The sequence below is a fragment of the Triticum aestivum genome, chromosome 6A, assembly GCF_018294505.1.
Source record: "Triticum aestivum cultivar Chinese Spring chromosome 6A, IWGSC CS RefSeq v2.1, whole genome shotgun sequence".
NCBI classification, from domain to species: domain Eukaryota; kingdom Viridiplantae; phylum Streptophyta; class Magnoliopsida; order Poales; family Poaceae; genus Triticum; species Triticum aestivum.
The window spans coordinates 392,007,240-392,079,328 of NC_057809.1; positions in this window are offsets into that span (position 1 = coordinate 392,007,240).

The following is a 72,089-nucleotide window of genomic DNA, read 5'->3' on the forward strand; positions in this document are numbered from 1 at the left end:
GTGGCAAGGGCTGGCACGACGAGCTCCAGTCCGTGACGCACCACCGCCACCAGGCCCAGAGGCGAGACCCCGTTCTTCCTCGTCTACGGGGCAGAAGCGGTTCTCCCACACAAGGTCAGGCGTCGCTCCGCGTGGGTCCTGGCGTTTGATGAAACGTGGCAGGACACCATGCGGGGGATGGACCTCGTGATGGGGGAGGAACACCGCCGTGAAGCCTCGCTCCGAGCTGCGAGGTACCAGCAGGCGCTGCGACGGTACCACTGCCGCAGCGTCCGCTCTAGGACACTCGAGGTGGGTGATCTTGTCCTAAGGCGGGTGCTCTCCAGGGAAGGGATGCACAAGCTCTCACCCATGTGGGAGGGCCCGTTTCGGGTCGCCCACGTCTCCAGGCCTGGTGCCCCGCGCCTGGAGACGCAGGACGGGATCCCCATCAAGAACGCCAGGAACATCCAGCACCTCCGGAAGTTCTATCCATGAAGCAAGGCCCGGTGCCTGCGAAGCAAGGCCCAATTCCTGTGAAGATCTCCGCTCGTGACACTCTCACGTAATAATGAGTGGGGTTGTTCACGCCCCGGAGTCTCAGGAGTGCTGCCCTCGGGCCTCGGGGGCTCCCTCCCACATCTTAGTGGCAGCACTTAGCTCCGCGCTGGTGAGAAGACAAGAAGATGACTAGGTGCCGGACGCGACTTTTCATTTCCTTTCCGTGGTTGGTTCGCCCCTCTTTAGTAAGAATTTGCTTTCTGGTGTTCCTTGCTGGCTTGGTTCCATTGCTGTAGCGATCCGACCTCAAACGGTTGAATCTCTGTGCTTTAGTGTCATCCCTAGATCGGTAATGCTGACACACATAATACTTGAAGGATTTATAACAGAGTGGCAATCACACACTTATTACATCGAATGTCTCAAAAGAGAACTTATCACAATAAATAAGGCTTAAGGCCATCTAAAAGATAATAGCGGAAGGCTTGGAAGGTAAAGTGAGTCCATCAACTCCAATGGCATAGCTGAGTGCACGACAACGACCTAGTGCACCTTACTCTTCGTCTGAAAAGTTTGCAACATGATATGTTGCTGCCCAAATGGGTCAGCACATGGAATATGCTGGCAAGATAACACAATAGAGCAATGAAACGAGTAAAAGCTATCACTACATGCATATATGGCTGGTGGAGGCTCTATGGTTATAATGTTTTTGTGAAAAGCCAATTTTTCCCTACAATAATGGAATATATTTTATTTAACTATCATGGTAGTTGAAAAACATTGAGAATGGTAAAACCCCATCTCAATCCCAATTAAAAGTAATTAACATCCCAACAAATTAATTTAGGGTGATGAGATCCACATGATAATCCAAGAACCAGATACTCAAGATGTCCATAACCGGGGACACAGCTAACCATGATTAGTTTGTACACTCTGCAGAGGTTTGCGCACTTTTCCCCACAAGACTTGATCTCCTCCGTTGTAATTCTTGCACTACATGGTGTTTGAGAAACGGATGACTGAGACATAGTCTTTCAGAAGCATTAACTCTAACCCTGGGTAGACAGTACCAATCTACATCCCCCACATCTGCTAGCCTACCACTGGAAGAGGTCATGCAACTTACTCCACTATGCTAGAGCTCATAATAGCTTGTGGCCGCACACGGAAGTTTCTAGCATGAATAATCTTATGATCCCTCCGAGCCTGGGTGGTGAACCAAAAAGGACAGCACTGGTATATCCCCAGGTGCCTGCAACCAATCCACCCAGATGTGTGTTTAAGTAGCCACCTTAAGTAAACCATTAATTAATAATCTCACATCTATCATGGATACACTCAAACCCAATCGACGTCTATGAGCATAGCATGGCAATAAATAGCATAACGTAGAAGTAACTCCCAGGGGTTTGATAATAAAATGGCAATAGGTTCTACATCATCAACGACTTCCCAAAACCCACATGTTAAGAGATCCTACTCATGCAATGTTTGAGGGTTGTATCTAATGCATAAAAACTAGGTAATAAAGGGGTATGATCAATGTGTTACTTGCCTTGAAGATGATTCGCAAAACCTAGTGACTCATAGTAGCACGCTGCGCACTCCGGAAATTCTATCGCAAACAAACAATAGCATACATAAGCACTCAGGCAAAGATGCAAGGGTAAAACTTCAGATAAGAAGATCCAAACTGAAAGTTCAACTGAAGAGGTTCGATTTGCAAAAAGAATCGATCAAATCGGAGCTACGGAACTGAAACTACGGTCAAAAGAATTTCGATTGCAAATCTGCTTGCAACCAAATTTTAATTTGTCTAAAACCCTGTTCAAGTTGATTAAATAGAAAAAGGGGTTCGAGACTAACATTTTGGCGTTGGTTTCACTAGATTTGGACAAACGGTTAAGAAATGGTGAGGGTTTGCAGATCAGGGGCTAATCTGCGATAAAAATAATCGTGGATAGGTCCCTGGCTAAAAATAAAATAAAAAGAAAAGACTAACGAATGAACATTCGCTGTTTGAACCTAGTCGGCAAAAAACTTTCATTAAAACAAACGAACGGACGAACGTCCGCTAAATAAATAAACCGACGAAAAACCGAACCGATCTATAAAAAACAGATCTAGGGTTTTCTGGAAAAAAACGAGACGGTTTTTACCTAACCGAGTGAAAAGACCGGTTTCGGCGGCGGCTAACTCCGGCGGGGCTCCGGCGGTGGGTCGGCGGTGGCGGCAGCGCACGAACGGCGGCGCGGGGCGGGGCGGCGTGAAAATGAGGCACGACGACGGCTAGGGTTTCGGGGCGGGGCTGGGGCTTGGGCTGCGGGCGGTCGGGCCTCGCCTTTTAAAGGGGCCGGCCAGGGAAAGTCCGGCTCGGGCACGGCCCATAGGTCGGTTTGTTTTTTTAACAGACGGGAGTAAAATAAATAAATAAATACCAAACGAAGTCCAAAAATCCTGAAATAAATTTTCACGGTCCTCTAATTATATTTTCGGACAAAGTGAACATTTATTTGGGCTAAGAATGCAATTTTGAAAAATGCATATTTTTCCTAATTTCAAATAAAATACAATAAAATCTAATAAAATATTTATTTGATTTTAACATTTTCCCCCAATCTTTCATTTATTTTGGAGAAGTCATATTATCTCCTCTCATATATTTTAATATTGAAATATTTTTTGGAGAGAAAAATAATTAAAACCAAAGTGATCCACTTTTCAATATTTGAGAAAATTCAAATATGAAAATAATAAAATCCCCAACTCTCTCCGTGGGTCCTTGAGTTGCTTAGGATTTTAGGATCAAAACCAAAATGCAAATAAAATATGATATGCATATGATGACCTATGTATAACATTCCAAATTGGAAATTTGGGATGTTACAAACCTACCCCCCTTAAGGTGAATCTCGCCCTCGAGATTCGGGTTAGCTAGAAAATAGGTGTGGGTGGTCTTTCCGTAGATCATCCTCTCGTTTCCAGGTGGCTTCATCCTCGGTATGGTGGCTCCACTAAACGTTGCAAAACTTGATAACCTTGTTGCGTGTGACTCGGCTGGCAAACTTGAGAAGGTTGACTGGTTTCTCCTCATAGGTCAGATCACTATCCAACTGAATTGCTTCCAGGGGCACCGTATCTCTCAGAGGAATATCGGCCATCTCAGCATTACACTTCTTCAACTGGGAAATGTGAAACACATCATGAACTCCTGATAGTCCTTCGAGTAACTCCAACTTGTAGGCTACTTCTCCCATACGCTCCAAAAGTTGGTATGGTCCTACAAATCTGGGGGCTAACTTTACCTTAACTCCAAAACGTTTAACTCCTCGCAGTGGTGACACACGAAGATATGCTCTTTCTCCGATTTCATAGACTACCTCCTTGCGTTTTGAGTCTGCATAGCTCTTCTGCCTGGACTGAGCTACCTTCAGTCTGTCTCGAATCAACTTAACCTTGTCTTCTGACTCTTTGATCAAATCTGGTCCAAACAACTGGCGGTCTCCAACTTCATCCCACATCAAGGGCGTTCTGCATCTTCTTCCATACAAAGCTTCGAAAGGTGCCATCTTCAGACTAGCTTGGTAGACTGTTGTTGTATGAGAACTCTGCGTAAGGCAAATTATCATCCCAACTAGATCCATAATCGAGTGCACAAGCTCTCAACATGTCCTCCAAAATCTGATTGACTCTCTCGGTCTAGCCATCTGTCTGCGGATGAAAAGATGTACTGAACTCTAGCCTGGTACCCAAAGTTTGGTGTAACTGGTGCCAAAACTTTGAAGTAAACTGTGTTCCTCTATCTGATATGATGTCCTTAGAACTCCATGCAGACATACGATCCTGGTCATATATATCTTGGCCAACTTCACACTCGAATAGGTGGTTTTCACTGGGATAAAGTGAGCCACTTTGGTCAAACGATCCACTACTACCCAAATAGAATCATATCCCGATCGGGTCATGGGTAATCCGGTGATGAAATCCATGCCAAGCTTGTCCCATTTCCATTCGGGTATCGGCATAGGCTGCAGTAATCCTGCTGGCTTTTGATGTTTTGCCTTCACTCTCTGACATACATCACATACGGCTACATACTCGACAATATCCTTCTTCATACCAGTCCACCAGAAACGCTCCTTCAAATCCAAATACATCTTGCTGTTTCCGGGGTGTATCGAGTATGGAGAGTCATGAGCCTCCTGAAGTATCAACTTCCTGATCTCTGCATTATTGGGTACATAAACACGGTCCTCAAACCACAAGGTGTCGTGCTCATCCTCACAAAAACCCTTGGCCTTTCCTTTGCTCATATTCTCCTTTATCTCAGCAATTTCCTTATCATCCTTCTGAGCTTCTCAAAGTTTTCCCAATAATGTCGACTGAATTTCTAATGCGGCACAAAAACCTCTAGGGACTATCTCCAAGCATAGCTCCCTAAGATCTTCAGCTAACTCCTTTGGCAATCCTCCTCTTACAAGGGTATTGGCGTAACACTTCCGGCTCAAAGCGTCTGCTACGACATTGGCCTTGCCTGGATGATAGTGCAACTTCATATCATAATCCTTTATAAGCTCCAACCATCTCCTTTGCCTGAGATTCAACTCCTTCTGTTTAAAAATGTACTTCAAACTCTTATGATCTATGTACACATCACAATGATTTCCAATAAGAAAATGTGTCCAGGTCTTGAGTGCATGCACTACAACTTCTAACTCCAAATCATGCGTGGCATAATTTAACTCATGCGGTCGAAGCTGACGTGAGGCATATGAAACAACTCTTCTGTCTTGCATAAGTACACCTCCAAGTCCTAAGCGAGATGCGTCGCAATACACTTGGAAATCCTTGTGTATATCCTGCAGAATCAGCACTGGGGCTGTAACCAAACGTTTCTTCAACTCTTGGAAACTTGCCTCACATTCATCTGTCCACTTGAACTTGGTGTCTTTCTTCAACAACTCCATCATGGGCTTCCCTATATTAGAGAAATTCTCAATGAGTCTTCGATAATATCCCGCGAGTCCAAGAAAACTGCGGATCTCTCCAACTGAGGTGGGTGCCAACCACTCAATGACTGACCGAACCTTTGTAGGTTCTACTGCTATACCTTCTCTTGATATAACATGTCTAAGGAATCCAACTTCCTTTAACCAAAACTCCCATTTGCTAAATTTGGCGTATAACTGATGTTCCCTGAGCTTCTCGAGAACTAAACATAAATTCTCCTTGTGTTCCTCTTCATTCTTCGAGTACACCAAAATTTCATCAATAAACACCATGACAAATTTATCCAAGAACTCCATGAACACCTTATTCATCATACTCATGAAGTAGGCAGGGGTGTTTGTCAGTCCAAATGACATAACCGTGTACTCATATAGCCCGTACCTTGTGGTGAAGGCTGTCCTGGGTATATCCTATTCTCGGATCTTCAGTTGGTGGTATCTTGATCGAAGATCGATCTTGGAAAATACTTTAGCTCCTTCTAGCTGGTCAAAGAAATCATTGATCATCGGCAGTGGGTACTTGTTCTTGATCGTCACTTCATTCAATGCATGATAATCAACCACCATTCTCAGAGATTTATCCGTCTTCTCAACCAAGAGCACTGGGGCTCCCCATGGTGACGAGCTTCGTCAAATGTAACCTTTCTCCAATAACTCCTTAATATGTTTCTTAATCTCCTCCAGATCATTCACGGGCATCCGGTATGGTCTCTTCGATATTGGTCCGGTGCCTGGCAACAACTCTATCAAAAACTCAATGTCTCGATCCGGTGGCATGCCTGGTAGTTCCTTTGGAAATACATCCGGGCAATCCTTCACTACAGGCACTTCCTCCTGAGTCCTCTTTGGGGTATGCCTGGATACATACTTAATTCTTTTTCCCTCCGGGGTGGTGAGTAGAATTGACCTACTAGCACAATCGATGTTTCCTCCATACTTCGATAGCCAATCCATACCCAGTATCACATCCAATCCTTGTGACTCCAGAATTATTAGGTTTGAGGGGAAAATATGGCTGCCAATGTTTAAGGATATCCGGTCGCACCATCGGCTAGCCATATACTCTGCTCCTAGTGAGCTTACTAACAAGGGGGTCCTAAGGGTTAAGGTGGGTAACTTAAACTTGTCCACAAATCCCCTTGAAATGTATGAATGCGATGCACTAGTACTGAAAAGAACGAGAGCAGTAAATGACTTAACCAAAAACTTACCGATAACTGCGTCTGGCTGCTCTTCAACCTCCTCCACGTTCACGTGGTTCACTTTTCCCTTGTTGAAAGGGTTGGGCTTCTTCCCAGAGCTTCCATTGCCATTTTCATTCTTGAGTTCAGGACACTCATTGGCATAGTGTCCAGTCTTCCCGCACTTGAAACACGTAACTTGACTTTGGTCCTTCTTGGCGGGCGTGCTTGGGTTAGAGCAGTTATGACTACTTGCTCCACTCCCATTTCCATTCCTAGAGCCATTGTGGTCATGCAAACTTCCTCCTTTGTGGTTATGCCCTCCATGGTTATGGGTATATCCTCCCGAGTTCGGGGTGAATCGAGGTTTCTGCTGAGCTCCTGAATTGTACGTCCCTTGTCCATTCTTTCTTTTGCGGCTCTCAATCTGCTACTCCTTCCCTTCAATCATAAGAGCCTTATCTACCAACTCCTGGTACTTGTTAAATGTCGCCACCATTAACTGCATACTCATCTCATCATTCAGCCCTTCCATAAACATCTCTTGCTTCACGGCATCTGTGGCCATATCATCTGGGGCATAGCGGGCTAACTTACTAAACCCATCCACGTACTGCCCCACAGTATGGTTGCCCTGGCGTAAGTTGCGAAACTCACGCTTCTTCATGCTCATAGCTCCATTTGAGACATGAGCAGTGCGGAACGCTTGCTGAAACTGCTCCCAAGTAACATTGGTTATAGGGAAGGTGGCTGTGTAATTCTCCCACATGAGGCTGCAGGTCCATCCAATTGGTGTGTGGCAAAACGCACCTTCTCAGCATCTGTGCAACCTACAATGGTTAACTCCCTTCCAATCCTGCGTAGCCAGTCATTAGCAACTATGGGCTCGATTCTACTAGAAAACACCAGCGGTTGTAACCTCAGAAAACGGGCTAAGTTTTCAACTAGAGGGGGTGGCGGTGGGTTGTTGTTATTATTGTTGTTGTTGCCTTGGTTATGGACTAGCAATTGCATCAGCATATTCTGCTATTGAATCAACTGAGTGAGCTCCGGTAGGAAAGCAAATCCAGGGTCACGTCTCAGAGGCATCTGATGGGTTTAGAGAGGAGAGATTAGAATAGAATGAGGTCTAGTGAGAAGACACTACCCATATGCACATGAGACAAACACAAACATATCACTCCAAAACAATTTCAAGAAAGGGTATACAATTGATCTAACTATCGTTACAGTGCTCAGACTACTAATATATACATGGGCTTATACTAATAATAGTATGGTGGTCTACTAGAAATTTTGATCGGTAGAAGACTCCATGATATCTGCTCCAGCTTCGTCTTCATAATCATCATCACTGGGGTCAAAGTCGGTGTCGTCGATGATGATGTAATCCTTGGGATGGTCGTCATCTCCTCCTGGTGTAGGGTCTCCCATGAATACTCATAGCTTCCTTGTCAGGTCATCATTCTTCTCCACTAGTATTGTGATTTCCTCCTCATATTCGTCGCGTGTAGACTTGAGTTCCTCTTCCAGCTCCATGTTCCTAGTCATCAACTTCTTCAAATCTATCATGCTTGCGCACATTTGGTTCTCCTGATGTCGGATGTGCTGGTTTAACTCCTGGATGAAGGCTGCAATGGACCTGTCCCTCCTAGTGCTGATCATCTCCCATTTCTCATCTCGGCACCCACATATCTGGTAGATAGTGTCCTTAAGATCCTTGTGATAAACTTCGCCGACGCGTCCTATGGCGATGGGGGCTGCCATGCTCTTTCCTAGACTCCAGGTTGGTCCATCGAAGGAAAATTCTATGGGTTCAGTTGTTGGCGTGAAAGTCCTTCCTGGAACTTGAACTCGAATCATCCAACGCTCTTCTTCTGGTAAAGTGGCAGTGTAGGTCCCGGTGAAGCTTGGTATTCCAATGCTCAGGTACCTAGTGACTTCCTTCAAGTGTCGTCGAAAAGGTGTGTCTTCATCCGGCTATATAAACTTGTTCCTTGTGTCCACCATCCTATAGAGTAGGAGACAGAGAGAAGTCAGAAATGGGTAGAGAAGAGTGACATATGGCTCATCTTAGTGGTCGTGTCCTACATTCAGCGTGTGCTCTGATACCATCTTGTAGCGATTCGGCCTCAAACGGTCGAATCTCTGTGCTTTAGTGTCATCCCTGGATCGGTAATGCTGACACACATAGTACTTGAAGGATTTATAATAGAGTGGAAATCACACACTTATTACATTGAATGTCTCAAAAGAGAACTTATTATAATAAATAAGGCTTAAGGCCATCTAAAAGATAACATCGGAAGGCTTGGAAGGTAAAGTGCGTCCATCAACTCCAACGGCATAGCTGAGTGCACGACAACGACCTAGCGCACCTTACTCTTCGTCTGAAAAGTCTGCAACATGATATGTTGCAGCCCGAAACGGGTCAACACATGGAATATGCTGGCAAGATAACACAGTAGAGCAATGAAACAAGTAAAAGCTATCACTACATGCATATATGGCTGGTGGAGGCTCTATGGTTATAATGTTTTTGCGAAAAGCCAATTTTTTTGCTACAACAAAGGAATATATTTTATTTAACTATCATGGTAGTTGAAAACCATTGAGAATGGTAAAACCCCATCTCAATCCCAATTAAAAGTAATTAACATCCCAACAAATTAATTTAGGGTGATGAGATCCACATGATAATCCAAGAACCAGATACTCAAGATGTCCATAACCGGGGACACGGCTAACCATGATTAGTTTGTAAACTCTGCAGAGGTTTGTGCACTTTTCCCCACAAGACTCGATCTCCTCCGTTGGAATTCTCGCACTACATGGTGTTTGAGAAACGGATGACTGAGACATAGTCTTTCAGAAGCATTAACTCTAACCCCGGGTAGACAGTACCAACCTACATACCCTACATTTGCTAGCCTACCACTTGAAGATGTCATGCAACTTACTCCACTATACTAGAGCCCATAATAGCTTGTGACTGCACATGGAAGTTTCTAGCATGAATAATCTTATGATCCCTTTGAGCCTGGGTGGCGAACCAAAAACGGCATCACTAGTATATCCCCAGGTGCCCGCAACCAATCCACCCAGATGTGTATTTAAGTAGCCACCTTAAGTTAATAGATCCTACACATACAATGTTTGAGGGTTGTAACTAATGCATAAAAACTGGGTAATAAAGGGGTATGATCAATGCGTTACTTGCCTTGCTGATGATCCGCAAAACCTAGTGACTCGTAGTAGCACGTTGCGCACTCCGGAAATTCTATCACAAACAAACAATAGCATACATAAGCACTCAGGCAAAGATGCAAGGGTAAAACTTCATATAAGAAGATCCAAACTGAAATTTCAACTGAAGAGGTTCGATTTGCAAAAAGAATCGATCAAATCGGAGCTACGGAACTGAATTTACAGTCAAAAGAACTTCGAATGCAAATCTGCTTGCAACCAAATTTTGATTTGTCTAAAACCTTGTTCAAGTTGATTAAACAAAAAGAAGGGTTCGAGACTAAGATTTTGGCGTTGGTTTCACTGGATTTGGACAAACGGTTAAGAAGCGGTGAGGGTTTGAAGATCAGGGGCTAATCTGCAATAAAAATAATCATGGATAGGTCCCTGGCCGAAAATAAAATAACAAGAAAAGACTAACGAACGAACGTTCACTGTCTGAACCTAACCGGCGAACAACGTTTGTTAAAAGAATGAACGGACGAACGTCCGCTAAATAAATAAACCGACGAAAAACCGAATCGATCTATAGAAAACAGATCTAGGGTTTTCTGGAAAACAAAACAAGGCGGTTTTTACCTAACCGAGCGAAAAGACCGGCGGCGGCGGCTAACTCCGGAGGGGCTCCGGCGGCGGTGTCCGCGGGCAGCGGCGGCGTGGCGGCGTGGAAACCAAGTTGGCGGTGGCATAGAAAACGAGGCGCGACGGCGGCTAGGGTTTCGGTCGGCGGGGCTGGCTGGGCGACCGGGCCTCGCCTTTTAAAGGGGCCGGCCGGGGAAGTCTAGCTCGGGCACGGCCCGTAGGTCGGTTTTTTTAAACGGACGGAGTAAAATAAATAAAATAAATACCAAACGAAGTCCAAATATCCTGAAATAAATTTTCACGGTCCTCTAATAATATTTTGGACAAAGTGAACATTTATTTGGGCTAAGAATGCAATTTTGAAAAATGCATATTTTTCTAATTCAAATAAAATAGCAATAAAATCGAGATAAAATACTTTATTTGATTTTAACATTTTTCCTCCAATATTTCTTTATTTTGGAGAAGTCATATTATCTCCTCTCATATATTTTTAATATTGGAAATATTATTTGGAGAGAAAAAATTAAAACCAAAATGATCCCCTTTTCAATATTTGAGAAAATTCAAATATGAAAATAATAAAATCCCCAACTCTCTCCGTGGGTCCTTGAGTTGCTTAGGATTTTAGGATCAAAAACCAAAATGCAAATAAAATATGATATGCATATGATGACCTATATATAACATTCCAAATTGGAAATTTGGGATGTTACAATTGCCTTTTTGCCTCCTTTCTGCTCTCGGTTCCTCGTTTTTGACCCGTACTCTCCCTCGCGTGCCTCGCGAAGGGGCTGGACAGTGCCCTCGTGAGCATTTTCGTTTTCCTGTCTTTTGGAAGGCACCCTCGCTCGAGCTCGCAAGCTGGCGCACCCCTCTCAATCCGTGCCCCCTGGGTACCGTGATGCGAAGCACTGGGTCATGGCCGGCATCGCCTGCGACCAAGATTCGGAAGAATAAGAATTTCCTAACGATTTTTTTTGGTTCCCAGACGCCTTTCGAGCACAGGAGGCCTCGCCAGGTACTGGGGAACGCGCATGTCGCGAGGCGGAAACTACTTCAGGCGCATCAAGCTAAGTTATTCCTATGCGCATACATAAAACATTGACACCGCAACACGACACAAGAGCGATAAACATAGCACAACCACTTGGAAATCATAGTTCTTGCACGCCCCTGCGGGGCCCCATACTTGTCTCTCTCTTAATGCAGGAAGGAAAAGAAGAACGAAACAAAAGCGGTAGTTCGTGAGGATGGGCCCATGACGCTCTCCCGAGCTCAACCTGACCCCTCCTCGCGCTTCACTGGGGCGGGGCGACGAGACGACCTGTTGCCACCTTCGAAGCGGGCGCGGCGGCGTGGTGGCTGCTCGTAGCCGCTGTTGCTCGAGCTGTCGCCGGAAGAAGAGTCGCCATAGCTGGACGAGCCATGGCCAACGCCGAAGGCGAGCCCGCCCCCGCTCTCGTCATGGCCATCACCGAGGTCGAGCACCTCACCGCCGTCGTTGTCCTCAGGGCAACACCCGACGCGGCGGCCATCTTCCCCGAACACCCTCACATAGAGGGTCGTGTTGCCTTCGTACTTGAAGTGGAGGTAGCACCGCCGGCCCAGGCCTCGCGCGGGGGCAGACGTCTGCCAACTGCGGGCCAGGGCTATGTTGCCCACGGCGGAGACCTCAACCGCGACACACGAAGCCTTGCTGCATCAGTCGTCCGCCTGCAGCCAGAGACCGCCTGGACCAGTGGCTGGCAGCTCACCGGTAAAGAAGCGCGGGAGCTGGAGCCAAGTGCCGGCCGGGTTCTCTAACCACACAACAAACTCCGGCAGCACTTCCGCCGAGTGGAAGCGCGGCCTGGGCGGCCGCGTGACCATGGCGCGCCTCCCTTCATCGACAGGGCTCCCACGACTCAGGCGACCACCACCACACGAAGAGGCACCACCGTGACCAAGAGGGGCCGCGGCGGGGGTCATGGTGTGCTTGCGGGGACGGCCGCGCCCCCTCTTGGGCGGCGGTGAGCCGGGCCCCTCCTGACGAGCCTTCCCCTTCTCTGCAGCCGAGAGCCTCTTCGCAGGCGCCATGGGTGTCGCTGCCCGCAGTGAAGCGAGGAAGAAGAAGGAGCGGGAGAAGCAAAGGAAGAGATGGATGAGAGGGGCTCCGCTCCCCGCTTCCCATTTATAGCCAAGGGGAGGCCAACCGCCAGCCTCCATGATCTAAGGTAATAATGATCTTTTTCTGCATGCAGCAAGGACTCGTCAAGTCGGGCAGTTGCCGAGGCAGTGTGGGGAAGCGGAGACGCCCATGTCCAATCAGTCGCCACGCGTCAAGCGGGGCCGCAGGCTGTTGGGGCCCGCGACGCTCCGCATTGCCCTTTGGCTTCGCCTCGAAGCCAAGTCCGAGCGCGCCTTGGGCCCGAGGGCTACTTGCTACCTCTTGAGCACTGCGTTGGTTTTCCCTTGAAGAGGAAAGTGTGATGCAGTAAAGTAGCGTAAGTATTTCCCTCAGTTTTTGAGAACCAAGGTATCAATCCAGTAGGAGATCACGCTTGAGTCCCACGCACCTACACAAACAAATAAGAACCTCGCAACCAACGCGATAAAGGGGTTGTCAATCCCTTCACGTTCACTTACGAGAGTGAGATCTGATATATATGACAAGATAATATTTTTGGTACTTTTATGATAAAGAGATATAAAGATGTAAAGTAAAATAAATGGCAATAGAAATAGCTAAGTGTTGGAAGATTAATATGATGCAAGATAGACCCGGGGGCCATAGGTTTCACTAGTGGCTTCTCTCAAGAGCATAAGTATTACGGTGGGTAAACGAATTACTGTCGAGCAATTGATAGAATTGAGCATAGTTATGAGAATATCTACGTATGATCATGTATATAGGCATCACGTCTGCGACAAGTAGACCAAAACGATTCTGCATCTACTACTGTTACTCCACACATCGACCGCTATCCAGCATGCATCTAGAGTATTAAGTTCATAAGAACAGAGTAATGCTTTAAGTAAGATGACATGATGTAGAGGGATAAACTCATGCAATATGATATAAACCCCATATTTTTATCCTCGATGGCAACAATACAATACATGCGTTGCTGCCCCTGCTATCACTGGGAAAGGACACCGCAAGATTGAACCCAAAGCTAAGCACTTCTCCCATTGCAAGAAAGATCAATCTAGTAGGCCAAAACAAGCTGATAATTTGAAGAGACTTGCAAAGATAAACCAATCATACATAAAAGAATTCGGAGGAGATTCAAATATTGTTCATAGATAATCTGGATCATAAACCCAGAATTCATCGGATCTCGACAAACACACCGCAAAAGAAGATTACATCGAATAGATCTCCAAGAAGATCGAGGAGAACTTTGTATTGAGATCCAAAGAGAGAGAAGAAGCCATCTAGCTAATAACTATGGACCCGCAGGTCTGAAGTAAACTACTCACACATCACCGGAGAGGCCATGGAGTTGATGTAGAGGCCCTCCGTTATCAATGCCCCCTCCGGCGGAGCTCCGGAAAAAGGCCCAAGATGGGATCTCTTGGGTACAGAAGGTTGCGGCGGTGGAATTAGGTTTTCATGGTGCTCCTGGATGTTTGGGGGTACGTGGATATATATATATATATATATATATATATATATATATATATATATATAGGAGGAAGAAGTAGGTCGGTGGAGCAACGAGGGGCCCACAAGGGTGGAGGGCGCGCCCAGGGGGTAGGCACACCCCCCCTGCCTCGTGGCCTCCTCGATTGTTTCTTGACGCCCACTCCAAGTCTCCTAGATCACATTTGTTGAGAAAATCACGGTCCCGAAGGTTTCATTCCGTTTGGACTCCGTTTGATATTCCTTTTCTACGAAACACTGAAATAGGCAAAAAACAGCAATTTGGGCTGGGCCTCCGATTAATAGGTTAGTCCCAAAAATGATATAAAAGTGTAAAATAAAGCCCATTAACATCCAAAATAGATAATATAATAGCATTGAGTATTCAAAAATTATAGATACATTGGAGATGTATCAAGCATCCCAAGGCTTAATTCCTGCTCGTCCTCGAGTAGGTAAATGATAAAAGAAGAATTTTTGATGTGGAATGCTTTCTAACATATTTCTCAATGTAATTTTTCTTTATTGTGTTATGAATGTTCTGATCCGAAAGATTCAAGATAAAAGTTTAATATTGACATAAAAATAATAATACTTCAAGTATACTAACTAAGCAATCATGTCTTCTCAAAATAACATGGCCAAAGAAAGTTATCCCTACAAAATCATATAGTCTGGCTATGCTCTATCTTCACCACATAAAATATTTAAATCATGCACAACCCCGATGACAAGCCAAGCAATTGTTTCATACTTTTGATGTTCTCAAACTTTTTCAATCTTCACGCAATATATGAGCGTGAACCATGGACATAGCACTATATGTGGAATAGAATGGTGGTTGTGGAGAAGACAAAAAGGAGAAGATAGTCTCACATCAACTAGGCGTATCAACGGGCTATGGAGATTCCCATCAATAGATATCAATGTGAGTGAGTAGGGATTGCCATGCAACGGATGCACTAGAGCTATAAGTATATGAAAGCTCAATAAAAGAAACTAAGTGGGTGTGCATCCAACTCGCTTGCTCATGAAGACCTAGGGAATTTTGAGGAAGCCCATCATTGGAATATACAAGCCAAGTTCTATAATGAAAAATTCCCACTATTATATGAAAGTGATATCATAGGAGACCCTCTATCATGAAGATCATGGTGCTACTTTGAAGCACAAGTGTGGAAAAAGGATAGTAGCATTGTCCCTTCTCTCTTTTTCTCTCATTTTTTTATTTTGGCCTTCTTTCTTTTTTTCTTTTTGGCCTCCTTTTTTTATTATTTTTTTCCGTCTGGAGTCTCATCCCGACTTGTGGGGGAATCATAGTCTCCATCATCCTTTCCTCACTTGGGACAATGCCCTAATAATGATGATCATCACACTTTATTTACTTATAACTCAAGAACTACAACTCAATACTTAGAACAAAATATGACTCTATGTGAATGCCTCCGGCGGTGTACCGGGATGTGCAATGATGCATGAGTGACATGTATGAAGAATTATGAACGGTGGCTTTGCCACAAATACGATGTCAACTACATGATCATGCAAGCAATATGACAATGATGAAGCATGTCATAATAACGGAACGGTGGAAAGTTGCATGGCAATATATCTCGGAAATGCTATGGAAATGCCATAATAGGTAGGTATGGTGGCTGTTTTGAGGAAGGTATATGGTGGGTTTAAGGTACCGGCGAAAGTTGCGCGATACTAGAGAGGCTAGCAATGGTGGAAGGATGAGAGTGCGTATAATCCATGGACTCAACATTAGTCATAAAGAACTCACATACTTATTGCAAAAATCTATTAGTTATCGAAACAAAGTATTACGCGCATGCTCCTAGGGGGATAGATTGGTAGGAAAAGACCATCGCTCGTCCCCGACCGCCACTCATAAGGAAGACAATCAATAAATAAATCATGCTTCGACTTCATCACATAACGGTTCACCATACATGCATGTTATGGGAATCACAAACTTCAACACAAGTATTTCTCAAATTCACAACTACTCAACTAGCATGACTCTAATATCACCATCTACATATCTCAAAACAATTATCAAGTATCAAACTTCTCATAGTATTCAATGCACTTCTATGAAAGTTTTTATATTATTCCTAAAAGAAAATTTCCATGTTGTTTTAAAGGACTCTCAAAATAATATAAGTGAAGCATGAGATATAAATTATTTCTATAAAATAAAGCCACCACCGTGCTCTAAAAGATATAAGTGAAGCACTAGAGTAAAAATTATATAGCTCAAAAGATATAAGTGAAGCACATAGAGTATTCTAATAAATTTCAAATCATGTGAGTCTCTCTCAAAAGGTGTGTATATCAAGGATGATTGTGGTAAACTAAAAGGCAAAGACTCAAGTCATACAAGACGCTCCAAGCAAAACACATATCATGTGGTGAATAAAAATGTAGCTCCAAGTAAAGTTATCGATAGACGAAGACGAAAGAGGGGATGCCTTCCGGGGCATCCCCAAGCTTAGGCTTTTTGGTGTCCTTGAATTTTACCTTGGGGTGGCATGGGCATCCCCAAGCTTAGGCTCTTGCCACTCCTTGTTCCATAATCCATCAAATCTTTAACCAAAACTTGAAAACTTCACAACACAAAACTCAAAATATAAAATATCATGAGCTCCATTAGCGAAAGAAAAGAAAACACCACTTCAAGGTACTGTAATGAACTCATTATTTATTTATATTGGTGTTAAAACTACTGTATTCCAACTTATCTATGGTTTATAAACTCTTTTACTAGCCATAGATTCAAAATAAGCAAACAACACACGAAAAACAGAATCTGTCAAAAAAAGAAAAGACTATAGTAATCTGTAGGTTTCGACCACTTCTGAAACCCCAAAAATTCTAAAAGTAAATTTATGGATGTGAGGAATTTATCTATTAATCATCTGCAAAAATAATTAACTAAATATCACTCTCCAAATACAAATGGCATCAATTCTCGTGAGCGCTAAAGTTTCTGTTTTTTACAGCAAGATCAAAAAGACTTTCCCCAAGTCTTCCCAATGGTTCTACTTGGCACAAACACTAATTAAACACAAAAAACACAACCAAAACAGAGGATAGATAAATTATTTATTACTAAACAGGAGCAAAAAGCAAGGAATAAAAATAAAATTGTGTTGCCTCCCAACAAGCGCTATCGTTTAACGCCCCTAGCTAGGCATAAAAGCAAGGCTAGATCTAGGTATTGCCATCTTTGGTAGGAAATCCATAAGTGGATCTCATAATATATTCATATGGTAATTTAATTTTATTTCTAGGGAAGTGTTCCATGCCTTTCATTAACGGAAATTTGAATCTAATATTCCCTTCCTTCATATCAATAATTGCACCAATCGTTCTAAGGAAAGGTCTACCAAGAATAATAGGACATGAAGGATTGCAATCTATGTCAAGAACAATGAAATATATGGGCACATAGTTCCTATTTTCAACAATAAGAACATCATTAATTATTCCCATAGGTTTCTTAATAGTGGAATCCGCAAGGTGCAAGTTTAAAGAACAATCATCAAATTCACGGAATCCTAGCAAATCACATAAAGTTTTCGGAATCGTGGAAACACTAGCACCCAAATCACACAAAGCATAACACCCATGATCTTTAATTTTTATTTTTATTGTAGGTTCCCACTCATCATAAAGTTTTCTAGGGATAGAAACTTCCAACTCGAGTTTTTCTTCATAAGATTGCATCAAAGCATCAACGATATGTTTAGTAAAAGCTTTATTTTGACTATAAGCATGAGGATAATTTAGCACGGATTGCAACAAGGAAATACAATCTATCAAAGAGCAATTATCATAATTAAATTCCTTGAAATCCAAGATAGTGGGTTCATTGCCATTTAAAGTTTTAACCTCTTCAATCCCACTTTTAACAATTTTTGCATCAAGATCTAAAAACTCCGAGTTATTGGGACGCCTTTTAACTAAAGTTGACTCATCTCTAGTCCCATCATTATCAATATTCATATTGCAAAACAAAGATTTAATAGGGGACACATCAATCACTTTTAGATCTTCATCCTTATTATCATGAAAACTAGAAGAACACGCTTTCACAAAGCAATCTCTCTTAGCACGCATCCTAGCGGTTATTTCTTTGCACTCATCAATGGAAATTCTCATGGCTTTGAGAGACTCATTTATATCATGCTTAGGTGGAATATATCTAAGTTTCAAAGAATCAACATCAAGAGAAATTCTATCCACGTTCCTAGCCAACTCATCAATCTTAAGCAATTTTTCTTCAATAAAAGCATTGAAATTCTTTTGCAAATTCATAAACTCCTTAACACTAGTCTCAAATTCAGAGGGCATCTTCGATAAGAATTGTTGTGGGAATTACCATAATTATTAGAGGAATTACTAGGAACCGTCCTAGAATTAAAATTACCTCTATACGCGTTGTTACCAAAATTGTTCCTACCAACAAAATTCACATCCATATATTCATTAGTATTCTCAATCAAGGTAGACCAAGGCACATCATTAGGATCAGAGGAAACACTCTTATTAGCAAACAATTTCATAAGTTCATCCATATTTCCACTCAAAACATTAATTTCTTCTATCACATGCACTTTTTACTAGTAGATCTTTCAGTGTGCCATTGAGAATAATTAACCATAATATTATCTAGGAGTTTAGTAGCTTCTCCTAAAGTGATTTCCATAAAAGTGCCTCTCGCGGCCGAATCTAAAAGATTTCTAGAAGCAAAATTCAATCCGGCATAAAAATTCTGTACAATCATCCATAAATTCAAACCATGTGTAGGGCAAATACGTATCATTAATTTCATCCTCTCCCAAGCTTGTGCAACATGTTCATGATCAAGTTGCTTAAAATTCATAATATCGTTTCTAAGAGATATGATTTTAGCGGGAGGAAAATACTTAGATATAAAAGCATCTTTGTACTTATTCCATGAATCAATACTATTTTTAGGCAAAGACGAAAACCAAGCTTTAGCACGATCTCTAAGGGAAAAAGGAAATAGCTTCAATTTAACAATATCATTGTCCACATCTTTCTTCTTTTGCATATAACACAAATCAACAAAGCTATTTAGATGGGTAGCGGCATCTTCACTAGGAAGGCCAGCAAATTGATCTTTCATGACAAGATTCAACAAAGCAGCGTTAATTTCACAAGATTCAGCATCGGTAAGAGGAGCAATCGGAGTGCTAAGAAAATCATTGTTGTTGGTATTGGTAAAGTCACACAATTAGTATTATATTGATCCATCGTGACAAGAAAGCAATCCAACACACGAGCAAACAAGAAACAAGCGGAAAAAGGCGAACGGAAAAGAGAGAGCGAATAAAACGGCAAGGGTGAAGTGGGGGAGAGGAAAACGAGAGGTAAATGGTAAATAATGTAATGCGAGGGATAAGAGTTTGTGATGGGTACTTGGTATGTCTTGACTTGTGCGTAGACTCCCCGACAATGGTACCAGAAATGGCTCGTTGTCGGGAGTCAAATCTTGACTTGACTTGGCGTGAATCCCCCCGGCAACGGCGCCAGAAATCCTTCTTGCTACCTCTTGAGCACTGCGTTGGTTTTCCCTTGAAAAGGAAAGGGTGATGCAGTAAAGTAGCGTAAGTATTACCCTCAGTTTTTGAGAACCATGGTATCAATCCAGTAGGAGATCACGCTCGAGTCCCATGCACCTACACAAACAAATAAGAACCTCACAACCAACGCGATAAAGGGGTTGTCAATCCCTTCACGTTCACTTACGAGAGTCAGATCTGATAGATATGATAAGATAATGTTTTTGGTATTTTTATGATAAAGAGAAATAAATATGCAAAGTAAAATAAACGGCAATAGAAATAGCTAAGTGTTGGAAGATTAATATGATGGAAGATAGACCCGGGGGCCATAGGTTTCACTAGTGGCTTCTCTCAAGAGCATAAGTATTACAGTGGGTAAACGAATTACTGTCGAGCAATTGATAGAATTGAGCATAGTTATGAGAATATCTAGGTATGATCATGTATATAGGCATCATGTCCGCGACAAGCAGACCGAAACGATTTTGCATCTACTACTATTACTCCACATATCGATCGCTATCCAGCATGCATCTAGAGTATTAAGTTCATAAGAACAGAGTAATGCTTTAAGTAAGATGACATGATGTAGAGGGATAAATTCATGCAATATGATATAAACCCCATCTTTTTATCCTCGATGGCAACAATACAATACGTGCCTTGCTGCCCCTGCTGTCACTGGGAAAGGACACCGCAAGATTGAACCCAAAGCTAAGCACTTCTCTCATTGCAAGAAAGATCAATCTAGTAGGCCAAACCAAACTGATAATTCGAAGATACTTGCAAAGATAAACCAATCATACATAAAATAATTCAGAGGAGATTCAAATATTGTTCATAGATAATCTGGGTCATAAACCCACAATTCATCGGATCTCGACAAACACACTGCAAAAGAAGATTAGATCGAATAGATCTCCAAGAAGATCGAGGAGAACTTTGTATTGAGATCCAAAGAGAGAAAATAAGCCATCTAGCTAACAACTATGGACCCATAGTCTAAAGTAAACTACTCACACATCACCGGAGAGGCCATGGAGTTGATGTAGAGGCCTTCCGTTATCAATGCCCCCTCCAGCGGAGCTCCGGAAAAGGCCCAAAGATGGGATCTCTCGGGAACAGAAGGTTGCGGCGGTGGAATTAGGTTTTTGTGGTGCTCCTGGATGTTTGGGGGGTACGTGGATATATATATAGGAGGAAGAAGTAGGTCGGTGGATTAACGAGGGGCCCATGAGGGTGGAGGGCACGCCCAGGGGGTAGGCGCGCCCCCTGCCTCGTGGCCTCCTTGATTGTTTCTTGACGTCCACTCCAAGTCTCCTAGACCACGTTTGTTGAGAAAATCACATTCCCGAAGGTTTCAGTCCGTTTGGACTCCGTTTGATATTCCTTTTTCTATGAAACACTGAAATAGGCAAAAAAACAGCAATTTGGGCTGGGCCTCCGGTTAACAGGTTAGTCCCAAAAATGATATAAAAGTATAAAATAAAGCTCATTAGCATCCAAAATAGATAATATAATAGCATGGACCAATAAAAAATTATAAATATGTTGGAGACATATCACTATTATCGGCGTTCTGGGAACAGGGGTCCCCAGACTTGCCTGCCTGCGGCCCATGGCGTGGCTCCGCCAACGGCCCTGTACAGCCCATCTTCACTAGCAAACACTCAAGACCCTCGCGAGGGGCCAAGCCTCGCGAGGCGGACGACGCAAGACCTCCTCAGGGGTGGCCTCACCAGGCTGGCTCGCGAGGGGCGGAGAGATCAAGGCAAGGGATACCTCGCGAGGTTTCTGTGACGTAAGCCATGATGACTGGAGCCAAGCGGGCGCCAGCGCGCAGTGTCCTAGTTTCCTCTTTGGTGCTAAGGAGGCAAGCGCAGGCAAGGAGTTTTGATGCATCAGGAAAAGGCTTCCATATCGGTGCAACAAGACCAAGACCAGCAGGACGGCAGGACGGAGGTCACCCTGGAGCCCAAGACGGCGTCACCACCAGAACCTTTGGCAAGCGAAGACTACTTTTGTCAGGATAACTTGTACTAGTTGTCTCCCTTTGAATATGGCTGTTGTGGGATCCCTCCCTGCTCAATATTTGGGAAGAGGACCAGGGCCTCTATAAATAGGACTAGCCATCACCATAGCAGGGACGGATCATCCAGATCCTCCCCAACCACACAAGTTCACCAAGCACAAGAACACCTCTCCTCAGGAGGCTGTTCTTCCCTTGTAACTGTTCATCCTCGGCCCAAGAGGCAATCCACCACACCACACTGGAGTAGGGTATTACACCACAATGGTGGCCCGAACCAGTATAAATCTTGTGTCTCTTGTTCTTTGAGTTCGTCGAGCTAGGCCGTGAGATTATACAGAGTGCGAGCTAGAGGAGGGAGAGATCTTCGTGCGCACCCCAGTGTTCGAACCTCGAGGGTTTTGTCGGAACCTGAAATTTGATAAAGCACCTTTTGGATTGACAAAACCTTCTGGTTGCATCATATACCACTCTTCTTTAAGATATCCATTAAGGAATGGAGTTTTGACATCCATTTGCCAAATTTCATAATCATAAAATGCGGCAATTGCTAACATGATTCGGACAGACTTAAGCATCGCTACGGGTGAGAAGGTCTCATCGTAGTCAACTCCTTGAACTTGTCGAAAACCTTTCACAACAAGTCGAGCTTTGTAGACAGTAACATTACCGTCAGCGTTAGTCTTCTACTTGAAGATCCATTTATTCTCTATGGCTTGCAGATCATCGGGCAAGTCAACCAAAGTCCACACTTTGTTCTCATACATGGATCCCATGTCAGATTTCATGGCCTCAAGCCATTTTGCGGAATCTGGGCTCATCATCGCTTCCTTATAGTCCATAGGTTCGTCATGGTCAAGTAACATGACTTCTAGAATAGGATTACCGTACCACTCTGGTGCGGATCTTACTCTGGTTGACCTACGAGGTTCGGTAGTAACTTGATCAGAAGCTTCATGATCATGATCATTAGCTTCCTCACTAATTGGTGTAGGAATCACAGGATCTGATTGCTGTGATGGACTACTTTCCAATGGGGGAGCAGGTACAATTACCTCATCAAGTTCTACTTTCCTCCCACTCACTTCTTTCGAGAGAAACTCCTTCTCTAGAAAGGATCCATTCTTAGCAACGAATATCTTGCCTTCGGATCTGTGATAGAAGGTGTACCCAACAGTCTCCTTTGGGTATCCTATGAAGACATATTTCTCCGATTTGGGTTCGAGCATATCAGGTTGAAACTTTTTCACATAAGCATCGCAGCCCCAAACTTTAAGAAACGCCAACTTGGGTTTCTTGCCAAACCACAGTTCATAAGGTGTCGTCTCAACGGATTTTGATGGTGCCCTATTTAACGTGAATGCAGTCGTCTCTAAAGAATAATCCCAAAACGATAGCGGTAAATCAGTAAGAGAAATCATAGATCGCACCATATCTAATAAAGTGCGGTTACGATATTCGGACACACCATTACACTATGGTGTTCCAGGTGGCGTGAGTTGCGAAACTATTCCTCATTGTTACAAATGAAGACCAAACTCATAACTCAAATATTCTCCTCCACGGCCAGATCGTAGAAACTTTATTTTCTTGTTACGATGATTTTCCACTTCACTCTGAAATTCTTTGAACTTTTCAAATGTTTCAGACTTATGTTTCATCAAGTAGATATACCCATATCTGCTCAAATCATCTGTGAAGGTTAGAAAATAACGATACCCGCCGCGAGCATCAACACTCATCGGACCACATACATCAGTATGTATTATTTCCAATAAGTCTGTTGCTCACTCCATTGTTCCGGAGAACAGAGTCTTAGTCATCTTGCCCATGAGGCATGGTTCGCAAGCATCAAGTGATTCATAACCAAGTGATTCCAAAAGTCCATCAGGATGGAGTTTCTTCATGCGCTTTACACCAATATGACATAAACGGCAGTGACACAAATAAGTTGCACTATCATTATTAAACTTATACCTTTTGGCTTCAATACTATGAATATGTGTATCACTACTATCAAGATTTAGTAAAAATAGACCACTCATCAAGGGTGCATGACCATAAAAGATATTACTCATATAAATAGAACAACCATTATTCTCTGATTTAAATGAGTAACCGTCTCGCATCAAACAAGATCCAGATATAATGTTCATGCTTAACGCTGGCACCAAATAACAATTATTGAGGTCTAAAACTAATCCCGAAGGTAGATATAGAGGTAGTGTGCCGACGGCGATCACATCGACATTGGAACCATTTCCCACACGCATCGTCACCTCGTCCTTAGCCAATCTTCGCTTAATCTGTAGCCCCTGTTTCGAGTTGCAAATATTAGCAATAGAACCAGTATCAAATACCCAGGCGCTATTGCGAGCATTTGTAAGGTACACATCAATAACATGTATATGAAATATACCTTTCACTTTGCCATCCTTCTTATCCGCCAAATACTTGGGGCAGTTCCGCTTCTAGTGACCAGTTCCTTTGCAGTAGAAGCACTCAGTCTCAGGCTTAGGTCCAGACTTGGGTTTCTTCACTTGAGCAGAAACTGGCTGTTCTTCTTGAAGTTCCCCTTCTTCCCTTTACCCTTTTTCTTGAAACTGGAGGTCTTGTTGACCATCAACACTTGATGTTCCTTCTTGATTTCTACCTTCGCAGCCTTTAACATTGCGAAGAGCTCGGGAATCGTCTTATCCATCCCTTGCATATTATAGATCATCACGAAGCTCTTGTAGCTTGGTGGTAGTGATTGAAAAACTTTGTCAATGACACTGTCATCAGGAAGATTAACTCCCAGTTGAGTCAAGTGGTTGTGGTACCCAGACATTCTGAGTCTATGTTCACTGACAGAACTATTCTCCTCCATCTTGCAGCTATAGAACTTATTGGAGACTTCATATCTCTCAATCCGAGCATTTGCTTGAAATATTAACTTCAACTCCTGGAACATCTCATATGCTCCATGACGTTCAAAACGTCGTTGAAGTCCGGGTTCTAAGCCGTAAAGCATGGCACACTGAACTATCGAGTAGTCGTCAGCTTTGCTCTGCCAGGTGTTCATAACATCTGGCGTTGCTCCTACAGTGGGTTTGTCACCTAGCGTTCCTATTTATCATGAATTATGGATCCTCAAGTTACCATCATCTTTCAACTTAGCTTTCTCTAGGAACGCATTAAAATTCAACGGAACAACAACACGGGTCATCTTTCTACAATAACATAGACATGAAGAATACTATTAGGTACTAAGTTCATGATAAATTAAAGTTCAATTAATCAAATTACTTAAGAACTCCCACTTAGATAGACATCTCTCTAATCATCTAAGTGATCACGTGATCCATATCAACTAAACCATGTCCGATCATCACTATGTTGATCATATCTACTATATGATTCGCGCTCGACCTTTCGGTCTCCAGTGTTCTGAGGCCATATCTGCATATGCTAGGCTCGTCAAGTTTAACCCGAGTATTCTGCGTGTGCAAAACTGGCTTGCACCCGTTGTATGTGAACATAGAGCTTATCACACCCGATCATCACATGGTGTCTCGGCACGACGAACTGTAGCAATGGTGCATACACAGGGAGAACACTTGTACCTTGAAATTTAGTGAGAGATCATCTTATAATGCTACCGCCAAACTAAGCAAAATAAGATGCATAAAGGATAAACAACACATGCAATGAAATATAAGTGATATGATATGGCCATCATCATCTTGTGCCTTTGATCTCCATCTCCAAAGCACCGTCATGATCACCATCATCACCGGCTTGACACCTTGATCTCCATCGAAGCATCGTTGTCGTCTCGCCAACTATCGCTTCTATGACTATCGCTACCGCTTAGTGATAAAGTAAAGCAATTACATGGCGATTACATTTCATACAATAAAGCGACAACCATATGGCTCCTGCCAGTTGTCGATAATTGTGTTACAAAACATGATCATCTCATACAACAATTTATTTCTCATCACGTCTTGACCATATCACATCACAACATGCCCTGCAAAAACAAGTTAGACATCCTCTACTTTGTTGTTGCAAGTTTTACGTGGCTGCTACGGGCTTCTAGCAAGAACTGTTCTTACCTATGCATCAAAACCACAATGTAGTATGGTGATTTCTTTTTGATCTTCATAAAGAACCCTATTCATTAAAACCAATTCAACTAAAGTTGGAGAAACAGACACCCACTAGCCACCTGTGTGCGAAGCATGTTGGTAGAACCAGTCTCGCGTAAGCGTATGCGTAATGTCGGTCTGAGCTGCTTCATCCAACAATACCGCTGAATCAAGAATCAACTAGTGACGACAATCAATATGTATCTACTCACGCCCACAACTCCTTTGTGTTCTACTCGTGCATATAACATCTACGCATAGACCTGGCTCGGATGCCATTGTTGAGGAATGCAGTATTTCAAAAAAAAATCCTACGATCATGCAAGATCTACTCTAGGAGATGCATAGCAACGAGAGGGGAAGAGTATGTCTACGTACCCTCATATACCGAAAGCGGAAGCGTTATGAAACGTGGTTGATGTAGTCGAACGTCTTCACGATCCAACCGATCAAGTACTGAAAGCATGACACCTCCGCGATCTGCACACATTCAACTCGGTGTCATCCCTCGTGCTCCAGTTGAGGCCGAGGGAGAGTTTCGTCAGCACGACGGCGTGATGACGGTGATGATGAAGTTACCGACGCAGGGCTTCGCCTAAGCACTACAACGATGTGACCGAGGTGGAATTCTATGGAGGGGGGCACCGCACACGGCTAAACAATCAACTTGTGTATCTATGGGGTGCCCCCTCACCCATATATAAAGCAGTGGAGGAGGAGACGGTCGGCCCTCTCATGGAGCGCCCAAGGGGGGGAGTCCTGCTCCCAATAGGAGTAGGTTTCTCCCCTTCCCTAGTCGGAGTAGGAGAAGAGGGAAGAGGGAGAGGGAGATGGAGAGAAGGAAAGGGGGGCCGGCCCCCCTCCCAATTCGGATTGGGCTTGGGGGGCGCGCCCCCACCTTGGCCGCCTCCTCCTCTCTCCCACTAAGGCCCAATAAGGCCCATTGACTCCCTGGGGGGTTCCGGTAACCTCCTGGTACTCCGGAAAATGCCCGAACTTGTCTGGAACCATTCCTGTGTCCAAACATAGCCTTCCAATATATCGATCTTTATCTCTCAACCATTTCGAGACTCCTCATCATGTCCGTGATCACATCTGGGACTCGGAACTACCTTTGGTACATCAAAACACATAAACTCATAATACCGATCGTCATCGAACGTTAAGCGTGTGGACCCTACGGGTTCGAGAACTATGTAGACATGACCGAGACTCATCTCCGGTCAATAATCAATAGCGGAACCTGGATGCTCATATTGGCTCCTACATATTCTACGAAAATCTTTATCGGTCAAACCGCATAACAGCATACGTTGTTCCCTTTGTCGTCGGTATGTTACTTGCATGAGATTCGATCATCAGTATCTCAATACCTAGTTCAATCTTGTTACCGGCAAGTCTCTTTACTCGTTCCGTAATGCAACATCCCGTAACTAACTCATTAGTCACATTGCTTGCAAGGCTTATAGTGATGTGCATTGCCGAGAGGGCCTAGAGATACCTCTCCGATACATGGAGTGACAAATCCTAATCTCGATCTATGCCAACTCAAAAAACACCATCGGAGACACATGTAGAGCATCTTTATAGTCACCCAGTTACGTTGTGATGTTTGATAGCACACTAAGTGGTCCTTCGGTATTCAGGAGTTGCATAATCTCATAGTCATAGGAACATGTATAAGTTATGAAGAAAGCAATAGCAACAAACTAAACGATCATCGTGTTAAGCTAACGGATGGGTCAAGTCAATCACACCATTCTCTAATGATGTGATCCCATTCATCAAATGACAGCTCATGTCCATGGCTAGGAAACTTAACCATCCTTGATTAACGAGCTAGTCAAGTAGAGGCATACTAGTGACACTTTGTTTGTCTATGTATTCACACATGTACTAAGTTTCCGGTTAATACAATTCTACCATGAATAATAAACATTCATCATGATATAAGGAAATATAAATAACAACTGTATTATTGCCTCTAGGGCATATTTCCTTCAAAACAGCACCCAGGTTTTTAGCCAACATTATAACTAACCATGTCGACAATAACTCTTAAAGATTATAATGATTCATATCAATGACATAATCAGCTAGCGAGCAATAATAAGATATCTCAAACAGCAACATGTTGTCAAAACAACCATGATATAATATGACAATAGTGGTATCTCGCTAGCCCTTTCTGAGACCGCAAAGCATAAATGCAGAGCACCTCGAAAGTTGAAGCAACGACTAAACATTGTACTTCATGGTAGAAAAGATCCAGTCATGATGCACCCAAAACTAGCTATACGCAATGCATAAATCATGACAACTGTGCTCTGCTCAGTTTCTGGCACTTGTTTTAGAAGGTGGTGACACAGCATAAAAGTAAATAGAAAGTCCCTTCGCAGAGGAAAGGAGTGATTTGCAGAGGTGTCAGAGCTCAATTTTTAAAACAGAGATAAATGATATTTTGAGACATGCACCCTTCTCGTTTACTTCAAGACCATCAGTTATCAATATCTCACATGCTAAACAGGCTAATGGCGGTTCCCAAGCGATAAAAGTAAAGGTTTTGACTCCACTGGGAGTTTTTGTTTTACTATTCGAGCGATTAACTCTTTTTGTATTTTGCAGTTTGGGAATGTACATCCCTATTACCGCCCTTTTCTCGTGCGATGGCGAGTGAATAAAGACTCGCCCTGAGAATAACCCGCTTAGCATGGAAGATACCGACCACCTCCTGTCGTTCCATGAACGTTCCAGGCACACAAAACAGATAATTTTTAGAAGTTTTTAGAGGTGGCACATGCAAATTTACTTAGGACGGTAGGTATGGTGGACTCATCTGGAATAACTTTGGATTCAGGGTTTTTGATGTACAAGCAGAGTCCCCACTTAGTACAGGCGAAGGCTAGCAATTTCGATTGAGAAGCGGCCAGCTAGAGTGCAACAACAATCATAACCATGCATTATGCATAAGTAACATTGGACACTAGCATGAGTAGGATATGAACACCATGAACATAAATATTATAGAGGCTATGTTGGTTTTGATTCAACTACATGCATGAACATGTACCAAGTCAAGCCACTGGAAAATTCAAAGGAGGATACCATATCATCATACTACATCACAATCATTTTAACGCTATGTTGATATCCAAGATAAATCATTATCAACTCCCAGCTACTTATGCATGGCATGAGAAACTATAATCTCTAATTGTCATTGCAAACATGTTTAATCATAACGGGATGAATCATGGATAGTAGGTTAAACATATTTACACAGACAGAACAAGTCAAGGTCATACCAGTTTCTCTCTGCCATGGCCAGTTCATTGAATGTCGTCATTATTGCCTTTCACTTGCACGACCGAATGATATGAAAATAATAATAGTGCAAGAGTGCCATGGACTAAGCTGGAATCTGCAAAACATTTTATTCAACAGGAGAAGACAAGGTAAAATGTGCTCTTTATTAGTTCAACAGTTATTCATGTGAGAGCCACTCAACATTTTCATCGTGGTCTTCTCCTCGGTACAACTCGAATAAAAAGAAAAGAAATTCAGAGAAACACACTGAAATATTTTTGGAGTTTTTGGTTTTCTTGAACAAGCAAATAAATGGGAAAAGCAAAAAACAAGAAAAACTATTTACATGGGAAAGCTCCCAACAAGCAAAAGAAGAACAAGGAAATCTTTTTGGGTTTTCTTTTTAATACTACAGCTAAGCATGCATAGGAAGTAAATTAGCTACAAGTAATTTTTTTAGTTTTTTCTAAAGTTTATCTAACACATAAGAAGAAAGCAAGAAAATAAATCTAAGCATGGATGATACAATGCAAAAGTGTGAGCGCCGACAAATGGAATAAGTGAACATGAATGTAAAGTCGGTGGAAACACGTACTCCCCCAAGCTTAGGCTTTTGGCCTAACTTGGTAGTCGATTAGTAGCCTGGACGGTAGTAGTTGGCGTGGTAGCTCACGGAGACGCTTGGGGCAGATGCCTCGGCCTGCCGTGCTGCCTCTACAGTTGCGTTGTGAGCTCGGGCCTCGCTCTCAAGAACAAAATATCTTCCCTTGTTGTGATAATCAAAAAGAGCAGGCGCATGCAAATATGTTTGCACGGGAGATGTTTGGTTAAACAAAAGACTATGAGTGAATTTATCAGCCTTTCCCTTGAGAATCTTATGGTCTTTTAAGGTGTTAAAATCTAAATAATGCATGGGTAGAATAGGATCAAATGGCAAAGGTGAAACACCAAGCCCTCGAGATAAACATGTGGCATAAATTCCACCATAGAACCAGCCGTTGTTAGCATTCTGTTGAAGTCTGCGTGCAACAATGGCTGCAAGGTTATAATCCCTTTCACCGGTGAGAGCAGTACGTATGAGGCTCAAGTCTGGAGCACAAAGCATGTTACAGTCTTGCTTGCCTACTATGCATTTCCTGTTAAATAACGCAAAGTACTGATTTGTGGGAAAATGAATGCTCTTTATTCTACCTTGAGTCACTCCCCTCCTTTCACCGTAACAAAGGCTCGTCAAGAATGTTTCAAACTCAGCCTTTGGTGGTTCGTGATACGTCTCCAACGTATCTATAATTTTTGATTGCTCCATGCTATATTATCTACTCTTTTGGACTATATTGGGCATTATTTTCCACTTTTATATTATTTTTGGGACTAACCTATTAACCGGAGGACCAGCCCAGAATTGCTGTTTTTTGCCTATTTCAGTGTTTCGGAGAAACAGAATATCAAACGGAGTCCAAACGGAATAAAATCTTCGGGAACGTGATTTTCTCAACGAACGTGATCCAGGAGACTTGGACCCTACTCCAGGGAGTCAAAGAGGAGGTCACGAGGGTGGAGGGCGCCTCCCCTAGGGCGCGCCCCCTGCCTCGTGGGCCCCTCGGTGCTCCACCGACGTACTCCTTCCTCCTATATATACACACGTACCCCCAAACGATCAGAACAGGAGCCAAAAACCTAATTCCACCGCCGCAACTTTCTGTATCCACGAGATCCCATCTTGGGGCCTGTTCTGGAGCTCCGCCGGAAGAGGGCCGTCATCACGGAGGGCTTCTACATCATCATAGCCTCTCCGATGAAATGTGAGTAGTTTACCTCAGACCTTCAGGTCCATAGTTAGTAGCTAGATGGCTTCTTCTCTCTCTTTGAATCTCAATACAAAGTTCTCCCCCTCTCTTGTGGAGATCTATTCGATGTAATCTTCTTTTTGCGGTGTGTTTGTTGAGACCGATGAATTGTGGGTTTATGATCAAGTCTATCCAAGAATAATATTTGAATCTTCTCTGAATTCTTTTATGTATGATTGGTTATCTTTGCAAGTCTCTTCGAATTATCCATTTGGTTTGGCCAACTAGATTGGTAGCTCTTGCCATGGGAGAAGTGTTTAGCTTTGGGTTCGATCTTGCGGTGTCCTTACCCAGTGACAGAAGGGGCAGCAAGGCACGTATTGCATCGTTTCCATCGAGGATAACAAGATGGGGTTTATTTCATATTGCATGAATTTATCTCTCTACATCATGTCATCTTGCTTAAGGCGTTACTCTGTTTTTAACTTAATACTCTAGATGCATGCTTGATAGCGGTCGATGAGTGGAGTAATAGTAGTAGATGCAGAATCGTTTCGATCTACTTGTCACAGACGTGATGCCTATATACATGATCATGCCTAGATATTCTCATAACTATGCTCAATTCTATCAATTGCTCAACAGTAATTTGTTCACCCACCGTAGAATACTTATGTTCTTGAGAGAAGCCACTAGTGAAACCTATGGCCCCCGGGTCTATTCTCATCATATCAATCTCCATCACTTTAATCTTGCTTTGCTTTTTACTTTGCCTTTACTTTTTACTTTGCATCTTTATACCAAAAATACCCAAAATATTATATCTATCAGATCTCACTCTCGTAAGTGACCATGAAGGGATTGACAACCCCTAATCACGTTGGTTGCGAGTAGCTATCATTTTGTGCAGGTACAAGGGACTTGAGCGTGGCCTCCTAATGGATTGATACCTTGGTACTCAAAAACTGAGGGAAATACTTACGCTACTCTGCTGCATCATCCCTTCCTCTTCGGGGAAAACCAACGCAAGCTCAAGACGTAGCAAGAAGGATTTCTGGCGCCGTTGCCGGGGAGTCTACGCAAAAATTCAACATACCAAGTACCCATCACAATCCCTATCTCTCGCATTACATTATTTGCCATTTGCCTCTCGTTTTCCTCTCACCCCAATTCATCCTTGTCGTTTATTCGCCCTCTCTCTCTATCCTCCCTCTCTATTTGCCTCTTTTGCCCGTTTGCTTTTTGTTTGCTTGTGTGCTAGTTTGCTTGTTTGTCGCGATGGCTCAAGATACTACCAAATTGTGTGACTTCACCAATACCAATAATAATGATTTTCTTAGCACTCCGATTGCTCCTCTTACCGATGCTGAATCTTGTGAAATTAATGCTGCTTTGTTGAATCTTTTTATGAAAGATCAATTCGCTGGCCTTCCTAGTGAAGATGCCGCTACTCATATGAATAGCTTCGTTGACTTATGTGATATAGAGAAGAAAAAAGATGTCAATAATGATGTCATTAAATTAAAGCTATTTCCTTTTTTTCTTAGAGATCCTGCTAAAGCTTGGTTTTCATCTTTGCCTAAAAATAGTATTGATTCATGGAACAAGTGCAAAGATGCTTTTATCTCTAAGTATTTTCCTCCCGCTAAGATAATCTCTCTTAGAAACGATATTATGAACTTTAAACAACTTGATCATGAACATGTTGCACAAGCTTGGGAGAGAATGAAATTAATGATACGTAATTGCCCTACTCATGGTTTGAATTTGTGGATGATTATACAAATTTTTTATGCCGGATTGAATTTTGCTTCTAGAAATCTTTTAGATTCGGTCACGGGAGGCACTTTTATGGAAATCACTTTAGGAGATGCTACTAAACTCCTAGATAATATTATGGTTAATTATTCTCAATGTCATATTGAAAGATCTTCTAATAAAAAAGTGCATGCGATAGAAGAAATCAATGTGTTGAGTGGAAAGATGGATGAACTTATGAAATTATTTACTACTAAGAGTGTTTCTTCTAATCCTAATGATATGCCTTTGTCTACTTTGATTGAGAATAACAATGAATCTATGGATGTGAATTTTGTTGGTAGGAATAATTTTGGTAACAATGCTTATAGAGGGAATTTTAATCCTAGGCCATATCCTAATAATCCTTCTAATAATTATGGGAATTCCTACAACAACTCTTATGGAAATTATAATAAGATGCCCTCTGAATTTTAGAATAGTGTTCAAGAATTTATGAATTCACAAAAGAATTTTAATGCCTTGCTTGAAGAGAAATTGCTTAAAGTTGATGATTTGGCTAGGAACCTTGATAGAATTTCTCTTGAGATTGATTCTTTAAAGCTTAGATCTATTCCTCCTAAGCATGATATCAATGAGTCTCTCAAAGCCATGAGAATTTCCATTGATGAGTGCAAGGAAAGAACCGCTAGGATGCGTGCTTCCAAAGATGCCTTTATTAAAGCGTGTTCCTCCAACTCCTATGAAAATCAAGATGAAGATCTAAAAGTTATTGATGCGTACCCTATTAAATCTTTATTTTGCAATATGAATCTTGATGAAACTGAATATGATCTTCCTTTACCTAGAAGGCGTTCTAAAAATTCGGAGTATTTAGATCTTAATGATGAAATTGATGAAAGTGGGATTGAAAGAAATAAAAATATAGATGTTGCTAAACCCACTATATTGGATTTCAAGGAATTTAATTATGAAAGTTTCTCTTTAATTGATTGTATTTCCTTATTGCAATCCGTGCTAAATTCTCCTCATGCTTATAGTCAAAATAAAGCCTTCACCGAACATATTGTTGATGCCTTCATGCAATCTTATGAAGAAAAACTTGAGTTGAAAGTTTCTATCCCTAGAAAACTCTATGATGAGTGGGAAACAACTATTAAAATTAAAATTAAAGATCATGAGTTTTATGCTTTGTGTGATTTGGGTGCTAGTGTCTCTACTATTCCCAAGACTTTGTGTGATTTACTAGATTTCCGCGATTTTGATGATTGCTCTCTAAACTTGCATCTTGCGGATTCCACTATTAAGAAACCTATGGGAAGGATTAATGATGTTCTTATTGTTGCAAATAGGAATTATGTGCCCATAGATTTCATTGTTCTTGATATAGATTGCAATCCTTCTTGCCCTATTATTCTTCGTAGACCTTTTCTTAGAATGGTTGGTGCGATTATTGATATGAAGGAAGGGAATATTAGATTTCAATTTCCATTAAAAAAGGCATGGAACACTTTCCAAGAAAGAAAATAAAATTACCATATGAAACTATCAAGAGAGCCACTTATGGATTGCCTACCAAAGATGGAAATACTTCGATCTATCCTTGCTTTTATGCCTAGCTAGGGGCGTTAAACGATAGCGCTTGTTGGGAGGCAACCCAATTTTATTTTTATTCCTTGCTTTTTGATCATGTTTAGTAATAAATAAATTATCTAGCCTCTGTTTTGGTTGTGTTTTTTGTGTTTAATCAGTGTTTGTGCCAAGTAGAACCGTTGGGAAGACTTGGGGAAAGTCTTGTTGAACTTGCTGTAAAAAAACAGAAACTTTAGCGCTCACGAGAACTGCTGTCATTTTTATTTGAAGAGTGATATTTAGTTAATTATTTTTTCAGATGATTAATAGATAAATTCCGCAGGTCCATAAATTTATTTTAAAATTTTTGGGGTTCCATATCTTGCGCTAGCTACAAATTACTACAGACTGTTCTGTTTTTGACAGATTCTGTTTTTCGTGTGTTGTTTGCTTATTTTGATGAATCTATGGCTAGTAAAATAGTTTATAATCCATACAGAAGTTGGAATACAGTAGGTTTAACACCAATATAAATAAAGAATGAGTTCATTACAGTACCTTGAAGTGGTCTTTTGTTTTCTTTCGCTAACGGAGCTCACGAGTTTTTATTTTGAGTTTTGTGTTGTGAAGTTTTCAAGTTTTGGGTGAATTCTTTTGATGGATCATGGAACAAGGAGTGGCAAGAGCCTAAGCTTGGGTATGCCCATGGCATCCCCAAGATAATCCAAGGACACCAAAAAGTCAAAGCTTGGGGATGCCCCGAAAGGCATCCCCTCTTTTGTCTACTTCCATCGGTAATTTACTTGGAGCTATATTTTTATTCGCCAACATGATATGTGTTTTGCTTGGAGCGTCTTGTATTATTTGTGTCTTTGTGTCTTAGTATGCCACAATCATCCTTGCTGTACACACCTTTTGAGAGAGCCATACATGAATTAAAATTTGATAGAATACTCTATGTGCTTCACTTATATCTTTTGAGCTAAGTAGTTTTGCTCTATGTGCTTCACTTGTATCTTTTGAGCTAAGTAGTTTTGTTGTATGTGCTTCACTTATATCTTTTGAGCTATGTAGTTTTTCTCTATGTGATTCACTTATATCTTTTGAGCTAAGTAGTTTTGCTCTATATGCTTCACTTATATCTTTTGAGCGTTATAATTTTGCTCTATGTGCTTCACTTAGATCTTTTAGAGCACGGTGGTGGATTTGTTTTAAAGAAACTATTGATCTCTCATGCTTCACTTAAATTATTTTGAGAGTCTCTTAATAGCATGGTAATTTGCTTAATAATAATATGCTTGGCATTCAAGATATGTGAAACTTTCTTTTGAATGTGTTGAATACTAAGAAAAGATTAAAACATGATAATTGTTTTGAGATATGGAGGTGATAATATTAAAGTCATGCTAGTTGAGTAGTTGTGCATTTAAAGAATACTTGTGTTAAAGTTGTGATTCCCGTAGCATGCACATATGGTGAACCGTTATGTGACGAAGTCGGAGCATGATTTATTTATTGATTGTCTTCCTTATGAGTGGCGGTCGGGGACGAACGATGGTATTTTCCTACCAATCTATCCCCCTAGGAGCATGCGCGTAATACTTTTCTTTGATAACTTCTAGATTTTTGCAATAAGTATATGAGTTATTTATGACTAATGCTGAGTCCATGGATTATACGCACTCTCACCCTTCCACCTTTGCTAGCCTCTCTAATACCACGTACCTTTCGCCGGTATCATACACCTACCATATACCTTCCTCAAAACAGCCACCATACCAACCTATTATGGCATTTCCATAGCCATTCCGAGATATATTGCCATGCAACTTTCCACCATCTAGTTCATCATGACACCATGATATAGCGAGTCTCATATATTGTGCTTCAAAGTAGCACCATGTTCTTCATATAAGAGTCTCATATGTTGTCACTTTCATATACTAGTGGGAATTTTACATTATAGAACTTGGATTGTATATTCCAATGATGGGCCTCCTCAAGTGTCCTAGGTCTTTTTGAGCAAGAAAGTTGGATGCACACCCACTAGTTTCTTTTGTTGAGCTTTCATACATTTATAGCTCTAGTGTATCTGTTGCATGGCAATCCCTACTCACTCACATTGATATCTATTGATGGGCATCTCCATAGACCGTTGATACGCCTAGTTGATGTGAGACTATCTTCCCCTCCTTTTTGTCTTCTCCACAACCACCATTCTATTCCACCTATAGTGCTATATCCATGGCTCACGCTCATGTATTGCATGAAGATTGAAAAAGTTTTGAAAAAGTTAGAGTATGAAACAATTGCTTGGCTTGTCATCGGGGTTGTGCATGATTTAAATACTTTGTGTGGTCAAGATGGAGCATAGCCAGACTATACGATTTTGTAGGGAAAACTTTCTTTGGCCATGTTATTTTGAGAAGACATAATTGCTTTGTTAGTATGCTTGAAGTATTATTATTTTTATGTCAATATAAACTTTTGTCTTGAATCTTTCTAATCTGAATATTCATACCACAATTAAGAAGATTTGCATTGAAATTATGCCAAGTAGCACTCCGCATCAAAAATTCTCTTTTTACCATTTACCTACTCAAGGACGAGCAGGAATTAAGCTTGGGGATGCTTGATACGTCTCCAACGTATCTATAATTTTTCATTGCTCCATGCTATATTATCTACTGTTTTGGACTATATTGGGCTTTATTTTCCACTTTTATATTATTTTCGGGACTAACCTATTAACCGGAGGCCCAGCCTAGAATTGCTGTTTTTTTGCCTATTTCTGTGTTTCAGAGAAACAGAATATCAAACGGAGTCCAAACAGAATAAAATCTTCGGGAACGTGATTTTCTCACCGAACGTGATCTAGGAGACTTGGACCCTACTCCATGGAGTCAAAGAGGAGGTCATGAGGGTGGGGAGTGCCCCCCCTAGGGCGCGCCCCTGCCTTGTGGGCCCCTCGGTGCTCCACCGACGTACTCCTTCCTCCTATATATACACACGTACCCCCAAACGATCAGAACAGGAGCCAAAAACCTAATTCCACCGCCGCAACTTTCTGTATCCAAGAGATCCCATCTTGGGGCCTATTCCGGAGCTCCACCGGAAGAGGGCCGTCATCACGGAGGGCTTCTACATCATCATAGCCTCTCCGATGAATGTGAGTAGTTTACCTCAGACCTCCGGGTCCATAGTTAGTAGCGAGATGGCTTCTTCTCTCTCTTTGAATCTCAATACAAAGTTCTCCCCCTCTCTTGTGGAGATCTATTCGATGTAATCTTCTTTTTGCGGTGTGTTTGTTGAGACCGATGAATTGTGGGTTTATGATCAAGTCTATCTATGAATAATATTTGAATCTTCTCTGAATTCTTTTATGTATGATTGGTTATCTTTGCAAGTCTCTTCGAATTATCCATTTGGTTTGGCCAACTAGATTGGTAGTTCTTGCCATGGGAGAAGTGCTTAGCTTTGGGTTCGATCTTGCGGTGTCCTTACCCTGTGACAGAAGGGGCAGCAAGGCACGTATTGCATCGTTTCCATCGAGGATAACAAGATGGGGCTTATTTCATATTGCATGAATTTATCTCTCTACATCATGTCATCTTGCTTAAGGCGTTACTCTGTTTTTAACTTAATACTCTAGATGCATGCTGGATAGCGATCGATGAGTGGAGTAATAGTAGTAGATGCAGAATCGTTTCGATCTACTTGTCACAGACGTGATGCCTATATACATGATCATGCCTAGATATTCTCATAACTATGCTCAATTCTGTCAATTGCTCAACAGTAATTTGTTCACCCACCGTAGAATACTTATGTTCTTGAGAGAAGCTACTAGTGAAACCTATGGCCCCCGGGTCTATTCTCATCATATCAATCTCCATCACTTTAATCTTGCTTTGCTTTTTTACTTTGCCTTTAATTTTTACTTTGCATCTTTATAACAAAAATACCAAACATATTATATCTATCAGATCTCACTCTCGTAAGTGACCGTGAAGGGATTGACAACCCCTAATCGCGTTGGTTGTGAGTAGCTATTGTTTTGTGCAGGTACGAGGGACTTGAGCGTGGCCTCCTACTGGATTGATACCTTGGTTCTCAAAAACTGAGGGAAATACTTACGCTACTCTGCTGCATCATCCCTTCCTCTTCGGGGAAAACCAACGCAAGCTCAATACATAGCAGTTCGTCAAACGAACCCCAAAATGGAAGCTTGCAGTGATAAGCAAAGTTCTCTAGTGATATGGTAAATGGGCTATCATAAATCATAAACGACACCCTAGACTCACGTGGAAATATTTAAATCCTTTGACAAACTATTCAGTGAGAAGTTGGTGTTGTTCACACTTATCTGAAAGGTAGGGACCGGGACCAGCATTGTGAACATATTGCTCAAATTCCTCCTTAATGCACACATGCACCATATACTCATCGCAAGGCCATAAGCATGTTTTGGTGGCGGCATCTCACGTGGAACTTTCACTTGGTTCAACATAAGACCGGCGAGCAGAACTGTCACTAGAAGATGCCCCCGAGGATCGTCTCCTCGAAGAACTCCTTCCAAATAAGTTCATCATGTTCGTGTACAATTTTCTGAAAATAAAAATTTGGGGGTGACAAAAAATTTTCAACAAAACTTTATAAAAACGATAGCAACTACTCATAGGGATACATAGAAGCCATGGCAAGCATTCAAACTACTTAGAACACTAAGAATTTAACATGCAAGCACATCTACAGCAGCACCAAGAGTAGCTTATTATTCAAAATATAAACCACTAAAGCAAAAGCTAATTTGACAAACGGTGGAGTCACATACCAAGCAATAATCCCCGGAAACAGTTTCGAAAATGGAGCTTCGAGTAAAGAGATCGAAATCCGCGGGTTTGAGCTCAAGAACACGGGAGAGAGAGCAATGGAGATTTTTTTCTGGAGGTAAGTGATGATGTGGGATGAAGAGGTAAGTGAGGGGGGCCATGTGGGGACCACAACCCACCAGGGCGCGCCTTGGGGTGTTGGCATGCACAGGTGGGTTGTGCCCACCCGGTGCTCCTCCCTCTGTTGTTTATTGCACCAAAAATTCTCAAATATTCAGAAAAAAATCGTGTAAAATTTTTAGAGCATTCTGAGAACTTTTATTTTTGGGTCATTTTTTTATTGCACGGGAAATTCAGAAAACAGACAAAACATGGCATTTTATTTTTATTTAACTAATAAAATCAGAAAAAAAGGTAAGGACAGAAGGTAGTGCTTACTAAATTCATCAACTTCATACTGTTCAAAAATGATCCATTAATAAGGTTGATCAGGTATTTTTAACAACCACTTTTGATTAGCATGCACTACAAAAAAAGGAGACACATTCATGACATTTTGGGCTGAACGAAATTTTTTCTGTCATACATATGACACTTTTATGACGATAATTGTGACAAAACCCAGTATCATCATAGATGTGGTGGGCTCCTACTTCTATGACAAAAAATCATGACAAAAAATGGGCTTTTCGTCCTGGGCGGGCCGGAGACGCAGCTACATGACATTCTTTGGGCCGTCCATGATGGAAACAACCGTGGTACAAGCGAGGGGGAGGAAAATTTCAGGGAGTTCCCGGTTACGATGGGAGGTCCGGGGCCGAGCGATGCGCGTTTCTCCCGTACACGTACGCGTGTGTGTGTGAGGCGTTGGCTCTAACTGAACCCGAGCGAGGCGTTGGGCTCTAACTGAACCCGAGCGATTGCACTGCAGGCTATGCGTTACTGAACCCGAGCGATCGATCGATGGCTGTTAACTAAATCCGATCGAGCGATTCCTTCACTACTGCTGCTAACTGAAGCCGATCGATGCTGCCTCTGGGATGAACAGTGAGCGTTGCGGGGGGGGGGGGGGGGGGGTTGGATGAACAGTGAGTGGTGGCGTTGCCTCTGGATGAACAGGACCCCGTGGTGTGGTGCAGGGCTGGATGAACAGTAGACGGTGGAGGGGTGGTTGAACAGGACCCCGTCGTGTGGAGGGTTGGATGAACAACAGACGGTGAAGGGGTGGTTGAACAGTAGCCGGTGGAGTAGCGCGCGGTGGAGGCTGGATGAACAGGAGCCAGTGGAGGCTGGAGGAGGTCGACGGTAGCCCGTGGAGGCTGGAGGAGGTCAACGGTGGAGATGAACAGTATCCCGTGGAGTCCCGTTTTGTGGTATGCCACACCCCTCCCAATGAACAGGACCCCCGTTTCGACCGTAGCGCTCCAACACAAGTCCGTTTCGTCCGTTTTGCGGTACGCCACACCCCTCCCGATCAATAGGACCCCCGTTTCGACCGTAGGAGGTCTGTTTTGTCTGTTTTGCGGTACGCCACACCCCTCTCAATCAACAGGACCCCCGTTTCGACCGTAGGAGGTCTGTTTCCTCCGTTTTGCGGTACGCCAGACCCCTCCCGATCAACAGGACCCCGTTCCGAACGTAGGAGGTCCGTTTCCTCCATTGTGCGGTGCGCCAGGCCTCGTTTCCATCGCCTGTTCCGTCCAAGCCCTCTTGATGAACACGACCACGCATTCCGTTCCGACCCAGCCGGTTAGCTCCCACGCGTTTTGTTGCCTCCTGATGAACACGACGCATTCCGTTGCCTCCCCATGAACACGACGCATTCTGTTTCTCCGTTCCGACCCAGCCATGTACACGAGCCCTGGCCGTACGTATGCACGAGTAGGCGTTCGAGACCCCGCCCGCATGTACACATACGTGGCCATATTTTCTTTCTTGCACCCTGGCCGTTGCACGTACGTGTACATGCTACGTGCGCGCCTCTACTACGACACGTGCGCACCTCTACTACGACACGTGCGCGCCTCTACATCGACCAGTATGTACGTACACGTTCGCGACCAGAATGACAACGCTACGTACGCTTCGACCAAGTGGGTCCCGACTGTCAAGCACTTCCTTGCATGCGAAGATGTAGCTGGTGGGTCCCAGCAGTCAGGGGGGCGAATCGTTTTGTTTTTTTTTTGCCCGGACTCACTTCCTTGCGTGCGAAGGTGTAGCTGGTGGGTCCCAGCAGTCAGGGGGGAAACATTTTTTTTGCGAAATACGATGGCCCGTCCAGTGGGTCCCCGCTGTCAGGTGGAGGAATAATTATTTTGCACGTAATAAGGAGGCACTTCCTTGCTGCGGCCGTGGACTCAGCTGTCAGCCTCTCCACGTACTGTCCATGTCCGTGGAAGCCGTTCCTTGACCACATTGACCACGCCGCGCCGAGAGCACCAGGGTGGTGGACGACGGCGAGGCCTAGGAAGGGGACGATGCAGAGCCGGGGAAGACGCGGCAGTGGATGCCCACGCGTAGAGGAGTACGAGGGTTCACTGGTTCGCTACGTTGTGAGGCTGCCGTCGCCGCAGAATAACAGGGGGTGTGGGTGAGTAGAGGGATGGCCTGGCCAACGGTGGGAGTAGTAGGGGCGGTGAGGCCTCCGCCGCATCGCAGCCGGCCACGGGAGGCAGGAGCACGAGGCACGACCGGCGCTGGTTTGGGCGGCTGGAGCAAGAAGACCAGAGGTTGAAGAAGCACTACGGCCATTGGATGGACATCGTACGGTCACTGGAGCTAGAATCGTGCATATTGACTAAGTTGACAAAGCCCTCCATCCCCGTCAACTTAGTAGGCCCACAAGTCAGCCTGCCACTATACTGGGTCCCAGCTAACAGGGGGAGAATTCATTTTTGTGTGCGTAATAAGGAGGCACTTCCTTGCGTGCGAAGATATAGCTGGTGGGTCCGAGCTGTCAGCGGCGGTAACGTTTTTTTCGCGAAATACAGAGGCCCTTTCGATGGGTCCCTGATGTCAGGTGGAGGAATCAATATTTTGCGCATAATAAGGAGGCATTTCCTTGCATGCGGCCGTGGACCCAGCTGTCGGCCTCTCCACGTATAGTCCACTTCAGATGCATGTCGATCGTTGACCACATTGACCAGGCCGCACGGAGAGCACCAGGGCGGTGGACGACGGCGAGGCCTGGGAAGGGAACGACACGAAGGCAGGGAAGACTCGGCAGTTGTTTTCCACGCGGAGGGGAGTACGACTGTACGAGGGTTTACTGGTTCGTCTGCCGTCACCGAAGAATAACAGCAGGTGTGGGTGAGTAGAGGGATGGCTAGGCCAGCGATGGGAGTATGGTGGGGCGGTGAGGCCTGCACGGCAGTAGAGCCGGGCACGAGAAGGAGGGAGCAGGCAGTCCCGTCGGCGCTTGTTTGAGCGGCTGGAGCAGGAAGAGCAGAGATTGAAGAAGCACGACGGTCGTTGGATGGCCATCCAACAGTCACTGCTTGTGGGTCAACCTTTTTTTGGGAAAGCCTCAAATCTGTGGAAAACAGCATACAACCCATCTGCCATTATTTCTAATAATTTACAGCCCATTTGCTAATTATTAAGATTTTTTTGGAACCCAGATTCTTTTTGTTAGCATTACAGCCCATATTGTGGCCACGGTTAAAAAATTATACGAAATTTTGCATATTTCAGTGCGGTCCGAACTGTTTTTAATCCCGAAATTTCGACTCACATTCAAACTGATTTTAAAAATAAATGTATATCAATATAAAATCCAACAAATTCTCCACGCATAAAAATTAATGTAATTTAAAATCTCGAAATGAAAAAAAGATATTTGAAACTAATTGCCGGTTTGATGTGTTTTAAAAATGTATAGCCCATTTCTCATTATTGATGGGCCATTTTCTTGGCTAGCCGAATGAAAGCTCTCCTCGTCTTGAAAGATTTGCAGCCCAATAGGCCTGACAAAGCGACTTACTTGGCAAATCACAAAAAAATTGGGCTGTGGCCGTGGACCCAGCTGTCAGCCTCTCCACGTATAGTACTCTTCCAATGGAATGTCGTTGACCATGTTGACCATGCCGTGCTAAGAGGACCAAGGCGGTGGATGACGGCGAGGCCTAGGAAGGGGACGACGCGGAGCTGGGGAAGACGCGGCAGTGGATGCCCACGCGGAGAGGAGTACGAGGGTTCATTGGTACGGCTGCGGTGTGAGGTTGCCGTCGCCGCAGGGCCTCGCTAGCGGTGGGAGTAGTAGGGGGCGATGAGGCCTCAACGGCACCACAGCCGGCCACTGGAGGCAGGAGCAGGCGGTCTCCCCGGCGCTAGTTTGAGCGGTTGGTGCAAGAAGAGCATCGATTGAAGAAGCAGCAGGACCGTTCAATTCAAATCCAACGGTTACTGCTGCTAGAATCATTTGTTGACTAAGTTGACAAGCCCTGCGTACGCGTTAACTTAGTAGGCCACAGGTCAGCCTCCCAACCGGTGTGCCCCAGATGTTAGTGGGAGGAATCATTTTCTTTCGCGTAATAAGGAGGAAGTTGATTGTGTGCGGCCAGGCCAGCGGAGGGAGTAGGGTGGGCCTGGGAAGCCTGCGCAGCATCACAGCGGGCCATAAGAGGAGGGAGCAGGCAGTCCCACCGGTGCTAGTTTAGGCGGCTGGAGCAGGATGATTAGAGATTGAAGAAGCACGTCGGCCGTTGGATGGACATCCAACAGTCACTGCTGCTAGAATCGTGTGTTCACTGACAAAGCCTTGCGTAAACAAGTCAGCCTCGAAATCTGTGGCGTGTACAACCCATTTGCTACTATTTTTATAATTTTTACTCATTTTCTAATTCATATGGAATTTATTGCAGCCTGTTTCCCATTTTTAGAATTGCTGGCCATTTTCTGGTCAGTACCAGGGTAAAAAAAATAACTAAATATGTGGGAAATTTTGAAAAAATTCGCAAATTTTTGCTGGGGAACGAAATATTCTTAATCCAAAAATTAATAGCCATACTAAAACAAATTTAAAAATAAATTAGTACTATGTCATGTTAAATCCTGTGAAATACGTATAAGATATCAGTGAAGAACAAAAACAAAAAAAGAAACTTATATCCCATTTGTTATAAATTTTTTGGAATTTTCAACCCCTTTTGATATTACTTTTAGCAGACATTGACCAGACTCTTAAGCCAGGCCAGAATGCATCCCTCCTCGTCTTGAAAGATTTGCAGCCCAGTAATTTGGCGAAAACAAATAGGCCTAGCTTGGGTATTCTTCAAAAAGAAATATTGGGCTACCTATTTTCCCAAAGAACTGGTGCATGAGCATTTAGCTTTATTTATTTATTTATTTACTTATTTATGTTTAGGGGACCATGAGCATGTACCTGGGCCGGATTCATGTGAGAGCCTCCCTTCCAGTTAATTATGGGCTTCTCTATTGGGCCTTCATCAGGGGGCTGCATGTTATCAACAAGTGGAAAATGTGTTCCGTACGGAAAATAATATGCGCTACGTACGGTATGGGGCACTAAAGGATCAAACCGTGCAATGACTTCAAAAACATTGTGTTCGTCGTTCTAACAACACATGTATTCAACCAACAGACGAAATATGCTACTGATTGTACATTCAAAACAGCAGCAACAGCAACCAGGGCTGGGGGTGCAACAGAAGCAGTAAGCAGGGCAGAAGAGTGAAGATGCAGCTCTCTCTTCCAAACCAAACATCAGCCATCATTACAAAAGGGCTACCAAAAAATAACAAGTGTATGCATCAAACTAAATAAAGATCCTACTACACCAAGTGTACGCATCTAACTAACTGGCTCAATTAGATGTTACTATTTATTAAGCTGTGGAGATTGGCTGACAACATGAACCAGATGGGCGCCTGACGGGGGGAAACTCCAGCCAGCAGGTTGAAGTCTGATACTTGCGACCCTCTCTCCTACTTTGGGTTGCAGAGCGTGGTGGCACATATCAGGGTATGGTGCATGCAGAGACGCATGGTACGCTGTGTACACACAGTTTTGCCTGATGAACGAAACGGCGCTGCCATCATGATCCTTGTCGTCGGTTATCTCCGGGTTAATCGGATAATTCAGTCCGACAAATAGAGAGCGTGTACCAAGGCTACTTACCAGACTCCAGTCAAAAATTCCTGAAGGCCCAGAGAAGCTGGGATCCTGCCCAAAGACCTTACAGTGATTGTGATTGTATTCCGCGAAACAACACGTCCGGTACGTGCGAACGATCATCAATCTTTCGCCGTCGTCTGATCGAGCCAGGAACCACCTGCAACTGCTATGTCGCTTTTCTTTGAAAGCTTCTGGGATTAGGAAGGGTAGGGACACCAGGCGGCCTACAACATCATATCAAGTTGGAGTCAAATAAAAAAGGGCTCTTGATTTAGTCAATCTTAAGAACAGCATGTTATGAGCATGAATATTTTTCCAGCAAATGTTCAGAGTAATATAAGCAAGCCATCATGATATCATAGGAAAGTAACATACTGTTGTAACAGCCGTTTGTAGCGATGACTGGAGTAGGCCAGCAATACGTCCAGCCATAGAAGGAGTCGACAGCGTAAATGAAGCCCTTGTGTTCAATGGCATCAGAGAACCATGGAGGATGTATGATCTTGCGATGGACGTGCAAATTTATCCACTTACTGCAGTGACCTGTCAGATAGGCGAGACCACAGTTGAAGAACGCAATTAGCCTGAAGTCTTTATAATTCGCAGATCTTATGGGCACTTGGCAGATTACAACCTTGAGCAAATCAAACTTGGTATCATGTTTGCTACTATAAGATTCTGAGTATTCTGGGCCGCGGTGCCAAAGCAGTGCAGTGTTAATCGAAGGAAGGGGGATCAATCGCCGGGTGTAGACCTCCACGAGCAGCCAGCTGCCATGACCGTCGACGAGCACCATCCAAGACGTGTTCATGCCGACAAAGTACATATCGTTAATGTAGTTGAGGCTGACGGGGATCGGATCGCAGTCAAGGGGGTTGATGCTCGCCACCCTACGATCGTTATGCTGCTTGACACACCGCTTCTGAAGATCAGGCGGCATCTGCAAGCAAGGAGTTGGCTTAAAAAGTCCGGCCTGAGGGCTTTGAGTAAACGGTACAGCCCCGATGAGCACGCGTCGAGCGGAATGGTACTGAGATTGTCCACACGTGAAACAATGAACTTGATTACCTCTGTGGGGAGCGAATTCCGGCCACTCTTTCGGCGCACGCTGCTCGGTTCTGCCATTGTTAGTGTTTGGGTTTTGGACGAGGGGGGAGGCGCCTTAGTGGGGATGGAAGATTGGATGAGATTATGTGCGGACAAAGATGGAGAAGTGAATATGTGTTGCGGGAAGTGGACAGGTGATGATGACTACAGCACGCCGCTTGACTTACGAAACACATACCAGCAGCGTAGGGTCATGTCGATGCCAGACAACTTGCTTGAGTGATCACAGTACCGGTACTCCCTACAGTGCTATGCCCTAACTTGCTTGAGTAGAGTACTAGTAGAGTAGGACTCTGCTCTACTACTAGCACCGGAGGAGTAGTATATTCTAATCTAAAATAGTTACAAACTTCAATGCTCGAGCGTGGAACGACTACAAACCATGCTCAAAGACCGTGTCTACATGGTGTTTGGACATGGGCGACAACCTCAACGCCAACGGTGCTGCTCCCGTTGCACCGTATGTGTTTCTGTCTTTCCTGTTCGAAATTGCTCAATGTAATCCGTTGTCTAAGCATGTGGAGACTTCCATGTAGGATCTTGCTCTATTGGAGTATCGTGCATGAATAAAAGTGTATCCGTTTATGGTTTAGTCTAGAATCTTCCATGTATGAATTTTTACTACAGTACTGGTGAAAGACTTACGATGAACCATTTCTTACATCTCCTTTGCCCGCTTGCAAGTCATCCTAATTTAATCCCTCCGCCTAGGTGTATAAGGGCATGGTTAATATTACTTAATAGTACAGCCAATTGTTGACTATAAGAAAGTGACATGTCATCTGTAGCCAACATGTATAACAATCGATACTCAAAAACTAATTCTTAAAGATCATTTCTTGCAAAGCACAATAAGTGTTATTTCTTCACAAGTTTTGGATGCAGGTTGAACAGTTGAACGCTTTTGTTTGCAAAAGATACCTTTTTATCTATTTCACCCAGATGTTTGTGAGCTCTGGAGATGAAATAATATCTGAAGAAACCTATCGATACCCGTTACACATGAGATGACCCCCACATCCTTTGTCAAAATAAACAACTCCCCGATCAATGCATTTCACTCTTCGGTGCAACACACGGGCACCTTACTACTGTAGATTAGTATGACCAAAAATTGAACTAACATTATATATAGTATGATAAATGCTGATGCATGTCACCTAAAATTATATCATTCAAAACTATGTTTAAATATGAATCCAACGATATAGTTTTTGTTGACATGCACTAACATTTTGTTAGTTAAATCTTCAGTCAAATTCAATGGGGGAGACTAATAAACCACGACCGATGTAGTACAAGTGTAGAGGGCGGCGCTGCACGGGAGTCTCACCTCTCACCCCGCTCGTGGCGTGGCAGTAAAGCCGTCATATCACAAAACCCAACCACTCCCAGTAATAAGTGGCCTGGTAAAATAAACGAACAAGCAACCATCACATCCCTCCATCTTTTTTGCATTTCATCTCTCTGTATTTACTTTCTCCGGTTCATCTCGCACACTCGATCCCTAGCTACAACTCCTAGGGCCAGTTCTTTTGGCGGCTTCCCCAGTTTTTCCCACAAGACTAGTCACAGTGGAGAGTACTACTCATTTATTTGGGCTTCTAAACTACTACTCTGTCCTGGTTTATTCCTCACCATTGTAATTTGTGCTAAATTTTGACCAAAGATTTAACTGGTTTATTCCTCACCATTGTAATCCCTCCGTCTAGGTGTGTAAGTCATCTTACGAAAACCAAATAATCCCAAAACACTTAGGCGTGGTGCATTAACTTCTACCTCGTTTCTTGTTTCTTGACATATCAACCAATAAGAGATAAAGAGTGTGCATGCTTTTAATGACTTGAGATATCAAACACGACATGCAGTGGTTAGTTCATTGCATGCAATACTATTAATTAGCAAATAAACATTAACGTTTCTCGTTTTCTCCTCCTCCTTGGTCACGGTGCACAACCTAAGATGACTTACTCACCTAGACGGATGGAGTAGTGCATGTGACATGCGCTAACATTTCATTAGTTAAAGTTATGATCAAAATTTGACATAGATTACAATGGGGACCAATAAACTAGGACGGAGGTAGTAGTTATGGGATTGCTAATCTAGAAGCCTAAAAGAACTGGCCCCTGGTACTCCTACTAGTAGTAGTACTCAAGTTGGAATTCCAATTGCACGGCACAGCTTGTTAGGCAAAAAATTCGATACAGGGTGTAGGAAGCGGTTCGGGAATTTGCATGCCTTTCCAACCAGTGAGATACTCCGTACAAAGTACGACAGAGAAATAACCACAGAGAAGGAAGCTAAAAGTAAACAATCAAACGGGCATTTTTGCATTTTTTGCATTGAATCGTTTCACAAGCTTGACTAGTGTTGTTTTTCTACTTTTACAAAAACCGCATCGTCATGTTAAAACGTGCATTTGCACGTACATAAGTAATAGTAGTACACCCTCCGTATAGGTGTATAAGTCTTCCCTCCTTCTTGGTCACGGTGCACAGCCAAAGATGACTTATTGACTTGGACGGAGGGAGTAGCACAGTCTGCAAGCATATATCGAGAGAGACGTGTAGTGCGATAGTATATAGTAAAGTTTGTGCTATATGCACGTACTTGCAAAATGCGTACGAATACACAAGGTTTCCAAAGTTTCCCTTTTACATACTTAATTAAGGACGCTAAAATTCCTGAACGTTCGGGATTTATCATTTGCGTCCCAAAACTAATGAGATCGCCTTACGAAACAAAAATTATACTCCTCCTAAAAGCCACGGCGCTCGCAGGAGCGCTTGCGGCGCGCCACGAGTGCCCTGGTGCGCCGCCGTTTCCCAGCGCGCCGACACAACGCCACTTCCTCAGCCTCGCAACTCGCGAGGTGCTGATTGGCGGCTTGCTGGCGGGCGAGCGCGATCTCACCGGTGTGGTGATCCGGCGCCAATAGGTACTCCTCCTCGCTGGAAGCGTGCACCCGGTCCACGTACCGCCAAGCGTACATGAGGCGCTTGGGCCCGACAGCACTCAGGGCGTCGGCACGGGCGTCCTCCGCCACCCTCACGGCCCTCGCACGAGCCTTTTTCCAAAGAGCCAATTGCCTGACTCTCTCGGACGCGACATAGGTCTCCCAGGCAACTTGTTTCGCGGTGCGCTTCTCTTCCTCGGCCTTCTTCTCCACCTCTATTTTGGCGCGCTCTGCTGGAGGCAAAGCCTCCCACAAGGCGACATCCATTTCTTTCCAAAGCTCCTCAAGGCTGGGATGGCTCGGTGGGCGGCGCGGCGTTCTCCTCGTAGCGGGGAGCCGACACGTCCTCCGGCGCGTGGTGGCGAGATTGGGAACGCCGATGCGTCCACCTCAACGTGTCGCGGCGAGGAGCGGAACACCGACGCGTCCTCCTCGACTAGTGGCGGCGAGGAACGGAATGGTGACTCGTCGCGTCGCTGTGAGGAGCGGAACGCCGACGCGTCCTCCTCGACTAGTGGCGGCGAGGAACGGAACGGCGACGCGTCGCGTAGCGGCGAGGAGCGGAACACCGACGCGTCCTCCTCGACAAGTGGCGGCGAGGAACGGAACGGCGACGCGTGACCGTCCACGCGGTCGAGCGAGGGGCTCCTAGGGCTTGGGAGGGGCGATGACATGGTGGTCGGCGTGAGAGGGAGGGGGAGGAGATAGCGATGAACGTGAACGTGAGGGAGAGGAGATAGCGATGTCGTGGGAGGCGCAGTATTTATAGCGAGCAATGGCACACCTACGTAAGATATGGAATGAGCTGCACTGACTTAACTGTAGGTCCAGTTGCGTCAGTGACATGTGGGCCAGACCCCAGTTGGGCCCATATGTCAGTGACCCAATGCACCAGCAGTTAAGTAACAGCTACGTGGGCATATTTGTTGGAGTAAATTACGGGGGGGCGAAGGGGTGGAAATATTGCTGGTCACAACGGATTCGATGAGTGTGGGGGGAGGAGAGTCATGCATGCAAATTTTTTCACACGGGGTGGAGTGGTGGGACCGTCGGAGGGAGAAGGAGAGTTCGGCAGGCATATTGTTTCCACACATGGAGAGGAAAAGATTTGGAGACAAACGGGCTTCCTGCAGGTACGGGGAACGATGCATAATAAGTCATCTTGCATGCCGGGCTAGGTATAGTCTCAAGTCATTAAAAACATACATGCCCACACATGTTCATATTTCAAGGTGCACTAAATTATTGCATGCGATGATTAAGGCTGGCCATAATGGTGGTATCTTAGCTGGTATCATGCACAAGGGAATAGCAAACATGCTGAAGTGGCAAAGAATTAAAGAAGAGAGGGGGGTTAGAGTAACTAGTGTTCATGCATGCATTGGTAAACACATTTTTTTGTGAAGAACGACAGCACTAGTTGAGTACTTTTGCAGACTTCAAAAACTATTCCACCGCCTCCACTATCTTGCTAAGAGTAGGTGAAAATTTTGAATCGAGCCCTTTAAACTAGAAGGGAGGTAGTGGTACTCTAATAGCTAACCTTGTTGTGATGACAAGATAGGACATGGCACGCACCTGGACGGAGGAACTAGTCTGCATTGTGCATTCAAGTTTTGTCTAAAGTCAATGTACCTCTACTTTCACCAGACTTATAGAAAAATGTGTCAACATTCACAATGGCAAGTCAATATTTTTACACTCATTATAAAGCGTAGTTCTTATACTCATTATAATCAGTATTGTAGATATTGGTATTTTTAGTATAAATTTGGTCGTGGGATTTCATTGATGCCTGTCAAAGCGTGGAGGAAGCGGAGCTTAGGGCTTGCATTGCTGGTCTCTACATAGGTATTTCTCTTCATAATCCTGTAATTTTAGAGACTGATTGCGCTTTTGTGGTAGCGTCTCTTGCATCGGGTGACTATGACAGGTCTGTTATGCGTGACCTAAAGATGAAAGCGTTGAGCATCTCGAAGTTGATCAACAATCTTCAATTGTCAAAGATTAGCCGTTCGTCCAATAAGGTGGCACACTTAATCGCTAAGTATAGCTTTGACAATAGATTAGATGGTATTCTTGTAAATAATGTACCGCCCTGTGTGGTGAATATTGTATCGAATGAGTGTACTGGTGTGGCTGGTTAATTAATATAAGGTGGTGTTCAAAAAAGTATAAATTTGGTCAAACACTTTGCAAATGATTGACGGGAGTAAAAAGGACCAGAGGGAGTATCATGCATGCGGAGTAGGCAAAAAAATTGCTTGTCTAAAAAAGGCAAAAAAAAATTCTCATTTATAGCCGGTCGAAGTCTCAAAGGGCACGACCGCGCGAGGGAGGCGAAGGTCGTGGGAGGCGTGACATTTGACAGAATTAAGTGAAGTTACATCCACGCGCCGGCATGGCATGCGAACAGGCAGAAGCTATACCGTCAGGCCTACGATATGGGCCTAGTAGACATGACATCTAGTGGGTCCCGCATAGTTCTCGAGAACTCTTTGGGGGCTTGCAGCCGTTTATCCATCGGGCAAGCCAGCAACCCCACGCCGTTCGCACGCCCTACTCGTCCCCGTCTTCTACCTTACAACAGTTCACTCCCAGTTGTCTCGTCCTTTCACATTAGTTCGCTCCCAGTTTTTTTTGCGGGGTACAATAGTTCAACTTCTCCTAACCCTCCTCCAAAATCCATGGCCTCCCAAATCTCCATGGTCGCTGCTGAGTACCAGGTTAGAGCCATCACAGGCAATCAGTTCATCGTCATCTACACACGTGGATACGAGACGGTGAAAGCATGGCTTGCTTGCTTCCTATGCATGTTCAACAGTTCAACGGATGAGTGGGTCGCTGGGCTAGATGTTGAGTACACCACAGTCCTAGGACGAGAGAAGGATCTAAAGGACGAAGAGAGGAAGAAGCCCGCCATGATCCAGGTTTGCGTACATAATGTTTGCTTGGTCTACCACATATGCCATGCCGACATTGAGTGCCAGGATTTTAAGAACTTCCTCAAGGACAAAAGAGTGAAATTCTTACTGTAGGCTTTAAGAACGACAGGGATGCCCTGCGTCGGATAGGTCTCGTTGTAGGCAGCCCTTCGATCTCTAGAAGGCAAGCCTGGTGTCATCCTCTCAACCTTCAATGCTGACCCTGGCAGCAGCCATGATTGATCCTTGTACCCTAAACTGAAGAAACCTCATCACGAGTTTCATCATGCATGGGAGTCGAAGACATTAGATGAAGATCACATCATGTACGCAGCAATGGATGCCTACTTTTGTTTAAATATCTGTAAGGGTTGGATGAAGAAGCAGAGCTCAGTGTCCGGTTCAAGCAAAGAAGCGTCGGCGAAGAGGAAGAGGAAGAGGGACGAGGACGAAGTCGAGGACGTGATCTCGGACTCCGAGTAGGTGGCAGTGTCGTCGCTCATGCTGGTTCTACTGCAGTGTCAAGCGGACTAGTTGCTTAGTTTATTTTCAAGGGTGTGTTGTGCTGAGGCCCCAGCTGAACTATGTTTATGTTCTTTCTCGTTATTTGAAATCTTTAGTACGTACAGTAGTACTAGTACTATGTCTTACTACTGTTCTTCTTGCAGTTGGTACTACTACTCGTATCTTCATGTTCCTACTGTACTTAATACATTCGTACTAGTAGTATAATTTGGGTCAATCGATTTGTGAAAGAAGTTCGACGGAGCGAAGGAACAAGACGGTAGAAGAGGTGGAAGAAGCCCTTCTAGCCATCCATGTTGCATCAAACGGCTCACATGGGTCGACTGACCCAAATTGCTCCTTCAGATTGCAGGATCCACGTGGCATTCAAGGTCTCGAAGGTAGATTCCGCGTCCGCACCCGGTTTGCGGGCTCGACGCGCGCGCGACCGACTTCCGCCGCGACAGCCACCATGCGTGCCTCCTCCGCGCGGGCGGAGACGACAATGACACGCTAGTTCCTCCTTATCGGCGTGCTGGAGCACGTGCTCGTCCTCCTCTTTGTATGTTGTGTGCATAGACGCGGCTCCACCAGCTGCTCACGTGCTTGGCAGCGCGGCAGCATCGCGAGGAGGGACTGCGGACGACGTGAGCGGGCAAGCCTTCGGCTTCATGGCACAGGGATGGCGGTGACACGGCGGTGATGGGCGAGAAATTGTTGGTCGGAGTAGGCGGGCACCGGCATGCGCAACGGCGGTGGCAGCATATTGATGAGTGCGCGTGTGGGAGCTTACTTTAGTTTTATATATAAGGTTGGTCAAACTTAAAAGAAAACTGTACTAGTACACGTAAACATTAGACTTAGGCAGCGCTTTTATTAGTTAGTACCACAGCCACGATACGGAATCCTGTGCAAGCGCGTGAACCGCGGCCGCGCGGTCGATCGAACGGTGCATCACCGTGTCGTGCTCGAAGGATATCCACCGAACCTTTTTGTGTGTGTGAAAACAATCCTCGAGTATTACTCAACTTTTTTTCCTGTGAAAGTTCTTAACGCTGCAATATTTCCATATATTTGAATTTAGCTCCAGTTCGTGTTTATTTGGATTTGGACGTTTTAGGTGCACCCTAGTTTTTTTTAATACTGATTTTGTGTGTGTGACTGAGAGAGAACGTGTGTATGTGTCCATATGTATGTTGTGGCGGAAGGGCAATGTGGAGACGGTGTGCGTGTGATACAGACAGAGAGAGATGTGAATGTGCAAATGATCATGCATGAGTGAGACATAGACAGATGGCAATACGTTGTGTATACATGAGAGAACGGTCTTCTAGTTTACTTGTGTGTGTGTGTGTGAGAGAGAGAGAGAGAGAGGGAGATAGAGACAGAGAGAGGAGCATCCGTAACACAACAACCATCTCTCTCGATTCGTCCGTCCCTCGCACGGTCGCATGCAACACTGCTACGTCTTGAGCTTGTGTTGGTTTTCCCCGACGAGGAAGGGATGATGCAGCAGAGTAGCGTAAGTATTTCCCTCGGTTTTTGAGAACCAAGGTATCAATCCAATAGGAGACCATGCTCAAGTCCCTCGTACCTGCACAAAGCGATAGCTACTCGCAACCAACGCGATTAGGGGTTGTCAAGCCCTTCACGGTCACTTACGAGAGTGAGATCTGATAGATATAATATTTTTGGTATTTTTGATATAAAGATGCAAAGTAAAAGTAAAAAAGCAAAGTAAATAGCAAAACAATATAAAAGTGATGGAGATTGATATGATGAGAATAGACCCGGGGGCCGTAGGTTTCACTAGTGGCTTCTCTCAAGAGCATAAGTATTCTACGGTGGGTGAACAAATTACTGTTGAGCAATTGATAGAATTGAGCATAATTATGAGAATATCTAGGCATGATCATGTATATAGGCATCACGTCCGTGACAAGTAGATCAAAACGATTCTGCATCTACTACTATTACTCCACTCATCGACCGCTATCCAGCATGCATCTAGAGTATTAAGTTAAAAACAGACTAACGCCTTAAGCAAGATGACATGATGTAGAGAGATAAATTCATGCAATATGAAATAAACCCCATCTTGTTATCCTCGACGGCAACGACACAATACGTGCCTTGCTGCCCCTTCTGTCACTGGGTAAGGACACCGCAAGATCGAACCCAAAGCTAAGCACTTCTCCCATGGCAAGAACTACCAATCTAGTTGGCCAAACCAAACGGATAATTCGAAGAGACTTGCAAAGATAACCAATCATGCATAAAAGAATTCAGAGAAGATTCAAATATTATTCATAGATAGACTTGATCATAAACCCACAATTCATCGGTCTAACAAACACACCGCAAAAACAAGATTACATCGAATAGATCTCCACAAGAGAGGGGGAGAACTTTGTATTGAGATTCAAAGAGAGAGAAGAAGCCATCTAGCTACTAACTATGGACCCGAAGGTCTGAGGTAAACTACTCACACTTCATCGGAGGGGCTATGATGATGTAGAAGCCCTCCATGATGACGACCCTCTTCCGCGGAGCTCCGGAACAGGCCCCAATATGGGATCTCGTGGATACAGAAAGTTGTGGTGGTGGAATTAGGTTTTTGGCTCCTATTCTGATCATTTGGGGTTACGTGTGTATATATAGGAGGAAGGAGTACGTCGGTGGAGCATCGAGGGGCCCACGAGGCAGGGGGGCGCCCCCCATCCTCGTGACCACCTCTTTGATCCCTTGCAGTAGGGTCCAAGTCTCCTGGATCACGTTCGGTGAGAAAATCACTTTTCCGAAGATATTATTCCGTTTGGACTCTGTTTGATATTCTGTTTATCCGAAACACTGAAATAGGCAAAAAAACAGCAATTCTGGGATGGGCCTTCAGTTAATAGGTTAGTCCCAAAAATAATATAAAAGTGGAAAATAAAGCCCAATATAGTCCAAAACAGTAGATAATATAGCATCGAGCAATCAAAAATTATAGATACGTTGGAGACGTATCAGGCATCCCCAAGCTTAATTCCTGCTCGTCCTCGAGTAGGTTGTCGGTGTACTAGAATAGGGGTACCCTAGTACCCCGAACTTGTGCACGGGCAGTTGTAGCACCCCGCGGCAAGGCTTGCTGGGCGAACGCCAAGATCCTCCATGGTTCCCTTGGAGCCATTCAAGAACAAAGTATTTAAGCTCAGGAGACAAGGCCCCAGCAAGAGGAGCTTGCCGGGAAGGCTAACCAAGGCACTCCAAGGAACTTGCCGCGACGCGCCACGCGCTCCGGCAAGGCAACAAGGCCCCGGCAAGAGGAGCTTGCCGGGAAGACCTACCAAAGTACCTCGAGGCCCGGTGAGCGACAAGCTTCCAGACCCGACAAGATAACAGCAGTGGCAAGGCGCTTGCCGCGGCAGGCGGCCACTCTGTGCCCACGCTCCAGCGCATCCACCAACGTGTCGCTCTGGGGGCCTCTCCAGGCGCGCGTGGCGGGAGGCTGTGCAGCCAGCGGTGCGCAGTGGCATGCGAAGCTGACAAGATCGCCATCGTGGCGAACGGTGGCGCCCCTAACGGTCCTTTTCTGCACTGTTTGGGCGACTCAGACGGGCATTTAATGCCCTTGTCCCCTGCCGTCAGGGTTAGGTAGGGTGCACTGTACAAGTAACTGTACCAACCACCTCACTTTTTACATTTGTACCCTTCTCTGCGTTGCCACCTGTCGGTGACCCCTTTAGCGTATAAAAGGAGGCCCATGCGCAACGTAGAGGGGGTTCGCGAGGTTCGGAGGTTCGCCAGGTTCAACTGGTTCGGAACCCAGAAAAACACTACGCTCCCTCTCTGGAGCAAGAACACAAGATAATCAAACAAGCAGCAGTAGGAGTGTTATCTCCCCGGAGAGCTCCGAAGCTGGGTAAACTGCTCGTGTGCTTCGCCTCGATCTGCTCTTCGTGTGATCTCCGCCCCCCGCCGAACCGAAAGGGGCCCGGTCCGCCGGCCCCATAGGTGTTCGTGGATCAGTTTCCCCGACATCTTTGGCGTGCCAGGTAGGGGGTGTCGAGATTGTGTGAACCTGATCCGGCGTTCACACGAGCTAGATCTTCATTTCCTTCATCAACATGCCACCGAAGAAGAAGACTTCGGCGGCAGCCGCTCCGTCCATGTCACTTCCGCCACCGTTGGAGCAAACGGGTGGTGGAATGGACGCCGGCGGAAGAATGGACGTCGACGAGGAAGCTTATGATGCTGCCAGGTCCAAGGACAAGGCTGCACAAACCTCGGCGACTGTACATGTTCCGCGCCACTCTCAGGAGGCGCAAGACCAACAGCGTCATGGCACTTGCGGTGCCATACGCATGATAGGCCAAGACCAAGCTGGTGGATCTCGGGGCGCTCAAGACCAGCATGCACGCCAGCGTGCTGGCACGAGCGGGGCACGGTCGCCTGGACGGGATACTGCTCCTTCTAACATAGTTAGAAGTCCGAGCACGTCCCGCTCCTCGCGCCGTCCGCCACTGCCACCCACCACTCCAGCAGAAGCTTTGGCGCGAGCTCAACTGCTCCTAGATTACCCTCCGACGTCGGACAAGATCGACGAATGGAGGGCCACCATTCAGAGTCTCATCGGCTACGCCAACGGCGACACTCCACGGCGGCCGAGCGCGTCGCCGCCGCGGCAGGGTTGCCGGGCGCGAGCCGGTGGCGACGAAACGGGTGGAGGTGCAACTACCATGCAATCACCGCCCCGAAGGCCAAGATCGCCGACTCGCCGGATCCACCTCGACAGCGACTCCACCGCATCGTCGGATCCACGAGCTCGTCGCGATCAGCGCCAAGTTCTTCATGATCGACAACAAGAAGACGCTCGAACTCGCATCGAGCGCCGAAGAGAAGCGCGACGTCAATCCGACAAGCGCGCTGGGCCCTCTGTTGACATGCATGCGCCAGGGGAACCAGGCGATCTGCCGTACGCGGTAGGTTGCCCTACGTTCACTCGTGAGTTGCGGCAAGTCCAGTGGCCCAGCACGAAGAACTTCAAGCCAGACATACCGGAGAAGTACGACGGCAAGACGCATCCGTCGGAGTTCCTCAGCATTTACACCATTGCGGTGCAGGCTGCCAGGGGACGGGATGACAAGATCCTTGCCAACTACTTCTCGTCGGTGCTCAAGCCCAATGTCAAGTCCTGGCTCATGCACTTGCCGGACAACTCCATATCCTCTTGGGCTGATTTGTGCCATCAGTTTGTCGGCGCCTTCACAGGCGGACACAAGCCTCATGGCTAGGAGAGTGATCTTCATCTGCTCGCCCAGAAGGAAGGAGAACCCCTTCGAAAGTACATTCAGAGATTCAGCAGTGTGCAGCACAACATCCCAGACGTCCACCCTGCCGCGGTGATCAGCGCATTCCATCAGAACGTGCGAAACCGCAGGATGCGGGAGGAAATGGCGATGTGCAAGATCAGGGACGTCAGTGAGTTATATGCACTGGCCGACAACTGTGCACGTGCTGAGGAAGGGAGGAGACTCCCCGGAGAGAATGTAGGAGCGGGAGGATCTGACAGTGAAGATGCTGCCCCGGCAAGGAAAAACCGGCGGCGGAACAACAGGAGGAGGAAAGGCAAAGAGGTGCTAGTTGTTGAGCAGTCCAGCAACGGTGGTGGCGCCAAGAAAGCCAAAGCTGGTGACTCCGGCAAGGAGGTTGCCGCGGAGGTGGCGGTCGCCGACAAGCAGGACGGCACCAACAAGCAGTATTGCAAGATCCACCGCACCAAGGGCCATGATCTCCAGAGCTGCAAGAAAGTCGAGCAGCTTGTTGAGCAACAGAAAGCTGAATACGAGCGGCGCGACAAGGAGAAGGCCCAGGAAGGTGCTGGGGGATCCGGCAAGAAACGTCCCGGCCGAGGAGGACGCCGCGGCAAGGCCAAGCAGCGGCAAGGAGACAGACCTCCTCGCGGCCGCGACAAGGATGAAGATGACGACGACGATGAAGACATGGATGATGAGGAGACTGATGAGCAGGAGTTCCAGAAAGCCACAGAGGTCCTGTGCGTTGACGGTGGTGCTTCTCTGCATACCTCGCACCGTCAGCTCAAGCAGTGGGTGCGGGAAGTTAATGCAGCAGAACCACCCGTCGAGTCACGCAAGCCTCTGAAATGGTCCAGCACGCCTATCATCTTTGATATTGAGGACCACCCTGATCGCATAACTGCGGTCGGGTGCTTGCCGATGTTGGTTTCACCAACAATCCGCAACCTCAAGGTCACTAAGATGCTAGTTGACGGCGGGGCCGGCTTGAACCTGATCTCCTCCGCGGTGCTCCAGAAACTCCAGATCCCTGACAGCGAGCTCGAAGAGACCGGTACATTTCAAGGAATCAACCCGGGAAGGAGCAAGCCGAAGGGAAAGATCACGTTGCCGGTAACATTTGGCAGCGAGCTGAACTTCAGGACTGAGAGGGTCACGTTTGATGTTGCTGACTTTCCATTACCTTACAATGGAATCCTTGGCCGTCCGGCACTCGCCAAGTTCATGGCAGCCTCTCACTATGCGTACAACGTACTGAAAATGCCAGGCCCGATAAGTGTCATCTCTGTCCCTGGCGACAAGAAGGATGCTCTTATCTGTGCCGACAAGATCTACCGGGAAGCAGCAGCCGCAGCAGAACGCAAGACACTTGCCGCTGAAGCTCCCGGGGGGAAGAAGAAGACCAAGTCCGGCAAGAGCTCTGATGCCCACTCCGGCAAGCGCACCTCTTCGGAGTGCTGCGCTACCGTCGAGGACGCACCATCGAGCTCCACCGGCAAGTGTAAGAAGGCAATGGCAGCTCCACCTGAGACCAAGAAGGTGTCCGCCAAGGAGGACGGCACTGGTGGTACCTTCACCATCAGCGCCACTCTTGACCCCAAATAGGAAAGCGCGCTCGTTGCTTTCCTGCGGGCGAATGTCGACGTGTTTGCGTGGCAACCGTCTGATATCCCCGGTGTTCCCAGGAAAGTAATTGAGCACCACCTTGCCGTCTGTCCTCATGCGCGGCCCGTCAAGCAGAAAGTCAGGAAACAGGCAGTGGAGCGCCAAGAATTCATCGCAGAAGAAATCAAGAAGTTGGAAGCAGCAGGCCTTGTCAGAGGAGTGCTCCATCCCACGTGGTTGGCCAATCCTGTTGTCGTGCGCAAGGCTAACGGGAAATGGAGGCTTTGTATTGACTTCACTGATGTTAATAAAGCTTGTCCCAAAGACCCATTTCCCTTGCCGCGCATTGACCAGATTGTTGACTCCACAGCCGGATGTGATTTGCTTTCATTTCTTGATGCATACTCAGGATACCATCAGATCTTCATGGCAGAAGAGGATGAAGAGAAAACCGCATTTATCACCCCGTGTGGCACGTACTGCTTCGTACGGATGCCTTTCGGTTTGAAGAATGCTGGTTCAACATTCGCAAGGGTAGTCCACCACGCTTTTGAGCCGCAGATGCACAGAAATGTGGAAGCCTACATGGATGACATAGTGGTCAAAAGCAAGAACAGGGCGACCCTGATTCAAGATTTAGACGAGACATTTGCAAATCTGCGCAAGATCAACCTCAAGCTTAACCCCGAGAAGTGCGTGTTTGGAGTCCCTTCCGGCAAGCTTCTCGGGTTCTTCGTGTCTCAGCGGGGAATTGAAGCCAATCCCGACAAGATCAAGGCCATTGAGCAGATCGAAGCACCAAAGCGCGTCAAGGATGTACGAAGGCTTGCCGGTTGCGTGGCTGCTCTCAGCAGGTTTATCTCTAGATCTGCTGAGCGCGCCCTGCCATTTTTCAAAATTTTGAAAAAGGCAGGTCCAATAAAATGGACTCCGGAGGCGGAGGCTGCGCTGCAGGACTTGAAGAGATACCTGTCCTCCACTCCAACACTTGTCGCACCTAAGCCGCAAGAGAAGTTGCTGCTGTATATAGCGGCAACCAATCAAGTGGTTAGTGCTGCGTTAGTGGCGGAGAGGGAGGCAGATGATGAGCCAGCAACCACGGCAGATGCATCCAGCGACAAGCAGGGGGCTTCGCCGACAAGCTCTGGTCCCGACAGAGATGGATCTGCGCAGGAGCATGATAAGATGCAGAAGAGAATGGTGCAGCGTCCAGTTTACTTTGTCAGTTCCCTTCTACAGGGGGCTAGATCAAGGTACTCTGGTGTGCAGAAGTTGCTTTTCGGCCTCCTCATGGCCTCGAGAAAGCTGCGCCATTACTTCCAAGCACATGAGATCACAGTCGTCACTCGCTTTCCGCTGAAGAGGATACTGCAAAATCCAGAAGCGACAGGCAGGATTGTCGAGTGGGCGCTGGAACTGTCAAGCTTTGGCCTCAAGTTTGAGAGCACTTCAACTATCCAAAGCAGAGCATTGGCAGAGTTCATAGCAGAATGGACGCCAACACCAGATGAAGAAATTCCAGAGACGAGCATCCCCGTCAAAGAGGCAAGCAAAGAGTGGCTGATGTACTTTGATGGTGCCTTCTCGCTGCAAGGCGCCGGTGCGGGCGTGCTGCTTGTCGCGCCCACCGGAGAGCACCTCAAGTACGTAGTCCAGATGCACTTTCCCAAGGAGCAAGCAACCAACAATACTGCAGAGTATGAAGGATTGCTTGCCGGTCTCAGAATCGCAGCAGACCTTGGGATCAAGAAGCTCATTGTCAGGGGTGACTCACAGCTTGTCGTCCGCCAAGTGAACAAGAACTACCAGAGTCCATTGATGGAAGCATATGTTGATGAAGTGAGGAAGCTAGAAGAGCACTTTGACGGCCTACAGATGGAGCATATCCCAAGAGCTCAGAATGACATTGCTGATGGCCTGTCAAAGTGCGCCGCACTAAAGTTACCTGTGGAACCAGGGATCTTTGTGCTCAAGTTGACTCAACCATCCGTAACACCATCAACTGGACAAAGCAAGAAGAGGAAGTTGGTTTCTGGTGACTACTTTCCGGCAGAGCTCCCCGAAGCCGCCGCCAAGAAAGTCCCCAAGATCAACACCAAGGATGCTGAGGGGCAGTCTGCTCCGGCAAGCCTTATGGTTTGTTCCGTTGAAGCAGACGCTCCTGACAAGTTTTGCTCCGGCAAGCTTGCCGGGGAACATCAAGCTCCGGCAGGGCCGCAAGTCCTTGCCGTAGAAGCGGATGTTCCCGCAGCAGCAGATGTGCCTTTAGTCCTTGTTGTCGAGCCACAAGCTCCAGCATGGGCACAGCAGATTGTCCATTTCCTTCAGACAGGAGAACTTCCCGAAGAGCAAGAAGAAGCGGAAAAAGTAGCCCGGCAGTCAAGTATGTACCAGTTTGTCGATAGCATACTGTACAGAAGAAGACTCAACGGTGTGAAATTGAAGTGTATTTGCCGGGAAGATGGACAAAAGCTGTTGGCAGAGATACATGGAGGCATATGTGGCCACCACATTGGCGCAAGAGCACTTGCCGGCAAAGCTTTCCGGCAAGGTTTCTTTTGGCCGACAGCCCTCCAGGATGCAACTGCACAAGTAACCAAGTGTGAAGCGTGCCAGTTCCACTCCAAACAGATACACCAGCCAGCTCAAGCTCTCCAGACGATCCCTTTATCCTGGCCATTTTCGGTCTGGGGGCTCGATATCCTCGGCCCTTTCCCCCGAGTTGTCGGGGGCTTTGAGTACTTGTACGTCGCAATCGACAAGTTCACAAAGTGGCCGGAAGTGCAGCCAGTGAGGAAGGTGACAGCACAGTCAGCAGTCAAGTTCTTCAGGTCAATTGTTTGCCGTTTCGGGATCCCTAACAGGATCATCACCGACAACGGCACGCAATTTACGAGCCGCACCTTCATGCAGTACGTCCAAGACCTTGGCGCCAAGGTCTGCTTCGCTTCTGTTGCTCATCCGAGAAGCAACGGTCAAGCAGAGAGGACAAATGCTGAAGTGCTGCGTGGGCTCAAGACCAGAACTTTCGACAGGCTGCGCAAGTGCGGAAGAAACTGGATCGAGGAGCTGCCGGTGGTTCTTTGGTCGATCAGAACGACGCCAAATCGAGCCACTGGCCAGACGCCTTTCGCTCTAGTCTATGGAGCAGAGGCAGTTCTCCCCACGGAACTCGTATACGGATCGCCTCGAGTGCTCGTTTATGATGAGCTTGAGCAAGAACAGCTGCGACAAGACGACGCGCTGCTCCTTGAGGAAGATCGTCTTCAGGCTGCTGTACGAGCTGCTCGATACCAGCAAGCTTTGCGCCGCTACCATAGCCGCAAAGTTAAGGCCAGAAGCTTCGAGGAAGGCAACCTTGTTCTTCGGCGCGTTCAGTCCGCCAAGAATTCCAACAAGTTGACGCCGAAGTGGGAAGGCCCTTATCGGGTGAAACGAGTCACAAGGCCCGGCGCTGTCCGCCTTGAGACCGAAGATGGCATTCCGGTGAGCAACTCCTGGAACATAGAACATCTTCGTAAGTTTTTCCCATAGGGCGCGGTTGTCGGAACCCGTTCGGGCAACCACCTTTTGTACAAGTCTTACCCCTGTTGCATGTAATCCTTTGTACAAAGCCGGGCACAGATCCCGTGCATAAGTAAAACCCCATGTGCTCCGCACAACTTGTCCATTTCATGCATTAGTTACTTTCTTGCATGTGTTATCTGACACTTTGTGCAGCACCTACATCCGGTAAGCAATAACGAGCCGAAGGGCTCCATATCATTATTTTCTCTTCTTTCTTCTTTTTAACAAAGGAAAAGAAGGTTCTGTCGCACACAAGTTTGCCGGGGGGAAGGAGAAGATTGTGGTATGGACCAGGCGTCGCTCAAGCAAAGTTTTGCCTTGCCAGGAAGCAAACGACAGAAAAGCTAAGTTGCCAAAGTTTGAGCAATCAGTTTTTAAATTTTTGAGTTATCTTCCTCGAACGACCCTGCTTTGTATGGAAAACCTGTGTGCGGAGGAACCAACTCGTGGCTAGTTGCGCCCTTACTTTGTTTCGAGTCCGCTCAACAACTTAAGTGTGCTGCATCTAGTCGCGATAAGGTTTCTTGTCGGAAGCAGCGCCGCCAGCAGGCTGCTGATGTTCCGCACTCAGCGCTCGCGGCTCGGGTGCCTGCGCCGACAAGTTCCCTAGAAGCGTAGGGTAAAAACATACAAAGGAAGGAATCTAGTAGAGGAAATAACATAGCAATTGATAACAGAAATAAAGTTATATTACAAGATAACTTGTCGCAGCTCTAACAGACTACTTTCATAACATGATTAGCAGCGACAAGGGAAAAGAAGAAATGGGCGGCCTAGTCTACGCGGTCGCCCTCAACCCTCTTGATCTCGCTCACCTTGTCCACAATGGGTGCGACAAGGGCCTTGAGTGCGTCCCGATCAGCGTCTGGCGGCAAGGACTTGAGGACGTTGGTGAAGCTGAGGCCTGGATTGCGGAAGGCCACCTTCATCAGCACCTTCTGGAGAACTCCGGCGCAGATTTTGCGTGACTCGTCGGCCAGCTACTTTGGGATCCTCTCCTGGAGCCGCTGGAGTGCTGTCGCCATGCCCTTCAAGAACAGGCTGAGCTTGGCGATGGGTTGGAGATTCTCGTCAGAGGGACGGGGCAGACGTTTCGCCCTTCCGAATAAAGAACCACCCACAATCTCTCCCACGATGCCGCATTCAACGCGTGTCGTTAGGGGAGAGCGCGGTGGATACGGAGCGAGATTCGGCGTGGCATAGTCCGCGTGTGCCCGTGCCCTATCTTGGGCCTGGCCCAGCAGCGCTCGGCACCGTGTCTGGCCCAGGCCCGGGGGCTCCTGTCGGTGTACTAGAATAGGGGTACCCTAGTACCCCGAACTTGTGCACGGGCAGTTGCAGCACCCCGCGGCAAGGCTTGCCGGTCAAACGCCAAGATCCTCCGTGGTTCCCTTGGAGCCATTCAAGAACAAAGTATTTAAGCTCAGGAGACAAGGTCCCAGAAAGAGGAGCTTGCCGGGAAGGCCAACCAAGGCACTCCAAGGAACTTGCCGCGACGCGCCACGCGCTCCGGCAAGGCAACAAGGCCCCGGCAAGAGGAGCTTGCCGGGAAGACCTACCAAAGTACCTCGAGGCCCGGTGAGCGAAAAGCTTCCGGACCCGACAAGATAACAGCAGCGGCAAGGCGCTTGCCGCGGTAGGCGGCCACTCTGTGCCCATGCTCCAGCGCATCCACCAACGTGTCGCTCTGGGGGCCTCTCCAGGCGCGCGTGGAGGGAGGCTGTGCAGCCAGCGGTGCGCAGTGGCATGCGAAGCTGACAAGATCGCCATCGTGGCGAACGGTGGCGCCCCTAATGGTCCTTTTCTGCACTGTTTGGGCGACTCAGACGGGCATTTAATGCCCTTGTCCCCTGCCGTCAGGGTTAGGTAGGGTGCACTGTACAAGTAACTGTACCAACCACCTCACTTTTTACATTTGTACCCTTCTCTGCGTTGCCACCTGTCGGTGACCCCTTTAGCGTATAAAAGGAGGCCCATGCGCAATGTAGAGGGGGTTCGCGAGGTTCGGAGGTTCGCCAGGTTCGACTGGTTCGGAACCCAGAAAAACACTACGCTCCCTCTCTGGAGCAAGAACACAAGATAATCAAACAAGCAGCAGTAGGAGTGTTATCTCCCCGGAGAGCTCCGAAGCTGGGTAAACTGCTCGTGTGCTTCGCCTCGATCTGCTCTTCGTGTGATCTCCGCCCCCCGCCGAACCGAAAGGGGCTCGGTCCACCGGCCCCATAGGTGTCCGTGGATCAGTTTCCCCGACATAAGTAAATGATAAAAAGATAATTTTTGATGCGGAGTGCTACTTGGCATAATTTCAATGCAAATCTTCTTAATTGTGGTATGAATATTCAGATTAGAAAGATTAAAGACAAAAGTTTATATTGACAAAGAAAATAATAATACTTCAAGCATACTAACAAAGAAATTATGTCTTCTCAAAATAGCATGGCCAAAGAAAGTTATCCCTACAAAATCATATAGTCTGGCTATGCCCCATCTTCCCCACACAAATTATTTAAATCATGCACAACCCCGATGACAAGCCAAGCAATTGTTTCATACTCTAACTTTTTCAAAACTTTTTCAATCTTCACGCAATACATGAGTGTGAGCCATGGATATAGCACTATAGGTGGAATAGAATGGTGGTTGTGGAGAAGACAAAAAGGAGAAGATAGTCTCACATCGACTAGGCGTATCAACGGGCTATGGAGATGCCCATCAATAGATAAATGTGAGTGAGTAGGGATTGCCATGCAATGGATGCACTAGAGCTATAAATGTATGAAAGCTCAATAAAAGAAACTAGTGGGTGTGCATCCAACTTGCTTGCTCACGAAGACCTAGGGCAATTTGAGGAAGCCCATCATTGGAATATACAAGCCAAGTTCTATAACGTAAAATTCTCACTAGTATATGAAAGTGACAACATATGAGACTCTCTATATGAAGAACATGGTGCTACTTTGAAGCACAATACATGAGACTTGCTATATCATGGTGCTACTTTGAAGCACAAGTGTGGAAAAAAAAGGATAGTAGCATTGCCCCTTTTTTTGGGCCTTCTTTTTTTTCTTTGGCCTTTCCTTTTTTTGGGACAATGCTCTATTGAATGATGATCATCACACTTCTATTTATTTACAACTCAATGATTACAACTCGATACTAAAACAAAGTATGACTCTATATGAATGCCTCCGGCGGTGTACCGGGATATGCAATGAATCACGAGTGACAAGTATGAAAGAATTATGAACGGTGGCTTTGCCACAAATACTATGTCAACTACATGATCATGCTAAGAAATATGACAATGATGGATGTGTCATGATGAACTAGCTGGTGGAAAGTTGCATGGCAATATATCTCGGAATGGCTATGGAAATGCCATAATAGTTAGGTATGGTGGCTGTTTTGAGGAAGGTATATGGTAGGTGTATGATACCGGCGAAAGTTCCGCGGTATTAAAGGCTAGCAAGGGTGGAAGGGTGGGAGTGCGTATAATCCATGGACTCAACATTAGTCATAAAGAACTCATATACTTATTACAAAAATCTACAAGTTATCAAAGCAAAGTATTACGTGCATGCTCCTAGGGGGATAGATTTGTAGGAAAAGACCATCGCTCGTCCCCGACCGCCACTCATAAGGAAGACAATCAATAAATAAATCATGCTCTGACTTCATCACATAACGGTTCACCATACGTGCATGCTACAGGAATCACAAACTTCAACACAAGTATTCTTTAAATTCACAACTACTCAACTAGCATGACTTTAATATTATCACCTCCACATCTCAAAACAATTATCATGCTTCAATGTTTTCTTAGTATTCAACACACTCAAAAGAAAGTTTTACAAATCTTGAATACCAAGCATATTATTATTAGGCAAATTACCATGCTATTAAGAGACTCTCAAATTAATTTAAGTGAAGCATGAGAGATCAATAGTTTCTTTAAAACGAATCCACCACCGTGCTCTAAAAGATCTAAGTGAAGCACATAGAGCAAAATTATCTAGCTCAAAGGATATAAGTGAAGCACATAGAGCAAAATTATCTAGCTCAAAGGATATAAGTGAAGCACATAGAGAAAAATTATCTAGCTCAAAAGATATAAGTGAAGCACACAGAGCAAAATTATCTAGCTCAAAGGATATAAGTGAAGCACATAGAGCAAAACTACTACGCTCAAAAGATATAAGTGAAGCACATAGAGTATTCTATCAAATTTTAATTCATGTATGGCTCTCTCAAAAGGTGTGTACAGCAAGGATGATTGTGGCATACTAACAAACAAAGGCACAAATAATACAAGACGCTCCAAGCAAAACACATATCATGTTGGTGAATAAAAATATAGCTCCAAGTAAATTACCGATGGAAGTGGGCGAAAGAGGGGATGCCTTCCGGGGCATCCCAAAGCTTTGACTTTTTGGTGTCCTTGGATTATCTTGGGGGTGCCATGGGCATCCCCAAGCTTAATCTCTTGCCACTCCTTGTTCCATGATCCATCAAAAGAATTCACCCAAAACTTGAAAACTTCACAACACAAAACTAAAAATAGAAAACTCGTGAGCTCCGTTAGCGAAAGAAAACAAAAGACCACTTCAAGGTACTGTAATGAACTCATTATTTATTTATATTGGTGTTAAACCTATTGTATTCCAATTTCTCTATGGATTATAAACTATTTTACTAGCCATAGATTCATCAAAATAAGCAAACAACACACGAAAAACAGAATCTGTCAAAAACAGAACAGTCTGTAGTAATCTGTAGCTAGCGCAAGATCTGGAACCCCCAAAATTCTAAAATAAATTGCAGGACGTGAGGAATTTATCTATTAATCATATAAAAAAATAGTTAGCTAAATAGCACTCTTCAAATAAAAATTACATCAGTTCTCGTGAGTGCTAAAGTTTCTGTTTGTTACAGCAAGTTCAACAAGACTTTCCCCAAGTCTTCCCAACGGTTCTACTTGGCACAAACACTAATTAAACACAAAAAACACAACCAAAACATAGGATAAATAATTTATTTATGACTAAACAGGAGCAAAAAGCAAGAAATAAAAATAAAATTGGGTTGCCTCCCAACAAGCGCTATCGTTTAACGCCCTAGCTAGGCATAACGAGCAAGAATAGATCTAGGTATTGCCATCTTTGGTAGGCAATCCATAAGTGGCTCTCATGATAGTTTCATATGGTAATTTTATTTTCTTTCTTGTAAAGTGTTCCATGCCCTTTTCTAATGGAAATTGAAATCTAATATTCCCTTCCTTCATATCAATAATCGCACCAACCGTTCTAAGGAAAGGTCTACCAAGAATAATAGGGCAAGAAGGATTGCAATCTATATCAAGAACAATGAAATCTACGGGCACATAATTCCTATTTGCAACAATAAGAACATCATTAATTATTCCCATAGGTTTCTTAATAGTGGAATCCGCAAGATGCAAGTTTAGAGAGCAATCATCAAAATTACGGAAATCTAGTAAATCACACAAAGTCTTGGGAATAGTAGAGACACTAGCACCCAAGTCACACAGAGCATAAAACTCATGATCTTTAATTTTAATTTTAATAGTTGGTTCCCACTCATCATAGAGTTTTCTAGGGATAGAAACTTTCAACTCAAGTTTTTCTTCATAAGATTGCATCAAGGCATCAACAATATGTTCGGGAAATACAATCAATCAAAGAGCAATTTTCATAATTAAATTCCTTGAAATCCAATATAGTGGGTTTAGCAACATCTAGATTTTTATTTCTTTCAGTCCCACTTTCATCAATTTCATCATTAAGATCTAAACAGTCCGAATTTTTAGAACGCCTTCTAGGTAAAGGAAGATCATATTCAGTTTCATCAAGATTCATATTGCAAAATAAAGATTTAATTGGAGACACATCAATAACTTTTAGATCTTCATCTTGATTTTCATAGGAATTGGAAGAACATGCTTTAATAAAGGCATCTTTGGAAGCACGCATCCTAGCGGTTCTTTCTTTACACTCATCAATTGAAATTCTCATGGCTTTTAGAGACTCATTAATATCATGCTTAGGTGGAATAGATCTAAGTTTCAAAGTATCAACATCAAGAGCAATTCTATCAACGTTCCTAGCCAAATCATCAATCTTAAGCAATTTTTCTTCAATCATAGCATTAAAATTCTTTTGCAAAGAAATAAATTCTTTAATATTAGATTCAAAATCAGAGGGCATCTTATTATAATTTCCATAAGAGTTGTTGTAGGAATTCCCATAATTATTAGAAGGATTACTAGGATATGGCCTAGGATTAAAATTCCCTCTATAAGCGTTGTTGCCAAAATTATTCCTACCAACAAAATTCACATCCATATATTCATTATTATTCTCAATCAAAGTAGACAAAGGCATATCATGAGGATAAGAAGAAACACTCTTAGTAGAAAATAATTTCATAAGTTCATCCATCTTTCCACTCAACACATTAATTTCTTCTATTGCATGCACTTTTTTATTAGAAGTTCTTTCAGTATGCCATTGAGAATAATTAACCATAATATTATCTAGGAGTTTAGTAGCATCTCCTAAAGTGATTTCCATAAAAGTGCCTCCCGTGGCCGAATCTAAAAGATTTCTACAAGCAAAATTCAATCCGGCATAAAATTTTTGTATAATCATCCACAAATTCAAACCATGAGTAGGGTAATTACGTATCATTAATTTCATTCTCTCTCAAGATTGTGCAACATGTTCATGATCAAGTTGTTTAAAGATCATTATATCGTTTCTAAGAGAGATGATCTTAGCGGGAGGAAAATACTTAGAGATAAAAGCATCTTTGCATTCGTTCCATGAATCAATACTATTCTTAGGCAAAGACAAAAACCAAGCTTTAGCACGATCTCTAAGCGAAAAAGTAAATAGCTTCAATTTAACGACATCATTATTCACATCTTTTTTCTTTTGCATATCACATAAATCAACGAAGCTATTCAGATGAGTAGCGGCATCTTCACTAGGAAGGCCGGCGAATTGATCTTTCATAACAAGATTCAACAAAGCAGTATTAATTTCACAAGATTCAGCATCGGTAAGAGGAGCAATCGGAGTGCTAAGGAAATCATTATTATTGGTATTGGTGAAGTCACACAATTTGGTAGTATCTTGAGCCATCGCGACAACAAGCAATCTAACACACGGGCAAACAAAAAGCAAGCGAACAAAAGAGGCAAACAGACTAACACACAAGCAAACAAAAAGGCAAATAGAGAGGGAGGATAGAGAGAGAGGGCGAATAAAATGGCAAGGGTGAATTGGGGGGAGAGGAAAACGAGAGGCAAATGGCAAATAATGTAATGCGAGAGATAGGGATTGTGATGGGTACTTGGTATATTGACTTTTTGCACAGACTCCCCGGCAACGGCGCCTGAAATCCTTCTTGCTACGTCTTGAGCTTGCTTTGGTTTTCCCCGAAGAGGAAGGGATGATGCAGCAGAGTAGCGTAAGTATTTCCCTCAGTTTTGAGAACCAAGGTATCAATCCAGTAGGAGCCCACGCTCAAGTCCCTCGTACCTGCACAAAGCGATAGCTACTCGCAACCAACGCGATTAGGGGTTGTCAAGCCCTTCATGGTCACTTACGAGAGTGAGATCTAATAGATATAATATTTTTTGGTATTTTTGATATAAAGATGCAAAGTAAAAAGTAAAAGCAAAGTACATAGCAAAACAATATAAAAGTGATGGAGATTGATATGATGAGAATAGACCCGGGGGCCATAGGTTTAACTAGTGGCTTCTCTCAAGAGCATAAGTATTCTACGGCGGGTGAACAAATTACTGTTGAGCAATTGATAGAATTGAGCATAATTATGAGAATATCTAGGCATGATCATGTATATAGGCATCACGTCCGTGACAAGTAGATCGAAACGATTCTGCATCTACTACTATTACTCCACTCATCGACCGCTATCCAGCATGCATCTAGAGTATTAAGTTAAAAACAGAGTAAGGCCTTAAGCAAGATGACATGATGTAGAGAGATAAATTCATGCAATATGAAATAAACCCCATCTTGTTATCCTCGATGGCAACGATACAATACGTGCCTTGCTACCCCTTCTGTCACTGGGTAAGGACACCGCAAGATCAAACCCAAAGCTAAGCACTTCTCCTATGGCAAGAACTACCAATCTAGTGGGCCAAACCAAACGGATAATTCGAAGAGACTTGCAAATATAACCAATCATGCATAAAAGAATTCAGAGAAGATTCAAATATTATTCATAGATAGACTTGATCATAAACCCACAATTCATCGGTCTCAACAAACACACCGCAAAAAGAAGATTACATCGAATAGATCTCCACAAGAGAGGGGGAGAACTTTGTATTGAGATTCAAAGAGAGAGAAGAAGCCATCTAGCTACTAAGTATGGACCCGAAGGTCTGAGGTAAACTACTCACACTTCATTGGAGGGGCTATGATGATGTAGAAGCCCTCCGTGATGACGGCCCTCTTCCGGCGGAGCTTCGGAACAGGCCCCAAGATGAGATCTCGTGGATACAGAAAGTTGCGGCGGTGGAATTAGGTTTTTGGCTCCTGTTCTGATCGTTTGGGGGTACGTGTGTATATATAGGAGGAAGGAGTACGTCGGTGGAGCACCTAGGGGCCCACGAGGCAGGGGGCGCTCCCTAGGGGGGGTGCACCCCCCACCCTCGTGACCACCTCTTTGATCCCTTGCAGTAGGGTCCAGGTCTCCTGGATCACGTTCGGTGAGAAAATCACGTTTCCGAAGATTTTATTCCGTTTGGACTCCGTTTGATATTCTGTTTATCCGAAACACT